Source organism: Dreissena polymorpha, chromosome 6 (genome assembly GCF_020536995.1).
Source record: "Dreissena polymorpha isolate Duluth1 chromosome 6, UMN_Dpol_1.0, whole genome shotgun sequence".
In the NCBI taxonomy this organism is placed as follows: domain Eukaryota; kingdom Metazoa; phylum Mollusca; class Bivalvia; order Myida; family Dreissenidae; genus Dreissena; species Dreissena polymorpha.
The window spans coordinates 44,887,136-44,959,224 of record NC_068360.1 but is presented as its reverse complement, the minus strand read 5'-3'; the positions used below and the strand labels follow the sequence as shown (position 1 = coordinate 44,959,224).

The following is a 72,089-nucleotide window of genomic DNA, read 5'->3' as shown; positions in this document are numbered from 1 at the left end:
TGCCAGTCGGAAATCGTTTTTGTTTTCAGAATACAAATAATTGGAGTTGTTTATCGTTGCATTTTTTATAACGATGACACGTCTGTTTACTACTGCTTACGAATAATCTTCGACTTCCTATTCGTTAAACAAGATAGTTATAAGGCAAACACTTTGCGATAATTGACAATAAAGGCAATAAACCTAATCTAAATGTCGTTTAGTATAATTCATTTATAAGAACTGATGGAACCATTTGAAAACTTTTATATAATAATAGTATTCTCATTTCTAAACATTAGGTGCCATTGTACAAAATTATATCTTAAAAATGCCAAATTATCTTAAGGTCATAAATACATAAATATCGCAAAAGCGTTTAGTGGTAAAATACTTTTAAGGCTATTAATGAACAACAAAAGTAAAATATAAAGTTATATAGGAATTTAAGACTATTAATGAACAACAAAATTTATATATAAAGTTATATAGGAATATACATGCTGGTTGAGAAAACCTATTAAAAAACGTAATTTAGTGCTTTTCAAACTACAGGATATGTCTATGCATCAATGTTTGAAGGGATTACTGTTCACAGAGAAATATATTGCTATTTGTTGTATGCATTTACACTTCAACTACAACTTTTATATGTACATGCTGTAATTGAACAAGGAAACCATTCATCGACCATATATGATGTTAAAGACCTCTTATTAAAATACATTATAAAGAAGTGGATATTGTGTTTACATTTGTTATTAACGCCACTCTTTAACAAAATAAATCCATTGTATCAGTTACAAAGCCAGAACAAAGATGAAACAGCGCCATTTACCGATGCTTATGATATTGTAATTTTAAACACATGTCTATGAAATGTATAAGATTAATTTTCTTATACTTTTTTTACAGAACCACTACTAGATAACTTCATAGTTGTTTCTGGAGGAGACCAAAATAAAAGAATATTTCAAATCAGTCTTGTCAATAGAAATGCAAGCGCTTTCGTTTTGAATACTATCGTACGGTGTATGGTATACGATGCAGTTAAGAAAAGGATAATATGGACAGATCATGAACATCACCTTTGGTACAAGCCAATATCCCCTGAATCATCAAAAGTGCATATAAGTAAGTACAATCCATACTTTTATAGTATATAACAAGTAATAGTATATATATTTTGAAGCTGACCTGTGAACAAAACACGTTCATGGTCATTCGCTCTCCAGTATCGTCCGTCTCGCGTAAAACCGCTTCTTTTTATATCAACTGTATTTAAGCCTGTCTAGACAGGACTGTATTATGTGTGCAAATAATTTGAGGCATCCATTTAAAAGAAATACAAAATTTAAAACAACCCAAATCATTTAACAATACATTCAGACACCGACTTCTGGAATGTCATAGCCCTACAAACGTAGTGTACTGCCGTTAAGAAGTTGGCAATTGTGATCATATCTAGTTAAGAATATAGTTTTCTCAATATTTTTCCAATGTTAATGAAACCCATCATTCTTCGTGTGTGTTTTTTAAATAGTATACCCACTTACCAACCCACCCGCAATACAATGCTTAACGCCAACATGCAGTCGTTGATCGAAGATCGTCCTTCTTCTCCTAATTCGTGGATTGGTTATTTGTTATAGTGGCAGATCTCCCTATATATTGGTTTGCTTAAACATTACTCATTAAATTTGATTGAATGGTCATAGTATTATTTTCAAGAAGCTTATCACGTCTCATAGTCAAAAGGAATAGTGGGGCGCTTCATTTCTTTTGCGATATCAGATTCGATATGGCCTTAAACAGCTGGTAATGTTAAGATAAAATAGTACCAACAACGATTTTCATTTTGGAACAAATACTCCGACTGGTTAATGTTGAGTCTTGTATGACCAGGTTCACAAAAAATTTATAGATATATGTCATCATGCATAACTTGACACGTTTGCTTTTGCAAATTATTGATGAATTGCTTTGTTAAATTTACACAATTACATTCAAACGAAAATTAATATACAATAGTACAGCGAAATATCTGATGATTGTGTTTGATACGGAGGAAACTATAGATTGTATGCGAATAGTACCAGCCTTTTTTGATTAGTAAATATTGGTAGTTCTTTTTTACAGCCAATTCAAAACGATTCGGAATTTTGAGAGTATGCATCTGAACAATAAAAAGTGATCAATCTTAATTCCGAGTAATGTTATACTTATTCGAAGGCATAGAACTAGATTGCAATATCCCAGTATTTGGTATCCACATGAAGTGCAATGGGAGGTATACATACAATGTTGTGTATTCGTCGTTAAACTTGTTATAAGTGCTTACACAAAACAAATAAAAATAACCAACGCATTTCACAGAAAGGCCTTCGTCAATTCTTGACGTGTTGCTTCTAAATAAGCCAAACAGCTTGATATTATCAGGTGTCGGTGATCCTCGTCTTCATCACCATTTTCCCTACTATTGAGCTATTGTTGGCCTATTCAAATATAAGAAGCCAAAAGCGAAAATATACGAGCGTCTCATATGGAAATACAATTACGGTAACAGCGAGTTGTTACGCGAAACATTAGCTTCGTTTAATTGGGAATCAATTGCAAGTTATTATGTCGACACACATTGGACTATATTACTGATATTATTATTCGACATTCGTTATATACCACACAGGCTTATAAAGATCAAACCGCGTAAAGCCCCTTCGTTCAATTCACATAAACGTCGTAGGATACGAAAACGCAAACGACCTTACAGACATGCGAAACGCAAACAAAGTATCTACACTTGGTCCAAATGTCGTACACTTAGAAACCAGACCATATCATTAATGAGACAAGCAAAAGATCATAACAACGACAGCTTATGCGAAAAACGCAAACAAAATAACCACACGTCTAAGAACTGGTGGAGAACTCTTTAGCCATATATTAACAAACAAAACACTATCTCCATTTCTACACTCATTAATCCCTCTGACAAATCAATTGTTACTGATTGCGTGGAAAGGGCAAACAGTCTTAAAATTTGTTTTCAAAGTCAGTCAAAAATTGACATTGATAACGATAACATACCTGATCTCACTTATGTACTAATTTCTAACTTGCTAGCGCCCCTAATTATCACTCCTACTGATGTTCATGATATTCTAAAGATACTTTCTGTAAACAAAGCAACAGGACCTGACGGTATAAGTAACCGTATCTTAAAATTATGTATAGACCGATGTCACCCTCATTATGTGACTTCTTTAATTCCTCACTCGACTCATATATAATGCCAAGCTGTTGGAAAGAAACAAATGTCAGTGCACTTTTAACAAAAGGTGACCCTAAACTAGCGATTGACTGCCGTCTTATATCATTGCATAATACAATCAAAATAGTGTTTGAAAAAATAATTTTGAAAATGTGTGCAATCACCTTATTAGTAACACAATTTTGACCTCATTGCAGTCTGGATTTTTGCCAGATGATTCAACCACAAACAAACTTACTTACATTCACGATACGTTTTGCAGAGCCTTAGACAGTGGATTAGAGGTTACAGATGTCTTTTTTGACATTAGCAAAGCTATCGATGAAGTCTGGCACCAGGGTCTATTACATAAAGTGAATTTTATCGGCATCCGTGGAAAGCTACACTCTTGGTTCATAAATTTATCGTAAGCAAAGACGTAAAAGCGCAGTACTTCCAGGCGCAGTTTCAAACTAGGCTTCACTAGAGGCCGGTGTTAAACAAGGCTCTCTATTAGGGCTCCGTTTATTTCTAATATTCATAAATGATATCGTAAATCACATTAAAAGTAGCATTCGTCCTGTTGCCGACGACACATCCCTATACATTATCATAGATGAACACTTCAAATGCAATATTACATAACGATATCAACCTAATATCTTACTGGGCCCTAAAAATGCATCTGTTATTTAATCCTTCCAAATCTTTAACTCTTACATTCTCCAGAAAACAACAATCGAATACCTATACTTTTAGAATGTTGTTAACGTCGATATCGGAAATAAACTCTCATAAACATCTTGGCTTTTTTTCGAACCATTGTAAGTGACACATCCATATTAAATCTCACTGGGCCCTTACATGACATTTCTTATTTAATCCTTCAAAATCTGAAACACTTTCATTCTTCAGAAAGCAACAACCGAATGCCTATATCTTTAAAATGCTGTAAATGCTAATACCGGAAGAAAGCTCTCACAAACATCTTGGAATTTTTCACATCAATTTTAGACATAATGGATACAGCGTAGATTCTAATAAATATAATGCGCAAACTGAGATTTAAACTTGCCCCTAAATCACTTGAAACAATGCATTGGTCATTTATTCGACCGTTGGAACAATATTCAGTTGAATATTGGATAATTGCAATCTAGCGAAAATACATAAACTTGATAAATTCAAACCGAAGCAGCACGAATTGCATGAGGAGCATCCAAATTAGTATTCTTAAACGAATTACAAAAGTAGAATAACTGGGAACCGCTTCAAGATCGACGCGACAAACGCAACAATGAAAAACTTAGAAAAAAATACCTTGACAAAAGGCAGGCATTTTATTTCAAAATTAGCAATTGCCAAATCTGCCCTACAGTATTCAATGTTTTATAAGCTGAGGTTAATTTAATCATTAACAAATCAAAAGAAAAAAGCTCACTTTTAATTCCCGGCATTCAACAATCTTGATGTGGGCTCTACTTGACAATAAAACTATTGGTAATGGCTAAAACAAATGGTTGACGAATTACGCGAAACGGTAGAAACAACTTAAAGTGTTTTTTCTCGGTAACGACGTCAGCGCCGGAATAGTCAAAATATCATTCCCAGCCACAAACAACTAAATCGAACGAGAAATTTGTTTGAAGGACTGGGTTTCCCCAACATTCCTTTTTTCTTAAAAGTCAACGTATGTAAAATTAAAGCCATCTGCACATGTTCATATCAGACAAACAGTATTATTTTTCATAATCATGTATTTTTTTGCTAAACGGACGTTGGGCATGTCCGATTTATAACGATTCACCAAAAGATATCAGATTAAAAAGACGTACATGTTGATTAATAAATGTATAGTTAAATCACTATTACAATTTACGGTTTTGAACAATACGTGACACAGCTTAAACATGTATTGTTAAATACCATTATATCGTTATATTGGAGTACTGTCAAAGATACTGAATCAAAATATCGAGGTGCGCACGTGTTTTTCAATCAGTTCAGTAGCAATATGTTTAATGTTAAGCGCGACACATCTACAACATGTTTAGTTTTTTGGGACAATGCCTCCGGTTGTATCACAAAGGGCTCGACCTATATACCAAATGCAACACTTCATATACTGATAATTGGATGTTGAGGTATAAGCACAATTGAATTAACCTTCTGTAATATCGTCTTATTTCGTTCATGACCGTCATTCCGAACGTTTACTTAGTTCGGTGGTACAGGCACGTTAATTCAGTCAAATCGCCGTGATGTGCTTAAAGATGCCAAAAAGTTACAAAACAGAATGCCGGATACCGAACACGACATGTTCAATCAACTGCTGCATAGGGTAAGAGATCGAGATGTTGTTTTGGGCCTTAAGTTCCCGGGTTCAAATCACGCAGTAGCCTATATTTTTATTCAACGTTGTTTTACTTGCTGTTACAAATATAATTTCCTATTTGAAATAGTTTAGTATTGTAAACACGTACACTGTATGACATTGAAGGTTAAGAATAGTTGTCCAAGTATAAAGATAGAGTAAATTACATATTCAAATCTCAGCTTCATCATTGTTATTATATATTTATTTGTGGCGAACTTGAGAGCTCTTACGTTTAAGCTTGACTTTTAAATATGTCCGATACAAATTATTAAACTATTTTTGAATGTTTGTCGTTAAATGACCATAATTATCTGTTTGTATCTCTGTTTGTGTTCTTAAAAAAAACTTATTTTAACATATAAGTACTGTAATACAACATTTGGATTTGCTGTTCTTTTTTCTGCATATTTGCTAGTTCTATCATATTCTGACCTATCTTAATTAAAAGTTTAGGAAGAATTTACCGAACTATAAAAGAATCTCTCACATTCCTAATTGTCAATCTACGATCTTCTTTCTGATTTTTTTATTCGAAAACTACGGAAAAAGACTTGTTTACAATTGTTCGTATTTTCAATGTCATTTAATGTTTTAATTCACAACACTATATTATTTGTATTGTTAAAAATAGATATAACAACAGGATACAAAACGCTTTAAACTTAAACTGAATGCTGGTACGAATCTGGGACAATTAGGAGTAAAAACACCAATTGAGGTTTTTGCTTTAAATATCTCAAGTGAGGTGCGATGTTTATCGAATTGTTGTTAGTGTATGCAAGAAACTCTAAAGACCTTTGAAATGACGGTCATGTACGAAAGTAAGCGACTTAACACGAACTACATTAAAGTGAATATACCTCAGAAACGGTGAAACTTTTCAGCAACATGTTTTGCAAATGAGCATTGTATGTGCATTTTAAACATCGTGAATCGAAATAATCATTGGAAGAAAATATTTCAAACGTAAAGGCATTCATGAATTTAACAAATAACACAAATAAAATTGATCTTTAAACTGAAAACCGACACTGACTTTGTGACCTGTATATCTTTTCTTCGTGAATCATCGTCCGGTCTTTGTTATGGTTTTCTTATGTTATATAAGAAATTATTCATTCAAGACATTCAGAGCGATTAAAAAACATATATTATGGTGAACTTGGCCTCTACTCAGGCAGATTGACGCTTAAGGAGACCCCTTACCTACATAATCGTTTGTGTTATTAAAAGAAGGGATTCTCGGTGAAGAAAAAACACAACTAATTGAATTTGTACGTGTACATTAAGACAAGACTTTCCCCGATGACCAATTTTATTATGATAATAACACTTAACCACGTATGAAAAATTTACAATAACATGGGTTTCATTTTCACAAATCATCATATACTTTTATCCAAATGCTCTGTCATATGATTCCTTGTAGTACGTTAGTAAACTTTCAAAGCAACATTTTAGTGTTGACCATCAATAGTCCCCGCACATGTTCCCGCTTCCAATCAATTTGTTATTCTAAATAAATTTAACATGTTAATTTAAATGGTTACGAGTTGAACAGCATTATTATTATTTTACAAATATATATATTTCCAAAATGCTTTTATGTTTAAGGTGAACAGATATACTGTATTGACATGGATTATAGTACGGGCAACATTTACTACTTTCAATGGGAAACCATTTGGAATACTATTGGACTTATATCCCCAGATGGGCTCAAGAGAATATTGACAACTGTCACGGATCCCGTTTGGGCTATTGCTTTAGATCCTTCTTCGGGGTATGTTTTGTATAAAACTGTATGGTTTGCGTGTTGCTTTCACTAGTATCACTTGAAGTATACAGCTGCTTTGGTGGATAATACACTGTGTTTATGTCTGAATTTGTTGCGGTACAATATTCCCAATATTATTGAATTTATTGATTTGATAAATATTCATAATCAAACTTCAAATATATGCATTATGTTTAACCTTATTCAATAAATGGATTTTAAAATTATTCAGGTTGATTTTTTGGACTGACACATCTTTTATCACATTAAACTCAAGTATAAACTCAAGTATACGACGTATGAACATGGATGGAACGACTAAAATCACATTAGATGAATTCGGGGATTGGGGGGATTGGGAGACTCCGAGACGACTAACCATAGATAAAAGGAGTGAGTTCAAAGCATGTCTGAGTTGCAATATACAGAACATTCATTCAAATATCATACAATTTAAAGAATACAACATTGACATCTACATATGTTTCTGAAGGTTTGAATAGTGTGTAGCGCGATATGAGTGCCTACTTAGTTCATTTTTTATTGGACTTAATAAAGGAATATTACGTGTATATGTACAATACATATTGTTAACAAATTACCTTTTTGTAAACTATAATAGTGTCCTTATTGTATTAAGAAATAATTAAAAACCAATTAAATTTATCAAAGGCAGGTTTGTAGAAAATCATATCAGCACACAACAGCGCGTCCTTCAGTAAAGATTTTCATATGCGGTTTATACATGTTGGTGCATTGCAGTTTGCTTGGACGTTTATTGGCGGTTATTAACCTCATCGGCCTTTTAATAATATAGTAATGTAGAATAAAACCGTTGTGTAGTATGTAAACAGTAAACTATTTTTTTTTTAATTTGTTGAACGATTTGTAATGAATGAAAACAACTAACAAATTATGAAATTGTTAAGGCTGATTAAAGTTATTTTCCTTTTTAGTATATACTAATGCAAAATACATCACATTGGTATTTCTTATTTCAGACAAAACAATATATGTACTGAGTAGCAAGGGAAACACATACCGGTGTAAATATGAGCCCAATACGTGTGTTCGTTTCTACAGAGCTGGAAATGGAGTAGTAGATCTGATAGTTGTTGGCGATTATCTTTATTATTCACGATCGGATCAATTGTATGTATTTGTTTTATTTACCAAATATAACCCATGTATAAATTCCATTTTATATTACAAGTTCACACACTGTTAGTTTATAAGTAAGAGGTAAGATATGGTGTCATAGTACTATTGTGACAGCCTCAGATGCTATTCGTAACATTCAAGTCCAATACGTATTAAGTTCGAGAAAGGAATTTCTTAATTGTTACTACTAGTTTATTGCGATATTTATCCGATACATTATGTACAAGTTTGCGAAATATTATATGTCTAATAGTTTATTATTACACTAAATTTCCTAAAAGTGACGTCAGAGACGCAATTTACATGTTGTTGGTTCTAGCTCTCCGAATAATCGAATAAATATGATTTGTATTATCAAAATAATATGCTTTCGTTAATAATTAAAGATTGGCATGCCTGCTATCATTTTATTTTTCAAGTTCAAAGGTTATATTCATTATAATAATATTCTTTGAGAACGAATTTTGTTTTATCACATCATACTAACGATACAAAACTACGAGTGTTGCCTACGGTGGTGCGGTGGTTGAGTGGTAACGGTTTAATTCCCGGCCGGGGCACTGGAAATTTTAGAAATGCTTCAAGTGTTTCCCACCCAACTAGAGATGTACTGGTATGAAACCCAGGTAATTCTCGCGTGTATCGGTGCTATACACTGAGCGCGTAAAAGAACCAAGGGATCTATTCGCAAAGAGCTAGGATATCGCAACCGGATTCCTTGTATGCAAATACTTCTCTTCTGCTTGCTGTCTCTTCAGCACAAAACCAAAAAGGACCCCATTGGAAATAAGTGCTTGCACTTTCATGGGTAAACCTTGACTGCAGGGTCAAAATAAATGAATGAAAATAAAAATAAACCCATTTTTTTCAAAATGAACAAAAGGAATCAGTGTTTTTTTTTCAAGTACATGCCCCATTTTCTCGAATCATTGTTGTTTAAGCAGTTGTGTAATATTCTATACTTCAATGTGCATGCACTTTGTCAATAATATTCAACATTCCTCAAACAAAAATTAATGAACCGGTGAAGGGCATTGTTTTAGGCCTTTTGAGATCCAAATGCAGTTACAGAAGCATTCAAAATGAACTGAAAAATATGGACCATGCTATTTGGAAAGTATACGGAATATGTGACATGACGCTACTTTACAGCGCAGTACAGCGCCTGGTGGTGCTTCGAATTTAACTTCAAGTAGACATCCATAGAAGGATACACCTAATGCCGTTTGCAAAATTCGTGGATGGATCTCTAAAACCAATTCGCTGACTTAGAAAAAATGGCATTGGACACAGGAATGTCCAAGGGAACAGTATACTACATCCTTATGAATGTTTTGAAAGCAAATTTACGGAAGAAGTGTAAGGTTCATCAGTTCAACAAGGCACACAATCAGAAGCACAGGGCAAGGTCTTGGAAGCTATATCTAAAGCTTAAATGTGGCAAGCGGCGAGATTGTGTTACATCTGACATGGCGATGTTTTATCTTGGTGGAAATTATGGAAGAAGAAGAGTATGTTATGTCAGAATGGGAGAAAAAGTTGGCGATAAACTGAGGTTTGTAAAACGTGATGCGTTTGCCCGTGGCTTCATGGCGTGGGCTGCTGTATCGTCCAGAGGTAAATCAGAAATCAGAAAATTTCAAATGGGACCAAGGTAAACTTAGAACACTATATCAATGAAGATCTGCAATCATTTATACGAAAGTATGTCCCGAGACTCTTTCCGAAGGGAAAACACGTCATGACGTTCCATAAGGCAATTCATCTAGCCACACTTCCAAACACACAGTGGACTTTCTTAAAGATGAAAACATAAAGTTCATAACACCCGAAGAATGGATGTCAAAGTCTCCAGATGCGGCCCCAATGGATTTTGGTTTATTGGGGATACTGAAACGACGCTTACAGAAACGACAAGTCAACTCACTTTCTGGTCTCAAAAGTGCTTTGAAGGACGAATGAGGGCAAATCAGAACAAACTACCGTCATCAACACTTTGAAATCATGGCCAAAGCGTTGCAGTATGATTTACAATTTCCATGGATCTCGTATTGAGCATTTGTTGCGATAAAATGTATTTATATTATACATTATTCATGTTTTTGTTTTGTTCATGATGATATCGGGCAACTTGTTCCTGTTGCCCCTTCATGCTTGCACACACTTAGCATTCGCTATTAAATCCGTGGTGTCTAACTAGTACGGTAGTTATTCCTTTAGTACTGTGGAGTTTGCGAATACCTGCGTGTTATTTAACTTCTACGCAAAGATTAAGACACAATATTTGCAAAAATGCTTTTTTTGACCGAGTCCTTGGTATTATAATGCGAAAATAAATATCAACGTGAATTATAATTCATTCGTAATGAATTAAATAACAAGATATATATCTTACAACTCGAACTTACATGTCGTGATGACCCCTTAAGGTTGTGTTATCTGAAATTCTGAAGTATGAGGTACGTTTAGTGCAGATTTTAGAAAAGAACTGAACAATACAAAGAACACGCACTCGCGAACACTGGCAAGATACGAGATTAATATCATGCTATTCAAGCGGTAAATGATCAATTTATCGCCAACGTCTGCGTTTATACGTTTATAGTATGGTATTTTTATGCCACAATGGAAAGATACAACTATGCCAATATTGCAATAAAAAAACAATAACGCTAATTTAATTTCATATTCCGCAAAGTTCACATGCATCGACAATGGTCTTCTTTTAAAAGCAATATTCATACGTTTGCAGTTGTTCCCCCATTTAATTATAATAATAATATTGTGTGTTTTTTAGCTATCTGACCAAGCTGCATAAAAATAACAAATTGGACATTTCGCATATTGCTGAAAATCCAGATCGGATTAAATATGGTGTGATTGGAAAAGTCATTTCAAATGACAGTAAGTGAATTTTATGTATTTAAAAAAAAACGTCAAAGGGTAAATGTGTATTTTATAACATTAAATTACCTTATGACATATTGTTTTAATACAAGTAATGTCAGTATTAACAGTATTTTTTCTGTATTAAAATGACACAATTATATACATACATAGTGTAATGTTTAATTTAACTCGATTTAAGACTAAAGCATGTAAGACGTGCTTGCGGTCTGGTATCAGTACGCAATTTACATATCAGGTCCGACGACCAAGTGCAGTAGTAACAATGGGCGGGGAGAATGCAGCACATTCTGCCACCCAACACCAACTGGTTATACTTGCGGGTGTCAGGATGGTGATCAGTTGATGACAGACAACAAAATCTGCAAACTTGGTAATATGATACAATAAACTTTTCAGTAATACCAATCAATCGATGGGATAACAGCGCGCTATATAAATGTTAATGAACTGATATGAGTTATACACCTTAACATAAATAAGCGCGTACTCAACAGGAACAGCCAGACGTTAGGTGGCGCTTGCGTACCAATACCAATTAGACTAGATTGCTAGCAATAGTTATGCAGCGGGATTAGCGCGTGCATTTTAGCTCACCTGAGTATGAGGTGCTAAGTTTGACATAGTGTTGTCAATCAATATTCGGCGTCGCGGGTTTCAACTTTTAGCTTGCTTGCATTTTCCAGGCCCTATAATAATGAAACACGGTTAAAATATTTATCTTAACTATATCTTTGCTAAGTTCAAATCTGGGTAAAGTTGGTTCCACACCTAGGTCACTAAGTTAATTAAAAATATACTTGTAACAGAAACGACTATAACGATTTGTTTATGGAATTTTGGGATGCTGTTTATCAAGACCATAGCTATGCAAAATTAATTGTTGTTGTGTTTACGGAGGAAATAAGATCACATATATATACCAATCTAAATGCATATCACTTCTGATATAATTACGATAAAACTTAACCTAAATATTTGTTTTGACCATATCTATGCCTTCACAAAACTGAGTAATCTTAATCAAAACTATTTAACCGTTTCAATCTTCAACAATCACGCGAATACAGCTTATAGATAGATTTATTTCGGCAAGGAATGCATACAAGGGCATTTACAACATGTACAAAATATAAAATATAACATACATGAAAATAAATATACCATTACATACATACCAACACCAAGGATAACACAAAAATGGGTAAACCCATATTTCCATTGTGGTCCTTTGAGCTGGTGGCATGACATAGAGTGGCACTTAAATATTAAACAAAATTACATCAATAAAATGACCAACATAATTTAAATAAATATATTAAATACTATGCATGTATATCACAGACCATTTTGATACTTAAGATATCACAGATATCATTATTAATTATGAGATCCTAAAAATACACTATTAAAAAATTTGTAAGAAATAAATTAGATATCACAGATAGCATCATTTATTACACCATCCTAACATACATAGAATAAAAAATGGAGAATGCATAACATTTTTTAAAGATAGGATCGATTTTGATAAAAATTGCTGACTAAAACTGATTCCTTAAGCCGAAAAAACAAACAATACACATAAAAAATTACAGATTTTCTAATAAATAATTTTTTAAAGATGACTTAAAAACAGGCAATCTGTCAATCTGTGTAATACTGGAGGGTAAATTGTTCCATAATGAGCATCCCGTGTAACAAAAGGACTTTGACCCGAAACCTTTGACCCTGGGGACAGCAAATGCACCTTTTTGAGTTGACCTGGTCCTGTATGAATGAATAGAGGCCTGCGGGATAAAATGTTCTCCCATATAGTCAGGGGCCAAACCATTTTGAATCTTAAAAACATGGCCAAGAACAATCTGGTCTACACGTTTATTGACTGGTAGCCAGTTTAGCAAACGAAAATGTTCTGGCCCAATGTGTGCCCTTGCATCGAGACCTAGAACGAACCGCATTAACTTATTCTGGGTGGTTTGGAGCTTATTTTGTAACATTTTTGTGAGACTATGGTACCATATAGAGCAAGCATAATCAAAATGACATTGGATTAAAGACATGACAAGAAGTTTCTTGGTTTGCTGAGTGAGATATTCTTTTTTTCTATATAGATATTTTAACCTGGAGTTGGCCTTCTGAATGACTGAACGAGCCATGGTATCAAAGGACAAAGTTTGATCCAATGTAGCCCCTAGGTATTTGACTGAAGATGTAGATTCAATAATGGTACCATTACAAGAAATATCAAGAGAAGAGTTTGACCTGATTTTATGCCTAGAACCAAATAGAATAGACTCCGTCTTACCTAAATGCAGAGACAACTTATTGTCAACCAACCACTGACTAACCAGATGCAAATCTTCTTTCAATAACCTTTCAATATCAGATTTAGACTTACCAGACACCAGAATACCTGAGTCATCTGCATATAGGAGGAGCTTATTTTTAACCACAGCAGACATATCATTAACATAGATAAGGAAGAGCAGGGGACCTAGAATTGACCCTTGTGGAACTCCACATGATATTGGGGCTGTACCGGAATGAGTGCCTGAAACATCAACAAGTTGCTGTCTATCTGAAAGGTATGAATTGAACCACCTTAATATATCATCACCAAGACCTGCTGCACTTAATTTCATAAGAAGTATAGAATGATTTACAGTGTCGAAGGCCTTTTGGAGGTCAAGAAGAATCATCCCTACGAGATTACCTTTATCCATTTCCAACCTGATATAATCAGTCAGATGTATGAGACAGGTGTCCGTTGAAAAACCACTTCTGAAACCAGACTGAAATTTATACAACAATTTGTTAACTTGAAGTATGACTCAACTTGGTCATATACAACCTTTTCATAAATTTTAGATAAAATACTCAAAATAGAGACTGGACGGTAATTACCAACAGAGGTTGTATCACTTTTCTTAAAAATAGGAACAACCCTAGCAGACTTGAGATCATCTGGAACAACACCCTGTATAAGAGATAAATTAATAACATGAGTAAGAGGTTGAGAAATAATCGAGGCCCCATCTTTCACAAAACGTGAGGGCATACCGTCTAAACCTGTTGCTTTATTAGAACTGAGCTGGTTTAAATATTTTAGTACTTGGTTCTCAGAAACTAAAGAAAAAGAAAAACTGTTAGCAGCTTTAACACCAATGCTAGCGTAAAAATTAATGACAAATGATTTTCCAAACTTAAGAACACAAGTTGGTAATTTATCAACAAGCTTTGAGGCAACTGTAGTGTAAAAATGGTTAAAAGAATCTGCAATAATTTCCTTATCAAAACATATATTTCCATCAATGTTGAGACAAATATTAGAAGAGGAAGATAATCCTTTCTTAGATGGTAAACCGAGATTCTTAAGAATAGACCAGAGTGACTTTGAGTCATTTTTGTTAGCTTCAAGAGACTCTGTAAAGAAGTTTTCTTTCGCTGTATCAATTAAGCATTTACATTTATTTCTTAATAATTTAAATAATTCAAAATTTTCAGCACTTTTATCAATTTTGTAATTACTAAAAGCCTTGTCTCTTTGCGTGATGGCCTCCAAGATGTCAGAATCTATCCATGGTTATAATTACCGACCTTTCTTCTAATTTATGCCAATGCATAGCTACGATGCTCAATTTTCAAGAAATAACTGTTACTTTTTGTTAAGTTATTAACATTTCTTCAAATGTACAAGTGAACATACATATAAACAAAATCATTCATTCATTTTCGTAAGCGAAATGCTATGTTTAGTAGCTTGATTCGATGTTTATTATGTTGTTCGGTCATGGGAAATACGTAAAATAATATCCATTTTACTCTAAATAATTTTTCTTACAAAGAACACACTTTTTGTCTTAAAAAATGCTATGTTTAATGTAGTCTTTAACACTGTTTTATAAAAACTTGTCTCATATTTAATAATCATAATCATACTTGTTATTGACGATATTGATTATATGAATTTGCCTTAATTTATCATAACCAAATAGGTTTCAGTACATTACAAGACTTCAGTATAGTTATGTATCACTGGTCGAAATAGTTTTCGGCATGCGGGCGTTACTATACGGTAAACATAATAAAATGATTGAGAGTATATTTGATAAGATTATGTGACATACAGTAAGCAGCACTTTTTGGTTCCGAAATGTCTCCCCAGTGATCTAAAATTATTGGTTCTCATAACCAGGATATATTAAAACTTAGTTCCAACGCCATCTTGTTATAATGAAGTGTACACTATTTTGTTCATCAATTTTATTCCATTGTACTCGGTTAGTTACAAATCTGATGCTCGAGTAACTAATTGGTAATAACGTTGAAATATAATATATGTTATGCCGTTTTATTTAAATCATGATGATATGAGGTAAAAGACTTTACACTTCATTTCAAAAACATAAATGTAAACGAATCTTGTATTTTTGTTTTTATAATATAACAACAACATATTATCTAAATAATTCTACATATTCGTGTTGCTTTATCTCAATAAATATAACTTACATTTGGTTGTATAAATGAAACATCAACCATTGCAAAATTTGTGGATTCGTCTCAGGCCCTAGACCAACGGATGGCACTAATGCAACATCGGATGAATACACAATCACTGCAGCTACATTCGCGTCAAAAGCGTCTCCTGCTTTCACAACAGAGGTCACAGACACTGGTTCATCATCGAATTTGCTTTACATCGGCGTCAGTATGGGCGCCGTTATTGTGATTATTGTGGCAGCTATTATTGTTGTCAAAATTTGCAAGAGGTTAGTATGTTTGTATAGATTTGGTCAAGTTTATACAACTTATTAATATTGATTCAATATAGGTTTATGCATCATGCGCGTGTTCATATTTTTAACGAAACAAAACGCCATCAAATTCCTTTTGAACACTATATACGGGCAGACATTTCAAAAAATGTTCTTATCAGATTGATGACAATATGGGATGATTACTTTTTATATAAGTCCCTGTAAAGATGATTATTATCAAAACTAGGAAAAAAAATAATTAAAACTGACATTTATATGGCTTATAAGTTTGTATGTTTTAGTAAGTTTAGGCGTTATTTATCCCCTGAGAGGACAAACTGTTTGATTGTATGGACACCTTTAAATGTAAACACTGCTGTCGAATTCAAACTGTGAGCTTTTTAAATCATTATTTTGCTCTTTATTTTTTTTTATGAAAAGATCGACTTCGAATTCGCATACGATTGAAACATAATGTTGACGTATTTTGTAAAGAATTTTAATTTTTATAAATGTCATTTATTTCATATTCAATGATGAAAAATCACCCGATAATTTCCTGCCCACTTATTACTCTGCTTGTATATTCAAATATATAATAATAATGTAAAAAGTGTTTTGCCGAAGTTTTGACTTTTTAATAATTAAATTGAACCTTTTAAGACAACGCCCAAAATTGAAACGTTGTTTTGACAAATAGCAAGATTTTCAATGTAAATATCATGCTTCAGATTTATATTTTCTGTCTCTGAAAACTAGGACAAAGAATATTAACATTAAAATGAAAATAACACGTATTTTAAGAACGTTTTAGGGTGCTGTTTGGTTTAAGGTTTTGATGCAACTTTGTTTTTAAAAAGATATAGTGTGTCTCATGAAAGCTTGTGTGTGATTTTGAAAGCTAAGATGCTGTATAATTATCGTGAGCCGTTCCGCTAGAATGTCTACTTATAAAATATGGTTGTATATTTAATTATGTATACACTCGTTAAGGCGTCATTGGTGTAAGATTTCAGTTCTTAAGAATGCATCTGCACAATTTACTTTCGTTACAAGTACAGCTTGAATTGAAAAAAGTTCACTTCCGACTTGTATATATGCACACGAAATTATTAAGCGCCTTTACAATATTTAGGGACATATCGACTGTGTGTCCACCCATATATACATTTTGGATCATCCAATCAGCTTTTGTCATTCGTCGCGCAGCTGACCGTCCAATATAACTTAACAATCAGTAATTATATGATTATATTCTCGTGAGAGCTAGAGATCATCCACGTACTTTCCCAAATATATCTTTGTTGTTAATAGTAAAATTATTCTTTAACAGCATTGTGTACATTCGGGCTCGTGCACAACTCGCGTATTAGGGCATTTAACATGACATATGATATTTGTATTCGCACACATATATAAACGAATTGACGCAGCTCTGTTAAGTACACAATAGTTGGAAAATTTGCATATTCCCTTATTTAATATATAAATACATATTGCATAAATGACACAGTCAATAAAATATGTAACAATCTAAACCTAGTGTTCACTTAAAAGGAATTCGAACTTACGCCTACGAAAAAGCATACTTCAAAGCCTCCTCACACATAGACGAATCCATATGACGAAGCCTGGCATAAAGGGTAAATTTTTGAAATCAAGCGAATTCTTGCCGAAATTGTTTGAAAATTTGTTGCATTGTGTAATATTATAACGAAAGGTGAACGTAGAGGAACTATTTGGTGCGAATGATTTACGAAGTTTGACGAACACTTACTGCAATTCGCTAGAAAGCGTTAGGTCGCGCAAATAATATTCGTTCATTCGGTTAGCGATTAGGAGCTATTAAGAGCGTAAAGATACGAATGTAAGCGCAACCTTGCGCATAATAGCGCATACCGCCGAATGGTTCCGAAACGGTGTTTCTGCATCCGGGCATTTTGATATAGACTAACTTTTTTCCGACTTGACTGTGCATGTTGATTATGCATGAAGTCTTTTTCATTGAAGATTTTGCGTAAATTTTGTGTCTTACTTTTACTTTTTCTTCCCTTCATAAGGCCAATACAAAAACAGCAATATTCTTTATTCATTTATTTCACTAATATGTTACACTTTATTTCAATCTCTAATGTTGCACCATCCTGTCTTGCCATGGCACACATCTAGCTGGAAAGTTAACCCAGTGCTTCAGCGTGTTTCTCACAATCTTTCCTTTTTTGGTTGCTGTGTTGTGGCCCCTGATATTGGCATTCCTGGTATCCTCCAAGTTGCGACCTCTTCTCCATTCCCCCAGGAACCAGATCACCTCTTCTATCATCATGGTCAACCAGTGCATTCTGCATGGTGGAGTACCTGATCCTCATCAAGTTGTGGAGAATGCAGCATGTCTTTACAATCAGCCTTACTGTAGATGGGCTGTGGTTCATCTTTGTGAGATGTATCTGAAATTACAGATGACCAGTATTGTAATGTGTTCAAAGTAAACGTGAACATATCTTTTAGAATGAAATTGTGTTTTGAAAAAAGGGTATTGCAGTAAAGTTCCGCTATTAAGACCACTTCGAAGTTTTAAAACATTGTGCGGTTTTTGAAAATATTTAAGTCCCAAATTTATGAAGGAAAATGGGTCGATATTAAGACCACTTCGCTATTGAGACCACTATTTTGCCTGGTCTTAATAGCGAAATTTACTGTACCTGGAATCGGTTGGCCAAAATCCCAAATGCAGTTTCTGATACTCTCCTAGCCCTGAATAACCGGTAGTTCAGGATTTTTTCGTCTCTTGTCAGGACTCTATATCCATGGGGTTTCTGCATGTTCTCGCTAGACTTAAAGCGTCTTCTCCAACCAAGAAATAGGGCATGTCGACGTTGTCATTTGGAAAGGGCTGTTGGTCTGGAAATCCAATGGAACCATCCTGCACCATCTCCAGGAATTCTGATTTATTATAAATTTTGCATCTCCACTTGAACCGTATCCTGAAAATACAAAAGAATAATAACTTGTCAGTAAACAACTGTACATTGAAAACAGCACTAAATGTATATAATTAATGTAATTACAAAATAATGCAGTTAAATTTATGTAGACTAATACTCACCACCCATATCACACCATACGAACTTGTAGTCGGAGTCGACAATGGCCATTAAGATGATGCTGAAGAATCCCTTATAATTATAATATAAGCAACCAGAGCTGGCAGGCTTTCTGAAAGCTATGTGCTTGCCATCAATAGCAGCAACGCAATTTCGAAAGTTACAACTTTTGAGGAAACCATCAGACATTTGTCTCCATTCTTCAGCTGTGGAGGGGGCTGTCATAACATTATCAACATATTCTTCACATATAGCATGACACACGTCTTATACAAATACAGAGAGGGTATTCTCAGCGACCCGCCAGGAATACTGCATGTCTGAGTACTTTACACCAGAAACCAGGTGATGTAGTGTGGCAGCTTACTGTAACCCTAGATCCAAGGGCTCCATGTACCGAGTGTGTTGCTTCACGAGGCGATGACGAACCCTTCCCAAAATTTAATCTTACATTTCAGTAGGCATGCGGAGGAATTTCTTAAATGTTCCAGGATCTTCTCTTCTGAGCTCAACCATGAGCTGATTATAGATGCCAAATTGGCGACGTCTCCCGGGATGCAGCCATGGTCTTCTCCAGATATTACGTGCTCTGGCTCCTCTTCTCCACCTTAGTCAGACTCTGAGAAACCGGTGTATGTTTAGTTGTTACTGGAGTACTTCTTGATTGGCCATATCAGCAACATACTGCAGTTTCAGGCGTTGTATATTTTCTATTTGACGAAGAAATAATGATACCTTCAACATTAGATATATGAAATATAAGCATATGTCTGCAAAAACTACTTAAACAGTCAGGTGCGCTATTATTCGAATGGATTCGCATAGATTCGCTTATCATTTTTACCCTTCGGATTGATTCGTATACGAGCGCATACCGTTCGTTTTCTGAATGTTAACTTATCGTTAAAAATCGCTTAAATGCGTCGGATTCATTTCGCTACAATACGCAAATCCTCGCAATAGTTCGCAAAAGTTCGCAAGCTATCGCAAAGATTTGTTTTCGGATCGTCCTCTTTCGCTTGATATGCAAATCTAGTAATCATGATATGCAAATTAGCTGAGAGCTGCGACCTCTAACGCCAGTTGGCAAACGCTATGCGAAGACTTTCCCATCGGCTAACGTATTGAAACGAATTTTAACGAACGATAGACGATTTTTTTATTCGCCAAAAATTTTTCAACATGTTTAAAATTTTCGACGAACATAACTAATTGCAACGGACGCAAAGGCTCACAAACGCATCAATACGAACACCACCAACGATGTGCAACGTACATATACTAATATGAACGAATTTTGCTGAAGTCTTATTCGCCAGTACACGCAAGTTGACGTCGGGAGACTTTTGCCTAGTATGTGTGATGAGGCTTGCAATGAAACTTTTACTAAACGTATTTTCGTAAACGAAAGGACGCATGCGAATGGCGTTACTTAAATACCTTTCTTTTTGACATAACGGTTTTACTACTACGACTGTTTTTTCCTAATCCGCTGAAACTGTCCCGCGGAAAAAATATTGTAATATGTTTAAAGTAGTTTCAACTTTTTAATGAGCGTTTATATACAACGAGATATTTGTACCAATAAACCATTTAATACATAGTTTTGGGATAATAAGATAATTTTTGCTAATAAAACAGCCGATTTACCTCCTATATGCAATTGAACGCATCGACCGAAATTTATAGAAATAAAGTGTGTTTTTTTTTCATTTTGAACATAAAACCATGTATATTCAAAGATGACATCATCAATTAAACACGTTTTAACTGTATACGCTTATAACACCTTACTTGACACATGGGTTGTACAATCTGTTAATCCATGATTATGATATTAACGAACTTTGTATAGAACCAAAAAATGATGTTAAATCAATTATTAAACAAATGGGCCTTGTTTAGTTGCCAATTTTCAAATAAATTAATATAACACTTGCTTAGGTGAGCTTAAAAATAGATTTTGTACGCGTCGTGGGCCTTATAAAAACATCTTATTTACATAATGATTTTTAAAGTATGGTTAACGATCAACGTGTCTATCTGCAGGAGTAGAGCTAACGTGCAGCTACATTTTGGAGCGAGATATGTTCGGAGGAAGCCAATCGATGACCATTCTAACGTTGTCAATACAAGCCCACAAAACATCGTGGACGCAAACATACACCCGAACATGTTAGATCCCATTCCTGATCTGAATCGCGATATGGATATCCCTTCTGTAAGCACAAACACTGTTTTGGTTTTAAACATGTATTGATAACTGATGGTGTAGGCCTACAATCATTACAGAGACAACTTAAATAAGATATATCCCCATAACAAAAATACATTTAATGGCTAAAATTATATGTTTACAGGTGCCCGTTAACCCTTACCTTGAGCTGGAAGACGGGGATACGTATGACTGCATATCTGAGGGCGGTCTTCAACTCATTAGGGCACTTCCGCCGCCTCCAGACGACACAGGAGAACCACTCAATACTAGTGTAGATGGTGGGTATATAACAGCGGTGAACACATAAATTTCCAGGATTTCAATGAAATGGTAAACAAAGCACAGCCATTTTAATGTTAAACACAATTTACAATTAAATAATTTCATAATGTATCAGTAAGATCTATCTCACAAATGTTTATCCACACGCTTATGCATTTTTTATATTTTAGTTATTTGATTTCTTTTGTAAATAATGTTAATTCGAAGATATTTTAGAGACTAACTGTCTGTGTACACAATAATGTTCAAATGTTTATAATACTAACTGATAACTAAAATTATTTATGATAAACCAACGCATATTTATATAATTTTGTTAACTATGCATTACCTGTTGCAGTTAGTGGAATTGATATTAACTTCCATTATCAAAAAACGCACCCAATTATAGTTTACTTTTTTCATATTTTGTGAAGGAATACATTTATTTTGAACTCGTTATTATAACTCTTTCCCCTTTTCCCGTGTATAATATTGTACTCGTTTTAAATTCTCTATTTGCGATTAAATGATGATAAAGTGTACATGAGGGTTTTTATTGGTGATATTATAACATAACAAATGCCGACGTGTGATTCAATTACTAAATGTGTTTATATATGCTTAAAATTTACCATTATTATTATATGTTTTACAATGGTTCTTGAATGAAACAAAAAAAATCTGATTATATTCTGTATATTTTTTAATGTGTTTTCAATGTTAAGATCCTTTAACATGTGTGTATTTAATTAATTATGATATTTCTCTTGTTTGATTTCAACAATGGATTGTCTAAATTTGTTTGTCTGAGATGTTTACATGATGTATTCATTTGCATTTATTAATTAGTATAAAGCTGGTATTTGCTTGATCTAAGGGATACGCATTGCTAAGAAGTATCATAGTTCATATAGACTTAAAAAATTTACTGAGGTATATAAATAATATAACAGTGTATTGCTTATGGTTACTCAATAAGAGATAACTTTTTGTATTACATATATATGTGATTGTTGTATCGATCTTTATATAACGGTAATATTTTAAATTATGCAACGTCTATACTTGCTTGGAAGTAATTATTCGTTGCCTACAATTAAAATCATATTTGCAAGTTCTTTAACGAAAGAACCTTTTTATACGTTTGTTTCAGCGATTTTATGACTGTTATATTTAAATGAGCATCGTTTGTCTTCAAGTATTTTGCTTTGCTAACATTAAAGTTAATGAACACCAATGCGGTTGAGCTATTTAACGGTTAAAGCACTCTTCTTTGCGAAGTTTGCTTTCATCCAACCAAATGTATTTTGATTTATGATTTCGTAGAGCCTATTAAGATTTTAACTTAGATTTTCTTTACGTTAACTGCTTTTAATTTTGCAATCCTAGCATATGTATAATACCATTAAGCATTTATTTTTGACGTTTACATTTTTCAGTTTGTTGGGCTGTGATGTTTATGTTTGCATGAGTACGGTTTATTTTATTGCAAATAGAGCAACATATGCTAGAGAAAGAATAAGTTGTTTTTTAATATTGGTGTTATGAATAATGTATTCTGGAATTATTTGATACTACTGAACGTAAGTCACACTATGCACAGTTAAACATATATGTATGTATATAAACTGCAAAATGATATGTTTACAAGAAAGAGGCCCATTCACATCGACACCTTACTTGAAAGATAACACAGATATTGTTTATTTGGTAGAGATTGTTACAATTATAATGAGATTGTGAACACCATGGAACTGGGATAGGGCAATGACAAATAAGGACCGAGTGAAACAAAACGTTGGTTCGATAAGAGTCACCGACCAAACGATCTTGAAATAAAGAAGAAATATTTTCTGCGATAGTAGATTTGCATTGAAAACACCGAGCCCTTAGATGGCCAATAGCGGAAATGGTTATGCGCCTATGTTCTTTTTGCTAAATCCTCTTCCTAGATAGCTGTTGCCATGTTCCCTAGCATTTGATTAAAACTAGTTCGATTTTTAGGGGGAGATGTAGAAGAAGAGAATGGAGGTTACTGCATCGGAAGAGTCCGACACTGCCAAGAAGAAGGCAATGATGGCAAACAATGAACTCTTTTTATACATTATAGAATAGTTATACTGTGTGTTTATTTTCAATTTTTTATATTATATTAATTTAAAAAAAAATCCAATGACAAAAATGAATATTTAATCATAAGCAAACACGCACGTAATACGTGACAAAGCCTGTTTCGAACAGTTAAAGCACAACCGTTCAATAATCATTTTGTCTACAACAGAAGCTCACCCTCAAATATTATGTTGGGTTTATTCCTCAAACTGAGATACGGAGGCATATTAATGCCAGCACCATGTCCGTTGAGAACTTATTCCATGACAGTCATGGGTGCGGTGTGTGAGTCTTGACAAGTTTTTTAAATTATTCAGTTTACATCTCTATGTCGAACAATATACCGTTTGTAAGTAGCAAGTCAACAGTGCAGCCTTAATCGGAAAGTTTCGGATGATTTAATACTGTTGCGCTGACTTTATATATATATATATATATATATATATATATATATATATATATATATATATATATATATATATATATATATATATATATATATATATATATATATATATCTCACATAATTCAATATTTTCTTTTATTTACTATAAATGAATGTTTATATGCGTTTACCATACTAACTATGTAGATAAAGATTGCATCGACATTTTGAAAGTCTGCAAACGCATAAAAGACGTTGCATCTTTTTTTGTATGTCGTCAATGTACTTCTGCAGTGACTCCGCAATATAAGTTCGCAGGATATCAAAAATCAGCGATGTTATGCATACGAGGAGAACATTGAACTGACAATACTGTAATGTTTACATTATACTTACAATACTATTACTGGTAACTTGTCTTCGATCATTTTATGTTTGCATTTGAAAAATATATTATGGCTTATATTATTTGACGATGTTTATGTTGATTTTTTGTAATAAACATAAATAATTTTTTGTTGTCAAAATTCGCTTCTATTTAGTTACAAATTTTCGTAAATGGATTATTATTTATTTACATTGATCAATTTTAATCTTGTATTAAGTTGCTCCGCTATACTACAACATTAATTTTACAAAAGAAGAATGCTTCCACTGCTAACAAATAATCGCATTCATGTCAGAAGACCTGTAATTTTTTCCATCAGATAAGGCTTTCACAATCAATACCATTTGAAAATGTGCACGCATAATTTGTGGAAAAGTAGGCGTGAATGTGCACGAAAACTTTTATTTGTACATACGTAATTTTATTTTTCCTGCTAGTTACGCATAAGCGTATTGTATAGAACTAGATGTTATATTCAAACCATTTTGAAATGTGGGTTTTTATATCTTTTATGGGAATACTAAAAACTTTCTTAGCACTCATATATACGCATATATACGCATATATATTTGAAAAATAAATTAAAGTTTATAATCATATGTTATTTATACGTTGTGTATGTTGTCTTTTTATAATAAGCATTAAAAATAATTACTTATTTTATCAAAACTCACTTCAATTCAGTTAAAAATTTATGTAAATGGATTAATGTTTCATGTTTTTTTAATAGATTTAATCAGTCGTCTAAATAATTTTATTCTTTTATAAGGTTGCACCGCTATGCGGCAACATTAATTTTACAAGAGAAGAATACTTGCACTGCTAACAAATAATCTCATTCATGTCAGAAGACCTGTCATTTTTTTCCATCAGATAAGGCTTTCACAATCAATAGCATTTGAAAATGTGCACGCATAATTTGTGGAAAAGTGTGCGTAAATGCACACCACAACTTTAATTTGTACATATATAGTTTTATATTGCCTGCTTTAGATACGCATGCGCGTATTGTTCAGAACTAGAATTAATATTCAAACCATGTTAAAATATGTGTATTTTATTTCTAATATGTGAATAATAAAAACGTATCTTAGCACTCATATATACGCATATATATTTGACAAATATATTATAGCTTATTATCATATGTAATTTACACGATGTGCATGTTGTCTTTTTATAATAAGCATTAAAAACAAGACTATCGCCAAGCAATATATGACCCCTACCGGCTCCACCATTATCATAAATTTTTTTTTATATATTTGTTGCCATATCAACCAGAATTTTTGACGTAGGAACAAAAATAAATGACGTGCCTAATGTCCGTATTTCCATCTATCCATGTTTCAAGTTTCATGAAACAATATTAAGAACTTTTAAAGTTATCGCAGGATCCAAAAAAGTGTGACAGACTCACGGTCTGACAGGCTGACGGACTGACGGACACACAGAGCGCAAACCATAAGTCCTGTCCGGTAAAACCGGTAGGGGACAATAATAACTTATTTTATCAAAATTCTCTTCAATTCAGTTAAAAATTTCCGTAAATGGATTATTGTTTCATGTTTTTTGAATAAATTAAAACAGTCGTCTAGATAATTTTATTCTTTTATAAGGTTGCACCGCTTTATGACAACATTATTTTTACCAGAAAAGAACGCTTGCACTGCTAACAAATAATCTCATTCATGTCAGAAGACCTGTCATTTTTTTTCCATCAGATAAGGCTTTCACAATCAATAGCATTTGAAAATGTGCACGCATAATTTGTGGAAAAGTGTGCGTAAATGCACACCACAACTTTAATTTGTACATACATTATTTATTTTGCCTGCAATAGATACGCATTGTTATATTCCAACCATTTTGAAATGTGTGTATTTTTTTATGTGAATACTAAAAACTTGTGTTAGCACTCATATAAACCCATATATATTTGAAAAATATATTATAGCTTATAATCATATGTAATTTACACGATGTGTATTTTGTCTTTTTATTATAAGCATTAAAAATAATTACTTATTTTATCAAAATTCACTTCAATTCAGTTAAAAATTTCCGTAAATGGGTAAATGTTACATGTTTTTTTTATAGATTTAATCAGTCGTTTAGATAATTTTATTCTTTTAATTTGCAACGCTATGCGACAATATTAATTTTACAAGAGAGGAATGCTTCCACTGCTAACAAATAATTTCATTCATGTCAGAAGACCTGTCATTTTGTTCCATCAGATAAGGCTTTCACAATCAATAGCATTTGAAGCTTTTCAAGCATAATTTGTGGAAAACACTTGTATTTGTACATATATAGTTTTATATTGCCTGCTTAAGATACGCATGCGCGTATTGTTCAGAACTAGAATTAATATTCAAACCATGTTGAAATGTGTGTATTTTATTTCTTATATGTGAATAATAAAAACGTATCTTAGCACTCATATATACGCATATATACGCATAAATATTTGAAAATGATATTATGGCTTATAATAATAATATAATATGCATGTTGTCTTTTTATAATAACAATAAATAAAAATCATTTATTTAATCAAAATTCACTTCAATTTTGTTAAACTTTTCCGTAAATGGATTCTTGTTTCATTTTTATATATTAAATCAGTCGTCTGGATAATTTTATTCTTTTAATAGGTTGCACCACTTTACGAAAACGTTTATTTTACAAGAGAAGAATGCTTCCACTGCTAACAAATAACTTCATTCATGTCAGAAGACCTTTCATTTTTTCCATCAGATGAGGTTTTTACAATCAATATCATTTGAAGATTTGCACGCATCATTTGTGGAAAAGTATGCGTATATGTACACAAAAATGTGTACATACATAATTTTATTGTTCCTGCTTTAGATTCGCATGGACGTATTGTCTAGAACTAGATTTAATATTCCAACCATTTTGAAATGTTTTTTTTTTCTTTTATGTGAATAATAAAAACGTATCTTAACACTCATATATACGCATTAAATATAAATAAATGTATGTAGTCAAGAAATAACGTGTTGTTACTTCAATACTTACACGACATTAAACAAGAGGTCCTGAAAGGCCCAAAGTCGCTCAACTGAGATGACAAGATATTATTAGGACAAATCTTCTGACCAAGTTTCATGAAGATCGGAAAATAAATGTGGCCTCTAGAGTGTTAACAATGTTTTACTGTAGCAATACAAGGAAAAATGCCCCGCCCCCTGGCAGCCATGTTTTTCAACCAACCGTCATCATTTTTGAACTCGTCCAAGATATTATTGGGATGAATGTTCTGGCCATGTTTCATGAAGATTGGACAGTAAATGTGGCCTCTAGAGTGTAAACAAGATTTTACTAAAGCCATATAAGGAAAAATGCCCCGCCCCTTGGAAGCGATGTTTTTCAAGCAAAGGTTACCATTTTCAAACTCATCCAAGATATCATTGGTACAAATCTTCTGACCAAGTTTCATGAAAATTCAGACAATAAATGTGGCCTCTAGAGTGTTAACAAGATTTTACTATAGCCATATTTAGCCATATAAGGAAAAATTCCCCGCCCCTTGGCAGCTATGTTTTTCAAGCAAACGTAACCATTTTCGAACTCATCAAAGATATCATTGAGACCAATATTCTGACCAAAATTTCATGAAGATTGGAAAACAAATGTGGCCTCTAGAAAGTTAACAAGGCAAATGTTGACGCCGCACAACGCACAACGGACGACGGGCGACGGACAAAAGGCGATCACAAAAGCTCACCATGAGCACGTTGTGCTCAGGTGAGCTAAAAATCAATGTCTTAACAGTTGTTGAATAATGGTACTATTATATAGGGAAAATACACGTTTTCGAGGGCATGATCATCTGCGGGCGCTCGAAAAATCCGTTCCTGCCCGAGTGCGCAGCACGAGTGCATGAACGGATTTTGAGAGCGCCCGCAGATGATCATGTCCGAGAAAATGTGTATTTTCGCTATTATTGCATAAACAAATCACACATACCAAAATAAATTAAACTAACATTAAAAACAATATGTCTTGTTCATTCGACATCGACAAAATAATTCGATTATTTCAATACAGTTCAAGGTTGTGTTTTACATATGCCTCACTCGGTCATCATCCGAAATGACGAGGCTTTACCTTCGGATAGGCAGTGTTCGATTTAAAATGTGTTTAAACAGTGGATTACTGCAAAGTTGTAATGCAGCTGCGCAAAGTAAGAAATGAGGAATTATTTTTGAATTTACAGCAGGAGCGTTGAAGGTACATGAACACTTACATTTTCAGCATAGTCTTTTGAAAGTGTTAAGTATATAACCTTAACTTCATTGACGTTGCCAATAAAAAAAAGCTGTTGTGAAGAGAGTGCAGATGGTATAATTTGAAAAGTGGATTGAAATAGTCATTGCCATTATCCCTGCATGCATGAGGAAACTGGTGCTTATTCAGTTCCCATTTATGCTTGAAAAGTCGTCGAAGGCTGGAGAAGGGAAGTAACTGCGCGTGGACCAGATTATGGATATGAAAAACACATAACAGGGCTTGAACGGCACGTGAATCGCCTTGTTAATACACGATTTCAAGCCCTCCTTTTGCCAAGTTTCTGCACCTCGCCAGAGGGCATTATAGATAGAGTTTATGCAATAATGAAGAATGAAATGAAACGATTTTAGAGTTTGTTCGAGGGAAAACATACGAAATGGCTCACGTACATTTGTGAAAATAAATTTCATAGCAAAGCGAAATACATTTTATGGATATAGCCAGAGGAAAAAACTGTCAGGGAGGGGGCTGAAAAGAGAAAAAAGGTGATTTCCTTCGTAAACTGTGTAGATTGAAATTACTTTTTTGTGCTTTTTCAAATAAGGCAATTTATTCATTCATCCTTTCCGCGTATAAGCCGTGAGGTATTTTCTTAATTAAAATCATGCGAATTTAATATCAAGTACCGGTAATATTGTATTGTATCGTATCTTTGACATTTTAAACAGTGACAAAAAGGGTTTGGAGATATTTTAGATGGTGCGGTCTTACACTAGAAGGGGCTACATAGTTTTATGGCTTGGGCATAAAAATGGAAGGGCTACCTCTTCCTGCCATTCCGCTAAAGCAACATTCCTAGTAATACGTGTATTAAGACGGTTGTTCTTCGAGACAGCCGACGCTAGTGTGTTCCTTTCGACCAATCGAAACTGAGCCAGGAAAAAATTGCTACTCTCCTTAGTTAGTATGTGGACAGCGATTCACACACGAGATGCTTTTATCAAACAACATAAAAGTCACAATATACCAAAAGATTTCCTTATCAAATTCAAAGTAAAAGCAAAAACTTTAACAAAAAATAAAGTCAAACTTTTGCACATAGAGACCCTCATAACCATACCTTTTCTCAAACAGCATTCCAAGCCGAATTGATTTAAACAATAAAAAAGATAGGTCACGCGATATGTAAGAAAGAACTCGAAACGAATCAAAAGTCACTGTTTTACGGCCATCTATTTACCGGCTTCTCTCCAGTTAATGGTTGTTTCCCGTCATCTGTCAAAGTCTTATGTAATCTCCAATCTTCAAGCAAAAAAGTGAATTTCTAGTAACCAACAATGTTTTTCCTACCACATGCACAACGAAATATTCTAAAATAAAATCATGATAAGTGACCCTACAGAGATTCGTGTCTTCAAAAAAGTGATGTTCATGTTTTTAGAGGGTATAGCGTTGCACACCAAAAGTATTTAGTATACTGTAACCTGAAAGTAAATAAGATAACCAAATAACATACCAAAGACGACATATATTAAGAATATACAAGATAGGTATTGATGCAAAGCATCAAAGGGCGTCGGGAATTTCAGTGTAAAAGGCACTCAATGAAGTTACATGGAACGATTTTTTTTCTACTGTAAATATTAATATATTGGCCGATTATTTTAAACAAAATAGAAAAAGATACTGGCATAACCATTATCTATAATTTTGTGTTATAACCCCAAATAACCATTATTTATGATGTTGTGTTATAACCCTTAAATTATAGCCATTATCTATGATTTTGTGTTGTAGCCCCCAAATATTTCATAGTTCATTTTATTTACATTGGTTTCCTTTTTTTACTGGCATCCGTGTGCAGTTTTCATTAATGGAACTTAACTGTGTAAGTTTTAAAAAATCTGCTTCATCTTGTAAGCGTAATTTCATATTTTTCTCAACTTCAAGGGGAGATGATTCTGAACTTATTCTTACGTTGCTCATTTACGATAGGGGTTGATAGAGGTTCACAATACTTTGAAATTCAATAAAAGATTATAATAGATTTATTGTTCCGATATTCATCATTTTCAATAGGGTTCGAGTAATACTGATATAAAAACAAGTTTGGAAAGATTCAGACGAAAGTTGTGAAATCTTTAAACAAGTGGAAATTGTTTATTTTGTCAAATTTAATAGAAAAAAAATTCTGGACTTATTTTCTCGATGTTTCTCATTTTAAATAAGGTAAAATGCTCATTGATATGAAGACACTGTAAGTTTGGAAAGAATCTGATGAAAAATGTTGACATAATCACCTAACCAAGCAGTTTTTCACTTTTATTTTTAAATTCAAAGAGACATAATTCTGGACTTATGGTCCGATATTGCTCATATAGAGTTTGGGTTGGGTCCTCATTGATAAAAAAACCTGTGCAAGTTAGGGAACAATCGGATGATAATTTTGGACTTCGAACAACGATTTCAAAATTTCTCAACTTCTAAGGAAGATAACTATGGACGTAATGGTCGGAAAATGCTTAAGGGCCCATACCACCTGGATAGTAATACGTGTCGAGCTTCGCGCTCTATATGTGGTTCTTAAAAAAAACTTCGAGGAGTGCTTGACTCTAGGAAAATGGGTTGGTGGGACACAGCTCCTCCTTGATAAGCGGCTGCTTCCTTTATCGCAACTCAATGTTACAATAAATAATACGTGTCGCGCTTCGCGCTCTATATGTGGTAGGGATAGTACTTAGGGCCTATGATAGACAACCATAAAAATACATGGATAATAGATGTGTTGTTTGCATTTATTTGTTAATATAAAAACACGTGTATTTTTTATAAGATATTTAAGTGATGTAAGAAATTTAAATTAACGTTGTCACCACGCGGCATCCATTAATTTTAATAAAAATGTCCAATTGAAGTAAAATGGATTTTAAAATGTCTACATAAAATAAAGCTTTATTATATTTATTAACCTGGCTGACAAAAATTGGCATCCGCCGAACTGTTCCGTTTGTGCCGGAACCCGGGATTGAACCGGGGGCCTTTAGCTGATTGTTGCGTAAACAACTTCAGTCTAACGCTCTCCCAACTGACCTATTCCGGCTGACATCATTTATGTACTGCTATTTGGTTAGTTTGTGTATAGCGATCGTTATTATATGTCTATTAATAAACTAGTACTTTGTACGTTTTCGTACCACTACGCCTTCCAATAAACTTGCTTGCGCGATAGGTCGTCAAATATTGTACTACATTGATTCTCCACTAAAGCAATTTAGAAAAACCACAAAATAAATATATTTTGATTATGTTTTGTTTTTATACAAAACCAGAAAGTTTCGCGTATTTGCCCAGTCCCTGTGATCTTTCCCCTGTAATCAGTTGTGGATCAGTTATTAATTAAAACAATTAGCTTTGCATTATTGGCAATAAATGTTGTAAAAAATTTAATAGGCACAAATGCAGTACTTATTTACACTAATTTACACAAAAAATCACCACTATGCAAGATATTCTTAAAACAAAAATATCTACATTGATCCGTAAAATAACTTCTCCTCCCATAAGCGAAAAAAAAAGCATTACATACTAGTCGCCGCTCTCCAGAGCGACGCCAATAATAATGTATTGCATCAATGCAATAAGTTGTATGAAAAAGTTTTGGATTCGCATACAATTGCGAATTGTTAAAATACTCGGAAACTAATCTGAGTTAACAGTTGGACAACAGTCAAGATTATTTTTTTAAATCAATCTTTAGGAATATTTATCTGTCCGTTTCCAATGCCCTTATAAATGCAACGAATTCACATACACAATACAAGAATAAATATTTATCGGCATGCCCAAAAGTGTCGTCCTTGATTAGCCTCTGCGGACCTTAGGTCCTCTTGTTTTGCTTTAAGTCTAAATAAAAAACGCTATATGACAAGTAAGATGTGATTAATAACATAAATTCATATAACTTGCGCTGAACATTTGTCCAAATAGATCTCCGCTGAATTCTAAACATTTAAAATGATTTGTTTACAGTTTGGCAAAATGACAATTTAATGTTTTGTCATAAATTAGTAAAAGGCATGTATGCATTATTTAAACAAAGCATAGTAATATTCGATGTAAAACAGAGTTTAAAATACAGGTTCGTGTATGGATAAACATCAATTAAAATCGGAGAAATAAAGCGTTTGTAATGCTTGTCGTCGATAGTTTAGCAAAAAGCATGTATTGTCAACATAGCGTTAAAACTAAAGGGTGTGCGTATGTATTTAAAGTTTATCAGGTCCACCCGAGCCTTAGGCTACGTGACATGTGGACCCAAAGTATTTCCCAGCACTCCTGCATAATTAACTTGCCACATTCACGAAAGTTGGGACTAATTATAGATAAAATATCCAGCTTCTTTTCCGGATTGCAGTTTAAATTAACCATCAAATGCAATAGCCTGTGTGGTGTCGTGATTGAGCGTCAGCTTTAAGCTTCAGGTTTTTCATGAGTTCCCGAGTTCGAGCCCAGGGTAATAAATTTATTTTTATTTTATTTTTTTTAATATTTTAATTATTTAGAACGATCCCAAATATTGCAGTTTTGTCAGTATTCATTATTTAACATTTGTCAAAAAATACGAAAACTGTGAATAAGACTTTTTTAAACAAATCTGTTATAAAACTTCAGAAAATAATTTCACCCGCATCGAGAAAAATAGCCTTAGGAGATATCCAAAAGGTGTCGCTTCAGATATGCCTTTGAATCCGTATACTCTAATGAGGAGTCATAATGACCGCTCAGGCTGGTCTGGAGCGACGCTGGCCGCATATGAGATAACACACATTTTCAACATGGCATTTTTGCACGACTCGGCTCATTTATAATACGATAAGTTTTTGACGAAGTATTAATTTTCATCACCAATTAATAAAATTAAATATTTTAAACAATTAGTTTTATTTTCTCGGTTTTTAGAGTATTAAATGTCCTTTATTCAAAGAACACGATGAGCATTTGTACAACAAAACAACAGAGCAGGCCATACATCCCTTGAACATGTAAAAATAAGTCCTTATACTACGAGCTGTGCCTTATTTGCTAATGAACCTTATTTACAAACCAACGACGTTCATATTTGATTTATCTCAGCCTTGGCGCAGACAACTTACAACGCGTCTACGCCTGCGACGGTTTCGACGTCAACATCGACTCCATCAAGGCAAACTGGACTGACACAGGGGCCCGGATATACGCGAGCGCGTTATTAGAGCCGCCAAGAGGAACAACCTGAAATATCCCAATTGTGTCAATGCTATGTAGACGTATATCGTCCCTTAACAGCCAACACAGCCTATGCGCATGTTCAAAGAGTGGTAAGTGTGGTATGCACAGGCTGAACTGGGACGACACCTTCCGCCTTAATAGATTGTCACGTTTAAAGAAAATATATTTTTGACGAAAATCCTGTCTTGGTGGAAAGTGTCACTTTACGCACATGCATTAAGTCCTGTTTTCTCAAGTATTCCATTATTTCTTCAGCGCTAGACCGGGACGAAGCCAAGTGTTGCTCCTACGACGAGGTCAACGACTGCATACTTGACCTCTCGAGTGCAGATGTACCGGGCGTTTATCGCCATTGCACCGGAAGCAAGTCGTGCTCGAAGCAGGTCACATGGATGCAGATAAACAAATGTTTGCGCCAATAAGTACATGATGTTCCCAACCAAATGTGAACCGAGTACTATTGTTACTCCCAAGTACACTGCGTTTGTATCTTGATACAACTTTAAAGAAAATATTCTCGAACATTAATGTTCGAAATTTCAAGTTGATATCTTCAGCCGTTGTTGGGAAATTAAAATTATACAAGAACATATGAACAACGAGCATCAGAATATGCAATATATCATATTCATATTATTTATCGAAGATTCAAAGTAATTTTTAAACAATAAAAACGCATCTTCATTTCATAGAACTAGATCTCTATATCCTTTCAAATAATTGTGCGTCTAAGATTTCACTTTCGTTTCAATTTCGTAACGGTTTCGCGTAAATTATTTTCACTTCCCATTATATTAGAAGCAGACAAACCTCCGATGTGCGACCCGTCAGCCACCAGACTGAGTAGCGCGACCTCTTACATAGCAGACGACAATTATCAGGAAGTAATTTTCCACTCCGGCTGCTGCGCATGCGCGTTTGACTCATCCGCGACTTCCGCCAAGATACAGATTAGCGTCATGGATATGACGTTATACGACGAGGCCTCCGATTGCAAGCAGAAGCTGTATGTGGAAACAAATTGAATCCACACCGCGTATAACTGTTCACACAATACTAACTGTACGTGTAAGACGTTTATGGCGGTGGTCAATACGGCAACAGTGACGTTGAAAATGGAGTCAACATCATTGGGCACGGACGTCTATCAGTGAAAGCTACAGGTACGGTGGGCGATACAAGTGGAGAAAATATGGATACAACTAAAGATTTATTGAAGTGTTGATTGCTAATATTTATAGATCATTCACTGGGGGAGCGAGATCGCGATATTATTGTCGTGTTCTCGCATCGAGTTCTCGCATATAAGACCTTTGAAAAAAAGCAAATGCGAGAAAACAAGATCACGATGCGAAGATACGAGATTACAATACGAGATCGCGATATTAATATCGCGATCTTGAATCGGTGTTTCGCGTACTCGCATCGTGATCTCGTGTTCTTGCACCTTGATTTCTCTTCTTCGCATCGTGTACTTGCGATAACGTTTATCTAGGTAGGATTTCCATGCGGAAAGAAAACATAAACTCAGCAACGGAGACACGATCGAAATTTGGTTAGTTGTTATATTCAAAATTGATACACACTTTAAATTCCTTTAACAATAAATATCAACAGTATCGATAACAGGAAATATCACTTCTCCATCATCGGTACGCATGAAACATAGCATTATAGATATACTGATTCAACGCGTGCAGTAGTAACACTACAGAAAGCTATATCGAGACTGATTTCAGATAACCAAAACATGCCTTTAACTCTGCAATTAAAGCAATCTTCACATTTTATTGATTTGCTGTTTCTTAAATATTTTTCAAAATTAATTGATTTCGGACAAAGAGCAATACCGTTATCATACACTATAACGATGACAAGCGTCACTTTGGTCATTCTATTCCGGTACTTGACCAGGTAACTAAGATACATCAGTTTATTGTAACGTACTAAAAACGCATTACCTACAATAACATTAAAGATGGATGCATACATGTGTATAATAGTACATACACGTACCATTATGAACAAATTATCATACGATCACGAAAATATCCCGTAAGAAACACGTGTATTGGTAAATATATGCTTGAGCTGTCCTCCATATGCAAGACCTCATTTTAAAACATAAAAATACAACTATAAATATAATATAAGGTTCAATTATATATATATATTTTACTGTTTGTAATATTAAACAGTTGTTTACTGTTCCCTTGGAATTACTGATGCTCTCTCCTCGACTGTAAGTGCATACAAGAAACATTATATAACAGTAAATTAAACCGACTGTAGCGGTCGATCTGTTGCCGACATGACATCAATTGATTTATATTCCAAAGAAACCGCGAATCGGCAGTTGATTGAGGAAACAAAAACACCACCATCAAGATAACCGCCCGTGCAATCGCAATTGTCTGCAACCAGTGGACAGTGCCCCGCGCTAAGGCTGCTACCCACGAGACTCCAAAGCCGGTATCGAACATTTAACGGGAAGAAATTGCACGGGTTCGAACCCTGATGTCTGCGTTAATTTGTTTTCAAAATGTAAGAAAGCTTTTCAAGTATTTGCAACCCTGTTGACCAATTCCTCTGTTAAGACGTCTGTAATAATTGCTTTCTATATAATAAAATGTGTTTTGGTAAAACTTTTCTAATTGTAAAGGCTTCACATTAAAATGACAATACTAATAATATCTCAGCTATGTGACCACAGTAAAGCAGAGGTTTTGGTTTCATTGAAAAGGTAAGTGCAATATGTATTTAATAAAATCAATGAAAATTCACTCAGTGTTGTGTTGTGTTATTGTGTTAAAAATATCATCAAAATCATGATTTAATGAGAGGATTCAATTTGAATTCGTTATTTATATTCACTTCCCATTATATTAGAAGCAGAAGAACTTCCGATGTGCGACCCCTCAGCCACCAGACAGAGCAGCGCGACCTCTTACAAAGCAGACGACAATTATAAGGAAGGAATTTCCCAATCCGGGTGCTGCGCAGACGCGTTTGACTCATCCGCGACTTGCGCCAAGATACAGATTAGCGTCATCGATATGACGTTAAACGACGAGGCCTCCGATTGCAATCAGAAGCTGTATGTTGAAACAAATGGAATCCACACCGCTTACACCTGTTCACACAACACTTACTTTACGTTTACGACGTTGGTCAATACGGCAATAGTGACGTTTAAACATGACGTCAACAGCGTTGGGCGCGGACGTCCGTCGGTGAAAGCTACTGGTACGGTGTGTGATACAAGTGGAGAAAATATGGATACAACTCAAGATCGATTAAAGGATTGATTGTTAAAACTTAGAGATCATTCACCGGGGGAGCGAGATCGCGATATTATTGTCGTGTTCTCGCATATATGACCTTTAAGAAAGGAAATGCGAGAAAACAAGATCACGATGCGAAGATACGAGATTACAATACGAGATCGCGATATTAATATCGCGATCTTGAATCGGTGTTTCGCGTACTCGCATCGTGATCTCGTGTTCTTGCACCTTGATTTCTCTTCTTCGCATCGTGTACTTGCGATTACGTTTATCTAGGTAGGATTTCCATGCAGGAAGAACACATAAACTCAGCAACGGAGACACGATCAAAATGTGGAGTTTGATTAGTTGTTATATTCACAATTGATACACCCTTTTAATTGCTATAACAATATATATCAACAGTAACGATAACATAAAGTATCACTACTCCATCGTCGGTACGCATGAAAACATAGCATTATAGATATACTGATTCAAAGCGTGCAGTAGTAACACTACAGAAAGCTATATCGAGACTGATTTCACAATACCAATACATGCCTTAAACTCAGTAGTTACAACAATCTTCACATTTTATTGATTTGCTGTTTCTTAGATATTTTTCAAAGTAATTGATTTCGGACAAAGAACAATACCGTTATCATACACTATAACGATGACAAGCGTCACTTAGGTCATTCTATTCCGGTACTTGATAAGGTAACTAAGATACATCAGTGTACTTTTACGTACTAAAAACGCATTACCTTTAATGAAATTAAAGATGAATGCATCCATGTATTTAAGAGTATATACACGTGCCATTATGAACAAATTATTATACGATCACGAAAATATCCCTTAAGAAAAACACGTGTATTAGTAAATCTTTGCTTGAGCTGTCGTGCATATGCACGAACTCATTTTAAAACATAAAAAATACAACTTAAACTATAATATAAGGTTCAATTATATATTTATTTTTTTAAGGTCACTATAACATCACATATATTTAACAGTAAGCAAATATTGCATATAACAAACATAATACAAACATTCACAACATGCTTTTGAAGCAATGCATTGATATGCAGGGCTGATTTTTAGTGCATACATACATATACATAAATTAACAAAGAGAAGTCTATTACATGGAAGCAACACATAAGTATGCTTTTTTCATTAATATGTTATTAATACAAGATAACTTTTGTTTTTCTCCCGTATGTTTGCAACTGTATTCAATATTTAAAGCCCAGTTTCATCAATGTCTAGCTATTGCTTTTGGGTATTCAACTTTGTTTATTTTTCCACCATAAAAATATCTTATCTTTTTAGTTATCTCACCCTTTTTAAATGAAATATAATATTATAAGCTTATTCAACAATGTGTACAATACAGTGATATATTTGGAATAGTACACTGCTTACATACAATATTGAACAAGTCAATAAGCTAGTCCAATTAATGTGAGAAATACCCCTGTGTATGAGCGTAAAAAACACTGTTAAATAATAATTATATCATACATGAATTATACTTGTTCAGTTATTTTCACTAGTCTTGGTCAATTATTAACACAGTGTTTTTTCACCATTTTTGGAATGGGGTCAGGTCCCTTTGGATTGAGAAATATCGCGTCATTTTTACTAAAATTGGGAAATTAAGGTTGTTGATTTTATGCTTACAAATACTTTGAAATTGATAATAAAAGTGATTTAAATATTATATTTTCTAAAATTCAACTTATAAAGGTAGACTTGGAGAATGAAATAATTCACCAGTTTAGACTTATTAAAAAAATTCTTCTTTTTTGGAAATCTTCAAATGGGAATTTTAAGGTCCCATTTGGGAAAAACATAGACTTTTTTCCATTGGGAATGGGTCCCCCTAGGGACCCAAATTTGAACAAAAATAATGTAACAACAACGTTAAGTCCGCAAAAGATTGCAAGGATTCACATCATTGTATGACAATGTGAGACTATAACATTGAAACATAGCACAACAACTTTAACTTGAATTTCAACTTGCACTCAAACATTAACCTTAGTACAGCAGGGGACATACTCATGCTTCAAGGTAGGTTAAAGTTATAGTTATAGGTCTTAGTCAGTGAACGTTCATAATCCTGAACACATATGTTAAGTTTCAATATCTGTACTAGAAAAGATATATGGAGCAGCTGAAGTACATACAAACATTAACAAGAATTTTCTTAGTACATAAACGGGCATAATTCCACTCAATTACAGGTTTGTGTTATGGAACTTGGTCAGTGACCTCACACATGTACCCCGAACTCATGTGTGAAGTTTGAATTATTGCCTGTAGTGAACACTGTGATATGGAGATTTTCAGCATGTACCTTGACCAGAGCAAAAGGCGGACGCGGTTGCAGACATTTGGGTGAGTAGTATAGCTCTGACTATTCCGTGAATAATCAAGCTTAAAATGCAAATGTCATACTTAAACTGCAAGGAACAGAGATGTGCAAATACTAGTAACAAATGATGCTATGAATAACATATTTTTGAAACAGTTTGTCCACAAATGCTTGTTATGGAATCCACAAACATACCTCCATCTTAAATGCATATTGCATAATAATGATAATTCAGTTCTAGTTTGTACTATTGTTCAGGTTTTATTAAATCCAAAGTCCACTGAACCAATTTAACATAGACGAATCTGCTTTTTGCTGTAGAATGTTGTTCAATAATCAACAATTTCAAAGTCATCCTCACTATCACAGGCTGGTTTGTCAACGACATAATACTCTGAAAACAGAAAATATTAGAGTATTTAACCCTTTCCCACTCAGAAGCAAAGTGAAAATGGCTATGTGCAAACAGCATAAAACCAGAACAGCCTGCGATTAACTCGCAGTCTGTTTAGGTGTTATGCTGTTTGCTGATTATCAGTATCTAAGGTTTGGAAATGAAGCCTCAAAAACTAGAATGTGGTAAGAAAGGTCTTTAATCAAATATAACTTTCTGAGGGACTACAAATGCGTGAAAATACGCATCTAAGTCAGGTAAAGGAATAATACAACATTATGTCCTGAGAACTTGTCTCAGTCACTCTTGTAGTGTCAAGTAATATGAATGCTATTGTACACACCAACATTGATGTAAACTAAACAAAATAAGCCATGCTCTGGAAAAACAGTGCTCAATTCATCAGCGTACAGTGTCATCCCAGACAAGCCTGTGAATTCTGCACAGGCTAATCAGGGAAAACACTTTCCGCTTAGACAGGATTTTTGTTTTGAAGAGACTTCACATCACCCAGGATCGGCTGTGAAGTTGGGGAGTCAGACTCCTTTAGATAGACAAATCTGGTAAATCCTTGCTCTAAAAAAACTGGTCTAAACGCATAAGCGTAAAGTGTCATCCCAGATAAGCCTGTGCGAAATGCACAGGCTAATCAGTGACAATACTTTTCCGCTTTTATAGTATTATTTCATTTAAATTATTTCTCTTGTAAGCAATAATCCAGATTAGGTGGAAAGTGCAGTCCCTGATTAGCCTGTGTAGACTACACAGGCTAATCTGAGACGACAATTTACGGACATGTATTAAGTCCCATTTTCTCAGAGCGCTGCTCAGTATGCTCTCATTGGACTTCATATTAATGTGCATTCAATACAGAGGTTTCTCTTCGATTGACATTGTTTCCATTTTGTGACAAATTGGCGACCAAATTTTATAAAATGTTTTTTTTTTACTAATGGTCACCAAAATCCTATACAAAAATACGCAAAACTATACCCCTTGGATTGGCCGAGGACTTGAGAGCGTAGTGCTCATATAATACTTGAAATAAAGATGTAGACAGTACCCTTAGGATTGTCCGTGGCTTTGAGCGCGTAGGGCTCGTAGGGTGGCCAGTGTAGGGGCCTCTCTTTGTGAAGTTCAAACATGGCCTAAGTTTGACGATTCGTCACAAACTGCCTCAGGTCACCACAAAGATCCTCAAAGTCTGCTTCTGTGCCACAGTAAAATCCCTGGAAAAAAACACAACCATAAAATTATAGTGTTTCTATAATCAATTAAATCAAATTTTGCTATATATATATTAAAATTTTTTCTCACAGTAAAAACAGTAGGGAACAAGGGATGTGTTCGTCAGAAACACAATGCCCCCTATTGCACCGCTTTAAAAAAAATATTATTTTTTTTACCTTTGACCTTGAAGGATGACCTTGACCTTGAACTTCCACCACTCAAAATGTGCAGCTTCATGAGAACGATGCTTTGAAATTATTTTTTTTTCTTTGACCTTTGACCTTGAAGGATGACCTTGACCTTGAACTTCCACCAATCAAAATGTGCAGCTTCATGAGATACACATGCATGCCAAATATCAAGTTTCTATCTTCAATAATGCAAAAGTTATGGCCAACGTTAAAGTTTTTTTTTCGGACGGACGGACAGACTGACACACACACACATACACACATACTGACGGACAGTTCAACTGCTATATGCCACCCTACCGGGGGCATAAAAACGCAACCATAATGCTTCTCAGAAATCAATAAAAGAACATTTAGATATCATAAAATTTGTTTGTATTGAAATTGTCCTATTCTACTGGATTCAACTTGTGTTGAGTCTTGTATATATGCACTGCTTTCAGAGTTGCATATCAGATTTTTTGTAATATGTTTGCTAGGAAAATTACTCTAGGTATAACATGTGAGTGTTGTTGTAATAATTGTAAGATATAAGTCAACAATAATCTTAACTAATAAATCAGTAGGTAGTTGTAATAAGAAACAGTTGTTTTGTAAATTGATTAAGTTAAATGCAATTTTGTCAAAATGCCTTTTTGTTGAGTTTTTTTTGGAGTTGGATTAAGATTAAATGAAAATATTCTGGTGTTTTAAATGAGACCATTAATAATTGTCAAGATAAAAAATGCTTGATTATATCTTATACAAAACCAGGCCAGTTTAACTGTACCAGGCATTTCAATACATTAAACTCACACGTGCGTAAAGTGTCCTCCCAGATTTGTCTTCACAGGCTTATCAGTGACGACACTTTCCGCCTAGGATTTATACTAAGAAGAGACTTACGAAAAATTCTCTTTAAGCGAAAAGTGAGGTCCCTGAATAGGCTGTGAGGACTGCACAGGCTTTATTAAGGACAAAACTTTATGCAAATCTTTTCACAAGATCAAAGCTTTTTTATGACTGTTGTATCCATGACTAACAGGGAGTGTTCTTATTAATGCTATAGAGGGGTCTAGATCCAGTACAGTGAAGATTCTTACTAAAGCTATAGAAGGATCTAGATTCAGTACAGTAAATGTTTTTACTAAAGCTATAGAGGGATTTAGATCCAGTATTCTGAGTGTTCTTACTAAAGCTATATAGGGGTCTAGATCCAATACAGTGAATATTCTTACTAAAGCTATAGAAGGATCTAGATCCAGTGCAGTAAATGTTCTTACTTAATCTATAGAGGGATCTAGATCCAGTTTTGCGAAATGTTATTACTAAAGCTATAGACAGATCTAGGTGCAGTAAAGTGAATGTTCTTACTAAAGATATAGAAGGATCTAGATCCATAACATTGAATGTTCTTACTAAATCTATAGAGGGATTTAGATCCTGCATTGTGAATGTTCTCACTATAGATATAGCTGGATCTAGATCCATAACATTGAATGTTCTTACTAAAGCTATAGAGGGATCTAGATCCAGTTTTGAGAATGTTCTTACTAAATCTATAGAGGTATCTAGATCCAGTATTGTGAAATGTTCTTACTAAATCTATAGAGGATCTAGATCCAGTACAGTGAATGTTCTTACTAAAGCTATAGAGGGATCTAGGTGCAGTAAAGTGAATGTTCCTACTAAAGCTATAGACGGATCTAGATGCAGTAAAATGAATGTTCTGACTAAAGCTATAGACGGATCTAGGTGCTGTAAAGTGAATGTTCTTACTAAAGCTATAGACGGATCTAGGTGCAGTAAAGTGAATGTTCCTACTAAAGCTATAGACGGATCTAGGTGCAGTAAAGTGAATGTTCCTACTAAAGCTATAGACGGATCTAGGTGCAGTAAAGTGAATGTTCTTACTAAAGCTATAGACGGATCTAGGTGCAGTAAAGTGAATGTTCCTACTAAAGCTATAGACGGATCTAGGTGCAGTAAAGTGAATGTTCTTACTAAAGCTATAGACGGATCTAGGTGCAGTAAAGTGAATGTTCTTACTAAAGCTATAGACGGATCTAGGTGCAGTAAAGTGAATGTTCCTACTAAATCTATAGACGGATCTAGGTGCAGTAAAGTGAATGTTCCTACTAAAGCTATAGACGGATCTAGGTGCAGTAAAGTGAATGTTCTTACTAAAGCTATAGACGGATCTAGGTCAAGTATTTTCATCCTTGAGGAATACTGACAGTGGTACGACTCGTCGCTGATGTTGAAGTCATCTGCCTCTACGACCATCTGAGTTGTGTGAGGGTCCAGATAGACCAGCTCATCTCTTGAACATGGGAGAGAATCAACGTGGGACCAACAGGAGCATAATTGAGACCAATATGAGCAATTAAATAAGCCGTGTTCTTGGACAATTGGGCTAAATAAAGTGAAAAATGTTGTCCAAGATTAACCTTTGCAGTGAACACAAACTGATCAGAGACACCATTTTCTGCTGTTATGTTATTTTTGTTTCAAGGAAGTCTCTTCTTAGTGAAAATCCAGTTTTAGGGCAAGGATCATCCCAGATTAGCCTGTGCGGACTGCACCGGTTCGTAAGGCATGACACTTTACGCACATGCATTAAGCCCAGTTTTCCCAGCACGAGGCTCAAGGCGATATGAACACAAGAAACAAAATTGGGAATATAATCTAATGGGCTATAGGAACTTGAAAATTGACCATATGAACATGAGCATGGGCATTAGAAACAAAATGGGAATAAAATCTAATGAGCTATAGGAACTTGAACATGGAATATATGAACATGAGCATTAGAAATGAAATGGGAATGTAATCGAGTGAGCTATAGGATATTCAAAAAGGGCAATATGAACATGATTTGAACATTATAAATAGACTCTTCATATTTCACATTTATGTAATTATACTATATAATTGGAATACATTTTATTTCCAACACACATCATACTGAAACTTAACAATGAATATGTAATGTTTGTAGCCTGATACCCACCCATATATCCTATAAACCAGTGTGTGTGGTTAGGCTTTCCTCCTATCATTCCTTTACTCTGTTTGAGACTCAAACACTTCTGAAAACCCAATTATACTTAAATTTACTTTAGTAATACAAAAATTGTGCTCCGTGAAAAAATGGGTTTAATGCATGTGCATAAAATGTCGTCCCAGATTAGACTCTGCAGTCCACACAGGCTTATCAGGAACGACACTTTCCGCCTAAACTTGTTTTTTGCTACGAAGATACTTTCTTTTAACGAAAAGTATCATAAAAGCGGACACTTTACACACATGCATTAAACTCCTTTTTCACAGAGCACGGCCCAAATGTATGTCGCACTTTGTATTGGCATATAACAGAGAATCAGTCTTCTTTAGTAAGAAAACACAGAGTTTTATTAAAATTTCCCCCACCCCCCTTCTTACAGGCATGGCATTATTACTCATGGCTAAATTCAAGAGCAGATAACTGAGGAAAAAGTGGATGACTTCACATGAAAATTGTGTTATATGTTAACCATATTCATAGCTAAGTTCAAGTACACATAACTCAGGATCCTGTGGATCATTGGGCATGAAAAGTGCTTGCACATCTACACTTTGTTGTAAGGGCATATTTCAAGTGCTTGCACATCTACACTTTGTTGTAAGGGCATATTTCAAGTGCTTGCACATCTGAACTTTGTTGTAAGGGCATATTTCAAGTGCTTTCACATCTGAACTTTGTTGTAAGGGCATATTTCAAGTGCTTGCACATCTACACTGTGTTGTAAGGGCATATTTCAAGTGCTTGCACATCTACACTTTGTTGTAAGGGCATATTTAAAGTGCTTGCACATCTACACTTTGTTGTAAGGGCATATTTCAAGTGCTTGCACATCTACACTTTGTTGTAAGGGCATATTCAAGATTCAGTTTAATTGCTTGTGAAATAAGGAAGAAGTTAAAATACAATATGCTGACAAACCGACCAACTGATCGACTGACAAGAGCGGCTCCAATATACAACTCCCAAGTTTGTTTGCATGGGTATTAAACAAGGCCGCAATTATACTTTACAGAAATTGACTTTTGCATGGGTAATATTCTAATAGGAATAAATCATTGTAATATAAAGTTACAATAAATATTCCTTCTATTAAACTCAAATAAAATAAAACTTATTAAAATGGCGGTTTGTAATTCTTATAATGAAATTGAAATCCCCTGAAAGCCCGGGTGGTTCCGATAGTTTAAGGTACTATAATATCATTATTACTTTTTTATTGATTTTCTAAGTTGTCCAATTCAAAAATTCAACACAAATACATGGGAAAATGACCAAATTAAATTCCTGACAATTCCTATTTTCCAAAATCGAAAATACACAAATTGATGTGTGAACTAAGAAGTCCACTTTTTGAAAAACCATGGAAATTCATGCCAAGGAATTTAAATGATTTCACAGTATAAACCTTAAATTATTATTTTTTAAATGTTAATAACCTTTAAACTTTCAACATAGACCACATTTGTGTCAGTGAGTCCCAGTCTTAGAGGTATAAACAGCAGTAAGGGCTTCCAGGTCCCCAGGTCCACGCTGCGGGGGGAATGTTCACGGGGGGAGTTGAGTGAAGATGAGCTGGTGTCACTGGACGTCGCGTAGCTGATGTAGTCCCTATCCTGCCTACGCTGACCAGCCTGGTGACGTTTGGAACCCTGTCGTATCGAGCACTGACTGAGGTCATACCCGTGTTTGCACTTACATAAACATTCTGTGAATAATAAGAGGGAACAGGGATCATTTTGGTTGAATTTAGGGCCGAATAAAATAAGATATATGTATATTTTTTGGTAAATAAAATGCAACATTCAGTTAATATCCCTTAGCAACTCTATGGAACCTTAGTTAATGTATTATGTAATATTGGAAACAATGTTAAAGTATTTGTTAGTTCAAAATAAAAATACAGTCAATCTTGTGCTTGCGACCACTTGAATTAAGCGACTTTTGTCTTATGCGACCACTTTAAATCCTGCCCGAGCGTTTTAACTATATTTTCATATTGTATTAAGCGACTTTTGTCTTACGCGACCAGCGACCGCTGATTTTAGTGTTTTTTGATGCCCAAGTCTTGAATTAAGCGACCGCGTTAAGGTAAAAGTGGTAAATCTGTTGACCGTTCAGGGACAAATCAGTGATAATTGCTGATCTAAGCAGATAACATGAACGATTACAGCTTTGTTTTGTTTTCACACCAGCCATTTTCCTTTGTCTCGATGACCGGTCCTAACCGGTGTTAATGCTGACTGCGTATCAATTTTTTTGTGTCGAATAATACAGTGAGGTATTGCCAACAGTCTACGGGTTAAAGAGTTTACTATCTGGGACGTTAAGTGGCAAATTTTATCTCCGATTTTATTGCAGAAACAATGCGCCGACGCGACAAACATTTTCACAGTGATCTCGAGAGGTGTAAAAAATAAACTATTAATCAGTAACATGTAGCAAAATCTGGTCATTAAAAAATGTAATTGTTATTATGCTAATTAGTGTGTGTTAGCAAATTTTCCAATCAGGCGTGTTTATTTAGTTTTCAATCAAGGTGTTTTATTTATTTCCCTATGACCCATAATCGAGTCGGATATATATATAAGCTTACAAGCAGAAATTAAAATGTCAAAACGGAAAGTATTAACGTTAAATGAGAAAATTCGGGTATTGGATGTGTCTAACAGTAAAAGTGCACGTAAATTTAAACGCGAATGAGTTTGGAATCGGAAAAACCCATTCTCCGTGCAAACCATTTACTTTGTATTTAGAATTAGAGAGAACAAATACAACTTAATTTAAGTAAAAAGTTGTTTTATTCATTTTATTTATATTTAGATTCATTTGATTACAAAAGCTGAAATCGCTGTGTCAAAAGGAGATAAAATTATATCTGGATTTAAAGTCATGAAGTTTTAACTATTCAATTGTTAAATGAACAATTTGTATTGGAAAAAAAAACACTTTATATTGGCATAAAAAACGCTTTAAATTCATTTACAAGTAGAGATCATTTAGAATACTAGTATCATCAGTATGTAGGAGACTACAGAAAAATAGGTTCATAGTGTTAGGTTTGACTGGATCATTAGTCACATGAAAGCTGCACCATTTTTTTGTAAAATCGCTTCATTTTTTGTGTGGGCAGAATTAAAGAAAACAATTTCAAAGACACTACCAATTACCTCATCAATAACCTATTAAGGCTTTGGTTATAAAATAAAGCTTATTTTAAATAGGCAATATGTTCTCATGAAATTTTTCAAATTAAAATGCAGACGTACTTTAACTTGAATTTAGGGCATTATTTATCATATAGCCTGACAACAATTACCTGATATTTACCTTCATGCATTAATGTATGAAAGTCCCATTATTATGAATACATGTACATAAGTTTTCAGTACTGGACGAGGGTTCAATACCTAATTGATTATCCAATTACCTATCTTACTGTTATACAGTCATTCAGCTCAATAAAAGCGTGCACACAGAAAAAAGAGTGTAGGACACAATTAAATCATGTAATGTTTGCTAATTCCATTCAAAAGTATCAAGTAAGCCCTTTACCACTAAGGTGCGCACTTTGAAACAGTTGTGGTCCCTTAGAAAATCAAATCGAAGAACTTTCTCACTAGATTAAAGTTTTGAAGCCTTTATTGCCAACCCTTAGGTACTGATGCGCAGCAAGCAGCATAAAACATGAACAGCCTGCAAGTCACTCGCAATCTATTCTGGTATTATGCTGGTTGCACATAGCATATTTTGATTTGCTTCTGAGCGGGGAAGGGTCATTACTAAGTACATTAAGGGAGACAACTCACTTATATCATCCATGATGACAGAGTTATCCATGGTCACATGAACTGCCAGTGAACTCCACTCATCATAAACAACCAGCTTCCTGCAAATGTAACAGTAATATAATAAAAGAGAAAACAAAAACTAAAAGGAGAGATATGATTGTCAAAATTCGGTAGGCTTAATTAAAAGCAGATGACAAACTAGCTATACAATATAGAAGTGACTTTTTGTTTGCTTTATATTTTACAGCCTGTGTCTTTTGGATGAGGAAAAATAGCGAGGTAAACCATGAAATTGGTGAAAATGAAAAATTATAAATACAGTACTGTAATTACTCTAAGCTTTTTGACACTTAAAAATAATTTATTTGTTTCGTGTCCAAAAATTTAAGTACATGTACACACAATATTTTTTAAAAAGGTGTCCAAACATCAAGAGACAAAACAATTAAGGACACCGAAAATTTTGAGACTCTCTTAAAATGTTGCATGGATGATCAAATCGAGTATGAAATGTGTATTGCGTCCATTGTATCAACAACTAATAGCACATTCGTGTAAATTACCACGCCACATCTTAGCTACCTTTTACCTAAAAAGGTTAAGATACAAAAGTAAAAATATAAAACATACTACCTTCTTCAAACCATATCATTTCATATGATGTTGGGTGAAACCATTGTGTATTACTGGTATACATGATTATTTACTTAATAATGCCCGGCTGTAAAAACCTATGATCCAAGTGTTACCAGATAAGTGAAAATAAGGCAGACATTTGGTTAAATAGGGCTGATATTAACATACTATGAAAACCAAGAGATGTGTTTGTCAGAAACACAATGCCCCCTAATGCGCCGCTTTTTGCTCTTTTTTTTACCTTTGACCTTGAAGGATGACCTTGACCTTGACCTTTTACCACTCAAAATGTGCAGCTCCATGAGATACACATGCATGCCAAATATCAAGTTGCTATGTTCAATATTTCAAAAGTTATTGCAAAACTTTACTGTAAGGTTAAAGTTTTGGGACAGAATGACAGACAGAAAGAAAGAAAGAAAGAAAGAAAGAAAGAAAGAAAGAAAGAAAGAAAGAAAGAAAGAAAGAAAGAAAGAAAGAAAGAAAGAAAGAAAGAAAGAAAGAAAGAAATAAAGAAAGACAGGCCCAAAACAATATACCCCCGATCTATCGATCCGGGGGCATAAAAATTGAGTCATTAATTATGAAACAAGAGGGCCAAGATGGCCCTAGTTCGCTCACCTGAGAGGTTCATTCAATCTTTACCAAATGTCAAACTTTAAAGCACTTGCCCCACAGTGGCAGCCCTGCCATAAATGATTACATGGCCCATTTGAAGTCCAAAACTAGGTCAATGTCAAGGTAAAAATTAAGAGATTTGGGCGATTAAAGAGTGTTTAAAGATAACACTTTAAATCTTCACATAATGCATCGTCTGGTGAGCCAGGACCTCATAAATTGGTAACACACACAAACAAGAAAACTGTTAAGATGGAATGAAAAATACTTAAAAGAAATTCCCTCTGATATGACTTACTTCAGCACCTGCGCTACTGTGTTAGGTCCAAACCACTGCCCGACAGTTTTTCCTTCAGAAACCCCCATAGAAGCTGAAACATAAGGAGAGTAGATATGTTGTCTGGTTGTACCATGCTATTCAAAGATCCTCGAGTTGAACAGTAACATAGATGCAGTAGGGCTTTATTTTCCATTTGGAAAATCAGTTTTTCACGATAATCGCGCGATCAACATGACCGGGTCGGCTGTGAAACGGAACGGCGTGGGTTTAAGTCTATACCAGATACAAAATGGCTGACATTTCCGCATGTCCGGCCGGCCGTGTTAAATTGGCTAAAATGCAACTGCTGTGCAGCCTTCACAGAAATATTTTGTGGTGTGTATATCCCAAATTATATGTTATTTATGATATCTGATTAGTATATTACAGTATACTTAGTATATTACAATATACTTAGTATATTATAGATTACTTTGTATACTTCATAACTCGCTTAAATATTTTAAAGCCTTTAATCCATGGTGTAGTTACTGCCTGGACAAGCTGAATATCACAGGTTTTTTACCTTTGCCCTCTATGATCTTGCGCTACAAATCTCTGTTCTTGTGCCTGACACACCACCTTTTAGGAGGCAAACATGTGTACCAAGTTATTTAAGACTAGTTCAATCCATAAAAGAGTAATGGCCCGGACAAAAAATCTGACGGACTGACTACTATAGTGCACCCACACCTTCAGTTCTATAGGACACCAACACCTTCAGTTTTGGGTCCTAATAAAGGACCATTTTTCTAGGTGTCATTGAAGTAATGGTATTAAAGGAGGAACAACAGCTGGCATGTCGGACGGAAAGTGGTCAATTTTATTTGATACAAATTTTATTTAATAAATATACAATCTGCTACAATGCAACATGATTTAAAGAAGAGGACAGAATAATCAGAACCCCAAAGAAAAATGCTTTGCAAAACTAATATTTAGGGCTGTTGAAATTCGCATTAATAAAAAAAAACTTCTTAAGTGGGTCCAAATAGCAGAAAAAAATATTCTAAAGGGGGTTCTTTTTTTGTAAATTAACTTCTCAAGGGGGTTGGTTCATTTTGAAAGTGCCTTCCAGGGGGTGGTATAAACAATTTACAATGACAATAACTGATCATTTATTAATGGGCAGTCATTTGTGTAATAAATTTATCAACCATGGTTATCATAATAAATGTTTAACATCTGCAGTTGCTATACCAATCTGATGTATTGAGAAGTAGGAGTTTTTCTTGTCCATGAACATTTCCAGGATACGTCTGTAGCGTACATCTTTACTGGATGAACTGTGCCAGCGCCAACCTGGGGAAAGACATATCGTTGAAGAAACCAGTAGTAGCATTTATCTGATAAAGGTTTAAGATTGCTGTGGCATAGTGGATATGGTGTCCGCCTTGCGACCTGGAGATCCAAGTTGGATCCCACTGTGGGAGCGTTCTTTCAATAATCCCCATAGACACCAAGTACTGGTTCTAGTCCAAGGAAATGGACTTGAGTGCATTTCAAATAAGCCAAAGGCTTTCTATACAATCAAGCTAACATAAATAGGTTTAAACTAAACTAAAGGATTAAACTAGAGCTTGTCATAGAAATATGAATACCTACCAATTCTGCAAATCCATTGGTGCATAATGGTACAACGTCATTTATAAGTACAGCAAAATACTTCACTGTAATACAGAGGAATGAAGTGATATTGTGGGGAAATAGTTAAAATAATATCATGCAAACAACTAGAATGAGCTTCATTTTTTGTTGATAGAAAATTCAATATCAGTTTTTATCAATACCTCTGCCAAGATGTCTGTTGACTAAAGCTTGAGCCAGCATCATTTGTCCACATCTCAGCATGCAGCCCCAGCCAGTATCACACGAAAGACCTGTACCGCCTGAGTCATGGGACGCACACAAAGATCAGTTTGATTTTACGCTGTATTTAAGCCTGCATCACGCAAAAATGGGCCTTATGCCATTTTCGGCCATCATAGGAGCAGACGAGCTTGCTCATGTGCTCAGTCTGTACAGGAGTTATGCTGTCTGCTATAAAGTCGTGCAAGGTTTCGGGGCCTCAGTAGCAGACAGGGTTGCTCCTGACCCAACTGCTTGAATTTTTAACAAGAGGGCCAAGATAGCCCTAGATTGCTCACCTTTTTTTACAAGGCCTTGTTCATTGCTTAGTTGAACATTCAGTACTCTAGAGCATATTAAATTGGTTCTCTTCTGTTTACTTTTGCATTGTGAGCATACGTTTTAATTATGATTGAGTACTGTCTATTTGCATGGGTTTTTTGGACATTTATTTTTAACCAAAAGATGCTGGCTGTGCACACCTTAAATTAGCAGATTCTGAAACAATTTTCGTATTACATGTATTTACAAAATAAAGGCGGCACGTTTACTAAACTATATTATGTTACTCATAATCTAATATTTTTGCTTTTTGTTTGCATCAGTGACAGAAGTACCATCAACGTTTCGAACATGGCCAACGTGACAGACCTGGTCAACGTTGATGTTCAAAGGTGCACATTAACGGATGAACATGATCAAACATCTACACTTTTACATAATCCTAATTCCATTTCTGCTTCTGGTGCAGACGAACGGTAACTTAAATTATAATATACCTTTTATATATTTAAAATTTTGAGTTAGCATACCGTTTTTATGATTTCGAGTCTTCCAAATGGCGATTGTCGTACAAACGAACTTATTAAAAAGTTTTAGTTGATTATTCTTAATAATGATAATATCTAATTGAGAATAGTCTAAACATAAATGTGCTGGATATAGGCTTCGCTTAAACTTTAACTTAAAGAAATGCAATCATACCCACTTGATTTAGAGTCTATACATATTGTCAGTGTTATATAAAACTTGTAAAACCTACAAAATGTAATATGCAAGACAATCTATATATAAATAAATAATGTGACAGTATGTAAAATATCTTAATTATCTTTAAGCAAATGTTTTAAAAACGAACAAATAACAACGGAGCTGTTATTTATTGAGTTTATACTTTTTTATTTAGAAGCAGTTTCAAGTCAACGTTTTATTCTCATAGCACCCAAATAGCAAGTTTCTGATTTCACAATTAAAACATACAGTGACAAGTGCACTCATTTATTAACATGTACTTTGCCTAAAATGTATTAAAAAATTTCCATTTATAAAATGTTTTGATTTGAAATAATTGGGATTTGTATTCCTCTTTTTCAATAAATGTTACGCGATAGGAGCCTTATGATATACGACTTTCGGGGTGCAGAATCAAAGGGGTTTACAAAAGGGCAGGAGAGAATGTAAACACGCCGTTACGAATTTTATTTATTTCAAATATGTCAAGTTATTGAAATACATTTGCACACATCTTAGGTGCATACAAGACAGTTTTTCTTGCATTCTGTGCCTATTCTTAAATGTATAAGAATAAATCCTTGAATACAACTGAAATCGCTGACAAAATTTCACGTTGCGTGACGCATAACCTTGCTATATACTAGGAATTTTTTAACAAGAACACAGGCTTATTAAATAAAGTAATTCGGATGTATTTCACTTTGCCATAATCAGCATAAAATCTGTCTTTTATGAACTATTTGAACTATTTAAAAAATGTTTTAAAAAGTAAAGTTATTTAAAAAGAAGTACTCTTTACCGGTGTGTTTACATTAAATTTGGGACCCCACAAAGTCACGTGATCCTGACCCCGTTTTTATAAGATGAAGGGGTTTAAGTTGTAAACCAGCAAGAAGCACAAAAAGAATAAAACCACAGTGGGTTTGCTATACTATGAGACAGAAATATTGGCGACAATTTGTGGCCTGTAATTGCTCACAAAATGCAATAGACCAATTTCACAAAACTTAAACCGTTACTTTTTTTAGATATCACATGACGCGTCGAATTTCAGAACGAGGCTGAACGTGATAAATTTCTTTTCTTTTGATACGCAAATGGTGGAGAATATCAATGGTTAAAGAGCAGTTGAGTCTTATTGTTTACATTCGGGACGGTTATTACATTATTTGTTGAATCGATAAATTGATAAGTAAATCTAAAATAAATATTTTTACAAATAAATAATAGCGAGCTCGAAGAGCGAGCTATATGGTAACACGTATAACTATACGGTAACACGTGTATTTGACTGTATATCTACAGGTTGTTGTTTTGAAAAGTTTGGTATCTGCGCGCGCAATATCCGAACCGGATATCCGAACCGGAACCGGAACTGCACATTTTCGAAGTACATTCCCGGCGTCTCCTGATTGATCATAATGCTACAATAGATAAAATGATCAAATTTACGGCTTTTAAATATTCTAAAATTCTCTGTATTTATTGTGACTATATTTCGAATAACGCATCGGCATTCTTCGTGTAAAACAGTTGTCTTCAGTCCCAGAGTTCCCCGTTCGATGACGTCATCACCAAAATTTAGCACATTTGATTGGTTGAAATGTAAGAAAATTGAGCTAAAGAAATTCGGAGCTAACGAAACGGCTACAAACGACTATACTTGATTAGAAACAACAACTTCGTGAAATGTTAAAATTTAATTAAAATATTATCTTTTTTTAAGTTTTGTGTTTGTGTTGTGTCAGGCTGTGACAATAAACTAGGACAAAATTATTCTGTTTAAATTCCATCAATACATATGCCTACATATTGTGCAGCATGTGGTTTTTCAAAGAGATATGACATACTACTGTGTAAGTAGCATTGTGTACTGGACTTTGTCCGACACATCATTAGCATCATGAAGTGACTGACAAATAAACAAAATAATCGAACATATTTAATCTAACGAAGCACACAATTGGGATTTTAAAATATCTATTGCAACTGAAACCGTTTTTTAGGATAAGTTGATGACACAATTTCAGCTTGAACAAGAGTTAATAAAAAAAACTAAATATAATATAAACGTCACGCTTATCTTAATGAAATCGTTAATTCATTGTTAACAACAATTAAGTTGACAACTTTATTTCAAAAACCCGTATTGCAATATATCGTAATATATTGCTAACTTGTACCAGAATAATAACTCGCCAATTACCCGATAATCCCGTATATTCCAGTTTTAAAGCAAATTCTGGTAAATATTTACTATAAATGTGCTCAAGAATAACAATAAACACAAACATTCTCACATTTTTTTAAGTATCAAATACATTATGGCATTTGCTACTATTTAAAGATGTGATGAAATAACGTCCAACCGGGACGTTTTTGTTTTCACTGAACACGCGTAATTCGCCTGACGTGATGTTTCTGTTTTTATACAACACAAAATACACCCATACTTTCCATGCGACGTTCTACATGTCTGCATAATTTTCGCGCGCTTTTTATTGAGACAAAAGATAAAGCATTTTTTATTTGAGGCTATAATTTTTTATTGTCGCGTAAGCATTAAAATTTGGAAGCGTGTTTCCGAAATACGGATTACAAATTTAATAATGCTCAACTGAGAATCGAACGAAACATTTACAGTTGTGCGCAATTAATGTTCAAAAGCATCGAACGAATGCTCCCATGTAATAACGCTACTCCGTATAATACACTTTTTAGAATGCTATTTATACGTACAAATTTATTTACACCGCTTTGTTTTGTCTACCTTGATATCTTATTTCGGATGGCTTTTCTGGACGAAATGTGAATGAATTTTTGTAAAATTTTCGTACCGGTATGATGAAAATCGTATCGCAATACAATATGCGGATTGCGTATTGCGATATATACCTATATACCGGTATATTGTTGCAGCACTAGTTACTGGTGATAGGAATTAAAATAGTGTATCAATTTTGTATAGAACAACTTATGAAACTCAACATTTTAAACGTGTCACGGTTGCTGAGTTTATGAGTTCTTCCCGCATGGAAATCCTACATAGATTAGCGTAAGTTCACGGGGCTAAGAAGAGAAATAAATGAGTAACAACACGACTTCTCGATTCTAAAACGCGAAATCAAGATGCAAGATCGCGATAGTAATATCGCGATTTCGTATTATAATCTAGTATTTTCGATCTTGCTTTCGAGAACTTGCTTTTTTAAAGTTCATATATGCAAGAACACGACAATAATATCGCGATCTCACTCTCCCGATGAATGATCCATAAGTATAAGCAATGAACACTTTAAACAATCTTAAGTTGTATTATATCTATATTTTCTCTCACTTGCTTTATCAAAGGTCTTATATGCGAGAAGTCGATGCGAGACAACGACAATACTATTTCGATCTCGCTCCCCCGGTGAATGATCTCCAAGTATAAGCCTTCAATGCTTTAATTAATCTTTAGTTGTATTATATCCATATTTTCTCCTCTTATATCGCACAACGTACTTGTAGCTTTCACCCACAGACGCCATTCTTTAATGTAACCGTTGTCATAGGCGGATCCAGGGGGGGGGGCGGACGCGGCGTACGCCCCCCCCCCCTAAAATCGCCAAAGTAAAGTCAATTTATTTGATGTTTCACACTTAACTAGATCTAAATCACCTATTTAAACTTGTCAAAGCCTTAAAAATCACTAAAATCGTGGAGCTTTCGGGGTGCTTCGCCCCCTGGACCCCCAAAACTATAAACTATGAACTTTTTTGGCATTATAAGAAGGTACTTTGATGAAAGTAGATAAGGCGTGACATGCTCGAGAAGTGGTTGTCAAAGCCTTCAAAATCATTAAAATCGTGAAGCTTCCGGGGGGCTTTGCCCCCCTTGACCCCCAAAACTATAAACTATGCACTTTTTTGGCATTATAAGAAAGTACTTTGAAGAAAGTATATAAGGCGTGACATGCTCGAGAAGTTGTTGTCAAAATCACTAAAATAGTGGAGCTTACGGGGGACTTCGCCCCCTGGACCCCCCAGCAGGGCTTTGCCCTGCACCAACCAGGGGCCCTAGCAGCCCCTGCACCCCCAGCAAATCATTCAATATCCCGCCACCCTCCTAACCAGAAATCCTGGTCCGCCCCTGGTTGTCGTATTGACCAATCAATGTCGTTAACGTTAAGTTAGAATTGTGGTAACAATTATACGCGGGGAAGGTTCCACTTGTTTCAACAAACAGCGTTTGGTTGCAATCGGAGGCCTCGATGTTAAGCGTTTTATGCCTGACGTTATTCTGTATCCTGGCCGAAGTCGCGGATGATTCGAACACGCCTGCGCAGCACCCAGAATTGGATATTCCTCCCGGATAGTTATCGTCTGTTATGTAAGAAGTCACGCTACTCAGTCTGGTGGCTGACGGGTCGCAACTAGGGAGTTCGTCAGCTTCTAATATAATGAGTAGAGAATATAATATACTTCGAAATTGAAATCTTAGAAGCACAATTATTTGGAAGGATGTAGAAATCGAGTTCTATTAACTAAAGGTGAATTTTATTGTCCGAATATTACGTTATATCTTCGATGAACAATAAGACTATAATAGTGTGCCTATTTTGATACTCGTTGTTAATAAAATAAGCACAAAACAAGAGAACCAAATGACTAAGGTCGCTCACCTGAGACCCGAAAGAATTAAACTGTCTTGAACAGCTTAGGTGTTTCCGTTAAGAAATCAGCCGAAATATAATTGGAACACATGCTCTGAACGAGGTCGCTCAATAGCCATATAAGGACACTTCATAGCCTTCGGATATTATTGGTTTACGTTTAATAAAGAAGAGGACCCTGATATTTATAATTCCCTTACATGATTTCATGTTGTTATACAAGAGCATTGGTAACTGGAAGACTATTTGATTCACTATGTACAACAACGGATCTAAAATAACATCACGGCGGGGACAATTTTGAAAACCAACTCAATACATGAATACATTTGTCAATTAGAAGACCAATTTGTTACAAAGAAAAAAATATCAAAACTCTGAAATTGTGGTTGCCGAGGATAATATTTTTATAAGATTTTTTCTATAAAAGTCGATATATACCATGGGATTCCCTGCAATGTGTTCAGTTTTAATCCAAGTGGCAACAATTGAAGAAACTATTACAGAACCAGAACATGATTCTAAATATATATCATGCTCTCAACCAGCTAATATATTGTTTAATTTTACCATGATATATAGGAAAAAAGGCAAATGTTCACCCCAGTGGCATCGTTTGAACAACCTTTATTGAAGACCGCCATTTAATTTAACAAAAAACAAACCTCTGGAATGGCGGTTACAGAAAAGACATGATTTCATAATATGCATACATATATAAGGGAAACAAGAGACTTACAGAGCGGGGCGGGCCAATTCAGAAAATATTTTAAGACGGGTTACTATATACATGTTAAGAAAACAAGTAAACCTCATCGAGGGCCAAGTTAGACCACAGGAGCCCTACTTGGACATTTTTTTATAGACAGCTATGCACCATACGACGTTAATGCCAAATACCAAAGAACTGGGCTTTTTTCAAAGATTTTTAACATTTCCACTTGATACATTTATGAGACACAAAAATCAACTTACAGGGCGTTGCCAATCTTTGACCAGGTTTTTTTTCCAACAAACTCGATAGAGGACCAGCATTATGATGTTACATGCCAAATATTAAACCTTTGATTGTAGCAATAGTTTACTGTTTACATAAACACAAAACAAATAACTATATCGTCGGGGTAAATATTTAGGTCTAATGATTTAAACAAACTTTTAATCGGACGACCATGCGTTGTAACATGCCAAATACTGAAACTATGTGACGTCTTTCGGATGAGATATTTAGGTGTTCACCTCATGCATATAAGAGAAAGAAGCAATCCCTAAGGCGGCACAAATTTTTTTACCCCCAAGGACATGATGTGAACAAGCACTTGTGATGACCCCCATTTATTATAAAATGCTTAATACCAAACAATTGACCCTGTGAAATAGTGAAAAGGTGTCCGCTCAATAACTTCAGTTTTAACGGAGGTATTGATTCTGCATATTGTAAGAATGACATTTACATGTAGCCTAAGAATGAAATATGATTTTGGGTTAATCGGTTGAAGGTCAATCTTACTTTTACGTAAATAAATATGCAAACAGGTGGTTTCCGGCCAGTGATTCAAGTTTGTATTTACCCATCTTTATTAAATTTGGTATTTATAAAGCTTGCATCGAGAACTAGCTTGGTATTATATTGTGCAATTGTTTGTGATGAGAGAATAATGATGATGATGATGATGATGATGATGATGATGATGATGATGACTTTCGAAAGAGATTATTTTGTTCTTTTGATATCCATGGCTTTTGAGAAACTTTAAAAGGATAAAGGGCACCGTAAATGCTTTAGCGAGGAGGATTCAAAACATCGCATGTGGTAGCCTTCATCGATAGAAAGGAGATAGTGAACATCGTACAAGTTATAGGAATGTTAATATGAACAGCGTTTACCTGATAATGTTTTCATGCATAGCCTGTACTACTGTCTTAATATTGTTTTATTTATTTAACACATTAACTTTACATTGATTTATGTTAAATATAAACGTCACGAACTGATGACCCCATTACAAACTGAACTATTTTTGTATGCATGCTGTTTACATCTACCATGTGTATTAGCGTTTGGGCATGTTCATTTGATATTACCGTGTGTTGTGTGTTTGAGTTTATTGTATTTGTAAGAAAATTGAAAACGGACAGAAAACGGACAGAAGCATAACCGTAAACATTGATTTTTTATTTAAAATAATTGACTGTTGTCTAATTGTTAACTCAGAATTGTGTCTGCGCAATTGAATATTTGATATTATTGCCAATCTAAAACTTTTTTATACTAGCAATTGCAGTGATGCGATACAAAATTATATGTCCTTAATGTATACAGCGTTAAGGTATTTTACTTGTTGATATTTTTCCGTGTTAATTTTAGGGGCGTCTCATTTTTGAATGTTGTCCAAATACTAACTCTATGGATACCACAATTTCGATCGTTCAAAGAGCATAAACTAGCGAAGGCTGACTCTAAGAATAACCGTCTTAAGACACTTAGTACTAGGGATTTTGCTTTAACTGAGCGGCACGGGTAGTTATCCCTGCCACTTGAATGCTAGATCCATCTTTTTAAAAAATATGCGACCCCTTCTATTTTTAGACCAATGATCTCGTACATACGACCGCCCTTAACGTGTTTGTATTAGATAATGATGATATGATAAATACTATAGTCTATTACATGATTTAAACATAAACTATTTTTATTTTAAAAATACCTCAAAGAATATAAACGGAATGGATGAATGATTTAAGTACCCTATTGGATACATCACATTTCAATCTCAAAAGTTACAGAAAGAGATCACCGTACCTATGGTCAGCGCTCCTAACCCCCCATCCATGAAAGTTTGTCCCCTGGTTAATCTTTTAACTTCATTTCGTTTTGCTATGAAACTTGTTAGCACACGTGTACGCACATTTTCATTTATTCTTTATAATATTCCCATTGTTCAACAACAATTAGGTCGGTTTTAATGTCGTGTTAGTATTGAAGTGACAACACGTTTTTTACATCCATTTATTTATATTAAAAAAGTGCGAATATATGTGGGTGAAAATTTATAAAAAAAATTATAAAAAAATATTCATATGAAACAAATCAAATACACAAATTTCAAAATGATTGGAAGAATACATCAGATGTCTAGACAAAACGTACATATAAAAATAAAAATATGTATCTACATACTTCTCCACAAATTATGCGTGCAAGTCTTCAAATTTTGGTGATTTTCAAAGCTGAATAGAAACAATGACAGGTCTGATGACGTGAATCAGATGATTTGTTAGCAGTGAAAGTATTGTTCTCTTGTACGAGCATATTTTGTATAACGATGCAACCTAACAAAAGAATACAGTTATCTAGAAGACTGATTTTAAGTTATAATTTAACCCAAGTTAACATTAATGTTGATAAAATAAATAATTATCATGTATTTGTTTATTATAAAAAGACATCATTCACAATGTAAACATTACATACGAATATAAGAAATAGTTTATTTCAAATGCAAAACATAAAATGGTTCAAGTTAAGTTACATCAAAGTAAATAAACTGCTCTCATTTTCCGCATAAATTCGCTGATTTATTTATATCACACGAACGAATTTTACTTATTCACTTCAAAAGCATGTTGAAGACATACGGAAAAGGTACGACGTCTTAAATCGTGTTCGATTGGTACGATTTCCGAGTTGCAAAATCTACATGCACTCTAAAGCTACACAGTAAATACGGTAAACCAATATCAACATATAACAACTCAATACAAAATAGAAATTCTATATATACATATGTATCATCATATAATATAAAATGTTTTCAACGTGTGTTATGTATAAAATAATTCAACAAAATAAAACAACTAAACTAGCAAAAATAACTAACGCGTTATTGAAGCAAATACAAAGCTTGGTGGTTTTCAAGAAAGTATAAAGTAAGCTACCCAAACTGGGTTCTTGTCTGTACGGTTTGGAATCAAATAATATATTTCTAACCTTTAATTGTATATCAGTATTTAAATCAGTCTTAGTGAAGCAAACTAATAAAAAGAAAAACATTTATCGATAACATTTAGTTCAAAATCATTAATGTTGAAATCGCTTTGGTAAATAAATAATAAACATTACTTTTTTTTTCAAAGTTCAAATTGTTACATCCATTTTTTGCGAATCGGTAGTACCATTATTCTATAATAAATAAAATATTTTGTTTGTATTTATTTTGTGTTTTTTTTGTCAACACAATTTATGAAAAGAGCGCAAAAATATTTTTAAAAAATCAAACAAACATGTTTTGAATCAATAATGAAAAAATATTTAAACACAATAATAAAAGTGCATTAAAGATAAAATCTTGAGTTGATTTATGTACAGATCTCCCACAGGTTTATTATTGTATATTGCTCGTATCCAGGGTATCCGAATTTCTGTTCAATTATCAAACTATTATACGAACACATCTTTGAAGCGCTGGAATAAAGAACGTTTATCATTTTGTTGTCTCTTTCCTGTCACTCCAAGGGCCTTGGCTTCTTTGTGAAATATGTCTGCATCCTTGGAAATCTCAGCCCTTTTTCGGAATCGTTGAAGAGCGTAAATCCTATCCATGTAGCCAGTTTTGTGCTGCATCTCTTCATTCTTAATCATCAAATCGATGTGTTGAACCATTGATAATGGGTTGGGACGCAGCGCAATTTCATTGAGATGCTCATTACAATTTTTGACAGTCGTCATCATATCTTCTATCACATCTACCATCTGGTCTAACTCTTCGCCTATTTTTTCTAAGACTTTTTCTAGTGTTAGCTGCATCCCAGTCGCCTCTTCGTATTTCCTCTTCTTTTCTGCATATGTTTTGGTTTCCTTGACCTGTTTGTAAATAAATGTGTATTTTGAATTTGTATGCTTTTGCCAGAAGCATTTGTCAGGACATATCTTGCAATAACCATTAGACATTGCACAACAGTTAATCTTTTGATCGTCGTCAGCATAAGCGCAATTTTCATGGCACGTAAAGTGGCAATTTGTACAGTTTGTAACGTGTACGCCCCGTGGCAGATCCTGTTTTATTTGTTGTGTTGTCACCACTTCGTAGGTAAAATCTGCGTTATCTTTAATGGCAGAGCTGCTGTCTTCAAATATTTTTTTCTCGGTTTTCAGTGTATTGAGCTTAAGAAGTCCAATTTCAAGATTCTTTTCATTGTTTCGGACAGTGGATTCTATTCTCTTTCTTTCATTAAGTACGTCACTTGTCAGTTGCAAGCTTTGTGTTGATAGGGTATCAATATGCCTGAAGAAGTTTCGGAAACTTAAAAGTCCCATTTCCCAAAACATAGGTGATAAACTCATTTGCGAAACGTCTGTATTACTTGCAAACAAAGCTGAGTTGTTGAATGTAAACCGTTTTCCGAAGGGCAATCCAGATTCCAGCAAAGCTGCCAAAACTGGAGGATCCATACCGTCTGCAAATGTTATAAGAGAACATATGTTTTTCTCTATGTCCTTTCCAAACATTGACATTATGGACTGAAATATGTAGCTCTGAATTGGTGTAAGACGTGCATCCGGTGCCTTGATTAAGAAGCACACGGCGTCGATATACACAACACCCTTGGGTTTGGGTAGCGAAAACATCTGGCGGATTTGTTCAACAATTTCTTGATCTCTTTCGAGTCCACGTGTGTCACCAAATCCCGGTGTATCGATAATATTGAGAGTATATGGAATACGACTTCCTTCCTTTGGATAAACAGTGTAGCATGTTATCCATTCCGTTTGTGACAGAGCCTTAAACACAAAAAACACATCAATGCAACAATTTTATCAAGAATGAATCAATAAGTAAATACAATCCTGATGTTACGATTCAACTAAGATTACTTTTTAATTTTAAACTTCTGTATATGTATATTATACGAACAGCAATTCATACCTGATTTTTTGTCCGTTTCTGTTCTTCCTCTTCTAAATTTATTATATTAAATCTGAAAGGATCGTCCCATTTAACCCCATGTATGTAGTTAGCAATTCCATCAACCAGGGTACTCTTTCCAGTTCCTGTTTCTCCTATCATTAAGAGTCTTCTCTCCAACAGAATTCTCAGTTGGTGATCCTGTAAAATAAAAAGGGTATGCAAAGTAAAATAGAGAAAATGTTTGACACATTAGCAATGCTATTGGCACATTTATTTATAGTCTACAACTATCAAATTATGCATAATCATTACACGCGAAAATCGCCGGTTATCGCAATATTATTAATCTACTTACAATACCTAATGACCTAAATAATATTTTAATATACGCTTGAGAATAAATCAAAATAAAAACGCTCGAATTTCTGTTCTACCGTATACGTCATTGTTGTGTTTTTTAAAGAAGTATTTAGTACAAAAACCTAAATTGCAAGCCATTTCATGCTTTTAATGAAAATATATGTCTAGTGATTCTGTTCAAGTCAATTGTTGTTAACGATACACATTCATATAAGTAAATGATTAAACAACTTCAGTACCATTGTAACAAAAGATTTACAAACTTTTTGTTTCAACCGGTTGCACTTATAAGCAACTATAAAACAGTTGCTATATATTCATGCAAATATCAATATCGATTGGAAAAGGGCCTCACCAATTTCAAATTTCCGAGTTTTCGCGGTGGTGTTTCTCGCTGCTGTTATTTCACACAGTGGTAATGCATAACGATATGGTGACGTTGTTGAATCGTCAAGGCACACTAAGAAATCAACGAAGTCAGATGCATGAGATCTTGGCGTTTTAACTTCTTCGCTTTCTTCACTGTAAGGACCTTCACCGTCATGGAAAACAACTCTCACCGGAAAGACAAACTTGGTGTCGGACTTTATATTCGTTAGAATCTGTATTGACTCAATGTATTCACCTGTAAAAAAATTTCCATTTCGACCCTGCTGCGGTCTCTTTGTATCCAATTTGAAAATAGTCACCTTCCTGAAAAGCTTCTGGCGCTGTCCACGAAAGTGTCAGCGAGTCTGAAGTAACATCAAAAGCTATTGGGCGACTTGGCCTTTTCTGAAGTAAAAACACCCAACAACACTTTTGATGAAGAAAATTACGGATCTTGGAAATTAATAAGCGGCAGACAATTGAGCAAAATATGTCAAATGGCCAGAAAACGTATGGAACATGGAAAATGTATAGTAGTATATAACTGTTTTGGACATAACTTGATATGGTATACAGTGTCCGATTAAATTTGTATTGCACTTCATTTAATTTTATGGTCACGATTTTGTAACATATTACTGGAATTCTAATATTATCTTTAAAAGTGTACGTGTTGAGTGACCTTTTAAAAACACCTGTCTTCTTTTTATGCCCCGGTAGGGTGGCATATAGCAAATGAACTGTCAGTCCGTCTGTCCGTCCGTCCGTCCTACCGTCCGACCGTCCGACCGTCCGTCCGTCTGTCCGTCCGTCCGTCCGTCTGTCCGTCCGTCCGTCCGTCCGTCTGTCTGTCTGTCTGTCTGTCTGTCTGTCTGTCTGTCTGTCTGTTTGTCTATCTGTCTGTCTGTCTGTCTGTCTGTCTGTCTGTCTGTCTGTCTGTCTGTCTGTCTGTCTGTCTGTCTGTCTGTCTGTCTGTCTGTCTGTCTGTCTGTCTGTCTGTCTGTCTGTCTGTCTGTCTGTCTGTCTGTCTGTCTGTCTGTCTGTCTGTCTGTCTGTCTGTCTGTCTGTGCGTCCGTCCGAAAACTTTAACATTGGCCATTACTTTTGCAATATTGAAGATAGCAACTTGATATTTGGCATGCATGTGTATCTCATGGAGCTGCACATTTTGAGTGGTGAAAGGTCAAGGTCAAGGTCATCCTTTAAGGTCAAAGGTCAAAAAACAAAATCAAAGGGAAGTAACAAGCTTTAAAGGGAGATAATTTCTAATTTACATTATTTGGCATGTACAGATCATTTTTACAAGGGAAGTAATATTTGTTAAAGGGATAGAATAAAAAAAAATTCAAAGCGGCGCAGTAGGGGGCATTGTGATTCTGAAAAACACATCTCTTGTTGTTTATTTGTTTCATTACCAAATAACCAAAGAGTGGTTTCTCTGGCCAAATAAATAGTTTAACAGAGAGGTTATGGTCATACGAAAACTATGCGAGTTTTGTTTCGATATATTAAAAGAGGCATATATCTGACATGAAAACTAACATTGTATTTTGAAAACTTTCGCTAGCTTACCAATGCTACTGGGTCTGTCGTAATGACGATCTTCTGTTGGTGAATTGTCACTGTAAGTGAAATCTTTTCCGATGATACTTCAGCGGCAATAAGTCTAAATGAAAATAGTTTGATAAATAACTAGATACGTGTTCTTACAGAACATAAACGTAATTAACCATTCAAATGTTAAACTAAACAACCTCCATAAGATTGATATTTATATGTGTACACTATTAGTTATTTGTAATGAATAAACTATCCCCCCCCCCACACACACACACACAAAACAACACCACCACCAAATCAGGTCACCTGCTTGAATATTACCTCTATTTATTGGAACAATGTCGGTACCCACATTTCAAAAGGGACTTCCGTTGACTTCTCATAGCCATTTGTTCCAAATATGCGACTAGTTATGACGGGTAAGACTTACAATGAAACCTTTTTTATAACAGTACGCATTATTTAAATGTTACAAATACATGAACTTAATTTGTTATATGTTATAAAATGAAATTAATTTATATAACCAATGTTGGACAATATGAAGTCGTTCTGTGGTTTGTTCAAATGGCTATGAAAAAAAAACACGAAATAATTAATGAAGCCAACCCAGTCTTGTACCGTTCTTTTATTTTTATAGGACACGTGTTTTTACGATAGGTTATTGATTTCCTCTCTGAGATAAGGGCTGTTAATACCCCAAAGTCTCAAATAGCTGGGTCTTATCTGTATACCTTTAGAACAATACCACTAATCCGATTCATTTTTGTAATGGTGATTATTAAAGTAAAGGAATAGACCTTTTAATAATAGGCCAAAATTAATACGAACGCAAAGTCACGTGACTCGCAGAATTCCAGAATCAGGCTGAACGTTATGCCGTTTCTAATAGTGCCACGTAATGCCGCATCTGATTTCAAACCTTCACGCTTGTGAACATTCGGAGACGTAATACAAGATAACATCGTCAGAATTAGTAGTAAATATAAACTTCCCATTTTATGTGTCAATATATATATTTATATTTATATATTTATATATATATTTATTTATTTATAAAAGTACTTGTTTTTATTTGCAAACGTGTTGACACTCTTTGTTGAAGCATTTTATCGCGGTGTTTAATCAAAGATCTATTAATAATCTTATTTATTGATATATTTAATTCTGTGGTTTAATTGCCCCTGTGTTCTGCACAAGCCCATTATTTCGTTATGATCAAATAATGTGCAGATAACTACAAAATAACAACATGGTGCTATAAACCACAAGTTGCAGATGTCTGACATAAACACAATTTATGATACACCCATGTCTTCACGGGGTAGCAGTTGTCATTTCTTGGACGCTGATTACTCAACCGTTGATTTAGTTAGATGTGTAACATATTGTAGTCATTGAAATTCATATGTCCATACAGATTGTCAAAAAACAAAAGACTGTATAAATATAAGCCAGCTTAATCATAAAAATAAAATGCTAAACATCTATTCAATTTAAATATTTTAAAATATTGTAAAAATTTGATGCTAAACATAACCGCATTAAGCGAGTACCGGAAAAATAAAGAGTGTACGGTAGTGTACGGGACAACATAATTAAAACAAACATTTTCGTTTGACCACAACTGATTTAAATAGTGTTTCCGAAAAAGAAAAACAATAAAGATTTATAACATAAAATGCTAATATATTAAAATCTCTTTAAAAGCGATTATGAGTGATAAATATATTATATATTTATCACTAGTAATCACTGATAAAGAAATTTCAATATACATGCATAGATAGTTCGATTTGCACCACGTCCGTTTTTCACTTGTATATAATAACTCTTCAAAATTTGTTTAAATGTACACAATATTCAATGTAAAATAATATAAATACAAGAGGGCCATGATGGCCCTGTATCGCTCCACTGCTGAAAAAAGGCTGAAACAAATATTCTCGGCATGTGCAAATACTTAAATATAGGCCCTATTTAAGCACATGTACACTTGTGTGACCCCCTGGGCTGGGTCAAATTTAACCCCAGGGGCATAATTTGAGCAAACTTTGTAGAGGACTACTATATCTCACTACATACAAAATGTGGAAGCCATAGATCCTAAAGTTAAGGACAAGAATATTTTTTAAAGTTTTCACAAAATAAGCAAGATATAAGCGTATATAATGTTAAATTTTGTGACCCGCGGGTCAGGGTAAAATTTGACATAAAGGGCATAATTTGAACAAACTTGGTAGAGGACTATAAGATGTTACAGCATACCAAATTTGGTAGCCATAGTCCGAATGGTTTTCGACAAGAAGCTTTTTAAAGATTTCACAAAATAGGCGCTTTATAAGCGTTTATTCAAAGTTGACCCCAGAGGCATTATTTGGACAAATTTGTTAGAGGTTTATTGGATGTCACTACATACAAAATTTGGTAGCCCTAGGCCCAATGGTTATGGACAAGAGATTTTTTAAGTTTTCACAAAATAGGCCCCATATAAGCGTATGTTCAGTTTTGTGACCCCCCAGGCAGGGTCAAATTTGACCCAAAGGGCATAATTTGAACAAACTTGGTAGAGAGCTATTAGATGTCACTACATACCAAATTTGGTAGCCCAATGCCTTATGGTTAAGGACAAGAAGATTTTTTACAAAATAGGCACTATATAAGCATATAATCGATTTTGTGGCCCCCAGGGCAGGGTCAAATTTGACCCCTGAGGCATAATTTGAACAAACTAAGTAGAGGACTATACAATGTCACTACATACCAAATTGTGTAGTCCTAGGCCTAATTGTTATGGACAAGAATTTTGTTTACGTTTTCACAAAATAGGCATTATATAAGCATATGTTCAATTTTTCGACCCCATGGACAGGGTCAAATTTGACCCCAGGGATAAAATTTGAACACATTTGGTAGAGGACTATTAGATGTCACTACATACCAAATTTGATAGCCCTAGGCCCGATGGTTATGGACAAGAAGACTTTTAAAGTTTTCACAAAATAGGCCTTATATAAGCATATGTTCAATTTTGTGACCCCCGGGGAAGGGTCAAATTGGACCCCAGAGGCATAATTTGAACAAACTTGGTAGAAAACTTTAAGATGTCACTACATACCAAATTTGGTAGCCCTATGCCTAATGTTTATGGACAGAAGATTTTTAAAGTTTTCACAAAATAGGCTCCATATAAGTGTATGTTCAATTTTGTAAACCACAGGGCAGGGTCAAATTTTACCCCAGGGGCATAATTTGAACAAACTTGGTAGAGGACTATAAGATGTCACTACATACTAAATTTAGTAGCCCTAGGCCCAATGGTTATGGACAAGAAGACTTTTAAAGTTTTCACAAAATAAGCCCTTTATAAGCATATATTCAATTGTGTGACCCCCGGGGCAGTTTCAAATTTGACCCCAGGGGCATAATTTAAACAAACTAAGAAGAGAACTATTACATGTCACTACATACCAAATTTGGTAGCCTTATGCCATACGGTTATGGACAAGTAGTTTTCCCACAATAGGCCTTATATAAGCATATGTTAAATTTTGTGACCCTCGGGGCAGGGTCAAACTTTACCCCAGGAGCATAATTTGAACAAACTTGGTAGAGGACTATACGTTGTCACTACATATCAAATTTGGTAGCCCTAGGCCCAATGGTTATGGACAAGAAGACTTTTAAAGTTTTTAGAAAATAAGCCCTTTATAAGCATATATTCAATTTTGTGACCCCCGGGGCAGTTTTAAATTTGACCCCAGGGGCAAAATTTGAACATACTAAGAAGAGAACTATTACATGTCACTACATACCAAATTTGGTAGCCCTATGCCATACGGTTATGGACAAGAAGACTTTTAAAGTTTTCACAAAAAGGCCTTATATAAGAATTTGTTAAATTGTGTGACCCTCGGGGCAGGGTCAAACTTGATCCCAGTGGCATAATTTGAACAAACTTGGTAGAGGACTATAAGATGCCACTACATACCAAATTTGGTAGCCCTAGGCCCAATGGTTATGGACGAGAAGATGTGTAAAGTGTTCACAAAATAGACCCTATATAAGCATATGTTCAATTGTGTGACCCCCGAGGCAGGGTCAAATTGAACACCAGGGGAATAATTTGAACAAATTTGGTAGAGGGTTATTAGATGTCTCCACATACCAAATGTGATAGCCCTAGGTCCAATGGTTATGGACAAGATTTTTAAAGTTTGCACAAAATAGGCCTTATATAAGCAAATTTTCCATTTTGTGACCCCCGGGGCAGGGTCAAATTTGACCCCAGGGGCATAATTTGAACAAATTTGAAAGAGGTTTACCCCAGGAACATTCCTGAGAAATTTCTTCAGAATTGGAACAGTAGTTTAGGAGAAGAAGATGTTAAAAGGAAAAGTTAACGCACGGACGCACACACGACGGACACAGGACCATGACATAAGACCCGCTGGCCTTTGGCCAGTGGAGCTATTAACATTTAAATAGTGTCATGTACGTTACTTTTTATAGTGATTGTCTCATGGTTGATTCAACACAACTCTTATACGTTCGATAGTTCATGAAACAATACCTTTGAAAGCTATAGCTATATTATTTTACGTATTGTATCATGCGGCTAAATTATATCTTTGATTTGAGCAATAACCTACGTTTAGTCTTCATACCACCTTTACTCTAATGTTAATGGGTAACTCGTTTTTAGATAAAGATGTTTTTTTGTAAATATTTACTAATAGTTATGAATACTATGTCGTTTAATTATTATTAATTTGTAATAATATTTATGTTAGATTTACTTATCAATTTATTGACTTAACAAATAAATGTAATAACCGTCCCAAATGTAAACAGTAAGAATCAATGGCTCTATAACCATCAGTATTCTTTCACCCATCATTTGCGTAACAAAGGAAAAGTAAGTTATCACGTTCGGCCTCGTTCTTTGTGCTTCTTGCTGGTTAAAATAACTACATAAATCCCGTCACCTTATATAAAGTCGTATATCAGAGGGCTCCTACGACGTAACATTGAAATAGAGGAATGAAAATCCCTATTATTTTAAAACTAAGCCTTTTATAAATGGAAATTTCTGAACACATTTAAGGCAAAGAACATGCTTGCGCTTAATACACATGAGTGCACTTGAAATCAGAAACTTGCGATTTGGGTGCTATGAGAATAAAATCTTGATTTGCAACTGATTTTAAATAAAAAATATCAACTCAATAAATAACAGCCCTGTTGTTATTTGTTCGTCTTTAAATCATTTGCTTAAAACATTTAAGATATTTACATACTGTCACATTATTTATATATATATATAATTTCTTGCATATTACGTATTGTAGATAAAAAAAGTTGTTATATAACACTGACAATATGTATACACTCTAAATCAAGTGAGTTTAATTGCAGGTCTTTAACTGAAAGTTGAAGCGAAGCCTATAATCAGCACATATTTTAGAGTATACTCAATTACATAAGGATTATCAACAAAAACTCTTTTATAAGTTTGTTTTTCACAACAATCACCCTTTCAAAGTCTAGAAATCATACAAATGGTAAGCTAACTCTAATATTTAAAAATATAATAGGTATATTATCATTTGACGTACCGTTCGTCTGCACCAGAGGCAGAAATGGAATTAAGATTATGCAAACGTGTATTGATCATGTTCATCCGACAATGTTCATCTTTGAACATCAACGTTGGCCAGGTCTGTCACATTGGCCATCTTCGAAACGTTGATGGTACTTCTGTCACTGATGGAAGCAAAAAGATTAGATTATGAGTAACATAATATAGTTGATAAAACGTGTCGCTTTATTTTATGTGTGTAAATAAAACGTTAATTGTTTTATAATCTGCTAATTTGATATGTGCACGGTCAGCACCTTTTGGTGAGAAACAAAATGTTCATGTATAAACGATGTTTCAGAAATTCAAACCAATATATGCAAGCAATTCAACTGAATTTTTAATTTAACTTACATTCACAATATGCGTTTGAAAAACATACGTGCGAATTTTATTATGTACCAATGCGTATGAAAAATGCATAATTCTTTGACAAGTCTTCATTGCATTCCTACAATTAAGCTTAAATTTCATTTAGAAAAACAAAAGCATTACTAACTTATACATAACAATATCGAGGTGGACTTTGTTGAATACGATGATAATACAATACAATATATATTATATATATATATATATATATATATATATATATATATATATATATATATAAACGAATTCCTGAAAAGCGAGTCAAATTAAAT

The 72,089-nt window shown here is 34.4% G+C and overlaps 2 protein-coding genes and 1 pseudogene across 2 annotated transcripts in view; 1 reads left to right on the top strand and 2 right to left on the bottom strand.

Moving 5' to 3' along the window:
- LOC127835231 (low-density lipoprotein receptor-related protein 4-like) overlaps nt 1-24,320 on the top strand; it is a 68,566-nt gene extending 44,246 nt beyond the window's left edge. The window contains exons 9-14 of the mRNA XM_052361556.1: nt 11,342-11,448; nt 11,690-11,824; nt 16,022-16,226; nt 21,365-21,536; nt 21,676-21,811; nt 23,802-24,320. Coding sequence (XP_052217516.1) covers nt 11,342-11,448; nt 11,690-11,824; nt 16,022-16,226; nt 21,365-21,536; nt 21,676-21,811; nt 23,802-23,887 — 841 coding nt within the window. The 3' untranslated portion in view covers nt 23,888-24,320. The remainder of the gene's footprint in view (nt 1-11,341; nt 11,449-11,689; nt 11,825-16,021; nt 16,227-21,364; nt 21,537-21,675; nt 21,812-23,801) is intronic.
- Nucleotides 24,321-34,105: 9,785 nt separating this feature from the next.
- On the bottom strand, nt 34,106-51,974 carry LOC127835640 (cysteine protease ATG4A-like; annotated as a pseudogene).
- Nucleotides 51,975-60,712: 8,738 nt separating this feature from the next.
- LOC127833467 (uncharacterized) lies at nt 60,713-71,743 on the bottom strand. The gene is made up of 5 exons (XM_052358737.1): nt 71,423-71,743; nt 65,817-65,910; nt 64,231-64,649; nt 63,534-63,713; nt 60,713-63,388 (listed from the first exon to the last, which is right to left on the bottom strand). The coding sequence occupies exons 4-5, from the start codon at nt 63,672-63,674 to the stop codon at nt 62,048-62,050; spliced, it is 1,482 nt and encodes a 493-aa protein (XP_052214697.1). The 5' UTR covers nt 63,675-63,713; nt 64,231-64,649; nt 65,817-65,910; nt 71,423-71,743; the 3' UTR covers nt 60,713-62,047.
- Between the last annotated feature and the right edge of the window lie 346 nt (nt 71,744-72,089).

Coding starts and splice junctions, on each gene's coding strand:
- LOC127833467 (XM_052358737.1), bottom strand. CDS start 63,674: ATGATAGGAGAAACAGGAACTGGAAAGAGTACCCTGGTTGATGGAATT. Junction 63,389..63,533: donor AGAAACGGACAAAAAATCAG/GTATGAATTGCT, acceptor TTTGTGTTTAAG/GCTCTGTCACAAACGGAATG.